The sequence below is a fragment of the Somniosus microcephalus genome, chromosome 23 (assembly GCF_052327205.1).
Source record: "Somniosus microcephalus isolate GS21.2 chromosome 23, FLI_Smic_1.0, whole genome shotgun sequence".
Taxonomy (NCBI): domain Eukaryota; kingdom Metazoa; phylum Chordata; class Chondrichthyes; order Squaliformes; family Somniosidae; genus Somniosus; species Somniosus microcephalus.
Genome location: NC_141009.1, coordinates 19,758,339 through 19,830,427, shown reverse-complemented (window position 1 = coordinate 19,830,427; position 72,089 = coordinate 19,758,339). Strand labels below are relative to the sequence as shown.

The window sequence follows — 72,089 nt, the reverse complement described above, 5'->3', positions numbered from 1 at the left end:
CCCAGTGCATTTAAAAACGTCAGTAGATGAAGGGAAGGGCTAGAGGTAGAGCCAGAGGTAAAAGATGCATTGGATTTGTGAGAAATAGGGAAAAAAACTATCTTTGGGGAGTTGTAAGAAACAACATTTTCATTGCTCAATTGAAGGGCGTTCGAAGGGTAAAGATAATAATCCATCTCAGGATGAAGACAAGGAGCACAAGCTGCTCAGGCTTATGAAGCATTCAATTATATTACTGCATTATAATTCACTCACAGCCATCCAAGATCTATACATATACATTTCATACCTGAAGAAGATTAATTTCATGCCAGAACATTTTCAGTTCAGAAGAGTGGATCCAGTTTGACAAATAATTTATTTTTCCCCTTGATGTGAAATAGAATTTGAATAGATCGATATTTTTTTGCAGGGAAAAATAAACTTCAAGAGGCAGTCTTACAGTACAACCATGGGGACAGAAGATTGTGGTACTATAAGAGTCAGAGTATAGACTTTGAGCAGCAGACCAGTACAGCAACAGTATGGTTATTTGATTCATATTGCTATAGGAACAGGTTTTAGACTTGACGACAGAGTAGAACTTAACAGCCACACCTAATCAGGGTTATTAGTGTTAGGTGGGTTATCACATCACAATGTCTAGTATATGGGTGGAGCATTTCTTTCCCCCAGTTTCCCTCTGGCATTTTTTATTCTCGATTCTCTTAGAAAGCATTTGGGGTTTTACAGAAAAGAAAGAAAAATAATAAAAAATGCAGGACAGATTGCAGACCCAAGGCTGGATTCCAGGAGAGCTTTCACATCATAATTAGTCATTCCAGTTTGTGCTGCAAACCCTATTCTGAAAATCATTCGGCATAATTATGACAAATGTTGCCCTTGTCAGTAGATTTTTGATCGTTATCACAAATAATCAAGGTGCCATCAATAATACCTCCAATAATTATTTCAAAAGAATTGAAAAAATGATTAATGAACTAACAATCCTTACGTGACTCAGTAACCCAAACTACTAAGGATTTGATTCCCAGCCGAGGGGCCTGTATTGAAGTCCTGGGGCTAGCTATAGCTGTCAGTTGGATTTTCTCAACTCATTTGGGTGAGTTTAATCAGTTCTTGGCTGAGATACTACATCGAGCCCTTTGGAGTCATATATGGGAAGCGGGGAGGGTGGGGGGTGGGGGGGGTGGTTAAGAAACCTAGGTGTATACATCAAGAAAAAAAATGTGCTGAAATTAACTACAATTCCAATTAAGTACTTCAATAACAAATACAATGTGGTGCATTAATCTAAACATGGTGATCATCCAAACTTGTAACACAATATTATTTTTGGCAAATCATTTTTATTGGCCCAGAAATTCGGGTCGGAGGCTTCCCGTGGGTGCAAGCCTCCGATCTGCACTTACCTAGCGCGCCGGCCGTTGTGCTGTGCGCTCGCGTGGGATTCCAATCCTGGGCCTGCTCCAACTGCCGGCGCGCTGTGCTTGCGTATCCCAGGGGCGCAGTTAGTTCGAAGCGTCCCCTGGGATCACGTGGGCCATGGGGAACCAATCGTAGCAGGGAATCTCTATTCATAGATTTGACAGGAACACCTGTCAAATCTATGATTAGAGTTCAGCCTCAAAACATAACTAAAACTTCAAATAAATGTTTTTTTTAATCACATTTTTAAAATAACTACAAATTACATAAAATAACTATTTTAAACAATAATTTAAATTTTTGAAAAAATTAATAACAGTTTTTAGTGGGGCTAAAAATAAACTTACCTTTCTTTAAAGTATTTAAAAATAATAAACCTGTGGAAAAAATGTTTTAATTTTACTTAATTCACCATTTACCTTGTTAAAAGCAGGTCTTGTGACTGCTTTTTAAAAGTGTAGCTGCTGGAGACTTACCCTCCCGGAGAAACCTGGAAAAAAAACAGAAGTTCCAGGCGTACGCGCTGCCTCTCCGGTGCACGCGTTCGACCTGTGAACCCCTTCCTTTAAGGGAACCGAAGTTCCGGTTTCCCACACATGGGCAGTGCATGCACAAAACCGGCACTTTCGTTGGGCCTACGCGTGAGTACCCAGCGTGTACTCACCCGTGGGGACCCGAATTTCTGGCCCATTGTTATTCTCTTATTCCAATTACCCTTTTAGATAAACTTGGAGACTTTCATTCTCAACTACTCAGTGGATGGAAGTAGTCTTGTGTTTTGTCACACAGACTCAAAATATGCCAATACACCCAAAGTGGAGAAGAGCTTAGAGTCTTCCTTAAATAATTGATGCCATCTTAAACATCTGAACCAATGCATCAAACCACTCGGTCTATGATGCTCCATATTCAGGAATGTAGTTCTTTCTGCTGTCAAAAATGACTGGCCCATGATGTGGAATCTGGGGCAGAGTCTGGTCCTCTAAATATGCAGTCTGGGATATGATTGTATACAACTATAGATATGAATGTAACTTGCAATTTATATAGTACCTTTCACATCCTTAGGACATCCCAATAACTAATTACGTTGAGTTTGGTGGCAATCTCCTTAAAATATTGCACAAGTGCAAATATAAAATGGCCTGGATTTTGCAGCCAGCGGCGAAGTGACTGACCTTGAAGAAAGCTGCCTGATGTAAGAAAAAGGAGACTTACCATCAAGTAACTTTAAAGTAAGCTTTAAGTAACTTATAAACACACTATATACACAAGAGAGGTCTTTACCATGCCTCTGGTAGAAGCCTCTTACAATACTGAACAGACCAGTATTTATACCAGTCCAACAGGAAGTGACATATGACAGGAAGTGAGGTGTGTACACAGTTCATAGTTCATAGTTCACAGGAAGTGATGACATAACTTCCCGGAAGTTATCATTTTTATCACATTCTTCCCTCCTGCAGGATTAGGAGGCTGTGGTCTACCTTTTGGTCTGCAGCCGCCGAACAAGGAAGAGTCGCACCCGTTTGGATTCCCGTCGTAGAGGGTCGCTGGTCCGCTTACATGCGGTTGGCCATTGGTCAGAGTCTGTGTGGCCTGGATTGCCCTGTGAAGGGTCGGGGAGATCATGGCTTCGAGTACAAGCCCCAATAGGTTCAAAGTCGGACTGCCTCTGTTCAGAGGGAGGTGCAGAGCTGGTCTGTGGCGGATCAGTACTTTCATGCGCGGTACTGGGAGGGTCGCAACCTTGAGCACGGGGTTCTACTGGCACCAAGCTAGTTGGTGTCCGATCAGGATCCTGGAGAGGGGTACCCGATAGGTCCCAAGAGTTTCCTGGTGAAATGCCATCACCCGATGTCCCACTAGGTCCTGGTGGGCAGGGAGCCAGATCCCGTAATGATACGGTAGATTCTCGGCCGTCGGAATATCGTATGTTTGCATAGGTGGGGTTGGCATCGGTTAGTTCGACCTCGTCTACAAGAGGGTCATTTTTAGACGTCCGAACGTATCTTCGGAGTAATACAGGTCCAGGAGTAGTTAGCCATGACGGGAGTGATGTCCCATGAGATGAGCGACGCTGGAATCCAAAGAACCGCTCATGAGGTGTAGTATTTGTGGCTGTAGAAAGCAGGGACCGTATAGAGTGCAATGCATCCGGAAGCACTGTTTCCCATTGCTGGTCTGGTAGGCCCCGAGATCTTAAAGCGAGACGTACGGAATTCCAGATGATACTGTTATACCTCTCTACCTGCCCATTTCCGATGGGATGGTATGGTGTTGTTTTGCTTGTAGCAATTCCCCGTTCTGAGAGGTAGTCCTTGAGTTCCCTTGACATAAAGGATGGACTCCGATCTGAGTGAATATAAGCCGGCATGCCACAGAGAGAAAATACCTGCTCAAGGCAGCAGATTACTGTGGACGCCAGCATATTGGAGCAGGGGAAGGCAAACGGAAAACGTGAATATTCGTCGATCATGGTGAGCAAATATGTGTTCCGAGTTGAAGAGGGCACTGGGCCCTTAAAATCGATGCTAAGTCGTTGCATCGGTTGGGTTGCATGTATGAGTATACCATCTGAGGGGCGGAAGAACTGAGGTTTTAATTCCGCACAAAGCCGGCATTCTGAGCATATTTTCTTTACATCTCCAGTGGAAAAAGGGAGATTCCGTGATCGTACGAAATGTAGCATGCGCGTAACGCCAGGATGACACAAACCATTGTGGACATCCATGAGAGTGGAGGATGACATAGTGGAGCAGAATGCCCGTGTGAGGGTGTCCGGGGCCACATTCTCCTTGCCAGGCCGATAGAGAATGGTATAACCAAAAGAGGCCAGTTCCATCCTCCAAAGTTGTATTTTATTATTTTTAATTTTGGTTCGTTTTCGATTATCGAGCATGAAGGCAACTGATCGTTGGTCCGTGATCAATGTAAAGTGCTGGCGAGCTAGAAAATGGTTCCACTTCCGTACTGCCTCTATGATGGCTGTGGCTTCTTTCTCAACCGGAGGATAATGTAGCTCGGCACCTTGTAAGGTCCTGGACATAAATGCTACAGGACGACCTTCCTGATTCAGAGTAGCCGAGATCGCCACCTCCGAGGCATCACATTCAACCACGAAAGGGAGATTCTCATCAATGGAGTGAAGAGCCGCTTTCTCCAACTGTTTTTTGAGAAGGTTAAAGGCTGCAACAGCCGCTGTTCCCAGTGGAAATGATCTAGCATGCAGCAAGGGTTGGATTTTGTCCGAAAAATGAGGAATCCATTTAGCGTAGTATGCAAACAGACCGAGAGCCCGACGTAAAGAAGTCGGATTCTTAGGTGACGGGAGCTCTTGGAGCGGGCGAAGTCTTTCTGGGTCTGGCTTAATGATACCATTGCCTACGCAGTAGCCAAGGATGTTGATGGTCGGTTGCGACTCAACAGATTTGGATTCATTCAGGTTCAAATTACGGCGATGGAGGGCATCCCGAAATTTTTGGAGGTTGGAGTCGTGTTCCTGTTGATCGTGACCTGCAATGGTAATGTTATCAAGATAGGGAAAAGTGTCCCTTAGGTTTTCCTGCTTAACCAGGCCATCCATTGCCCGTTGAAAGACAGCCACTCCATTAGTAACCCCGAATGGGAGGTGACGAAATTGGTACAGCCGTCCATTAGCCTCAAAGGCTGTGTACTGCTTATCTGAGACATTCAAGGGTAACTGATGATAGGCACTTTTTAAATCGTAAGTTGAGAACACTTTGTATTCAGCCAGCTTATTAACCATATCATCAATGCGTGGCAATGGGTAGGCGTCCAAGTCGGTATATTGATTGATGGTTTGCGAATAATCGATGCATAGTCGCTGTTTGTGAGGTTTTAGAGGGTTCTTGACAATGACGACTTGAGCCCGCCAGGGCGACGAACATGGTTCAATGATATCCTCTGCTAGAAGTCGAGAGATTTCAGCCGCAATAAAAGATTGGTCTTCCTGATTAAAGCGCCGCGATTTCGTTATTATCGGTTGGCATTGAGGCGGAATACTGGCAAATAATGAGGGTTCATCAAGTGAAGCTGCTGATAATGCACAAAATGGTAATTTAGACGGTATATTAGAAATAGTAAGTCCGGGTTTGGATCCACCAAACTCAATGGTGAGTTTCTTATGCTGTTTTTGGAAGTCCAGCCCTAAGAGGAGATCACTACATAAGTCCTTGAGCACCGAAAGTCGGGTGGAGGGATACATATGACCATGAAGTGTCATATCAACAACACAAAAGCCGGAGATTCTGGTATTAAGTGATGACTGGGCCATTGCAATTGCCTGGTCCGATGGGAAGACATGTAGTTTCAATTTCGCAACAATCTGTTCCTTAATGAAACTATCAGTACTTCCTGAGTCAATTAAGGCATCTAAGGTATGCCCTTTAATTGAAATTTTTGTGGCTGCATGAGACAGGTTCTGTGGGCAAGCAGCTGTAATTGGTGTCGTTGCACAGAGAGTGGCTAAAACTCTCGGTGTGCTTCTTCGGGAGAGAGCTCGAGAGGAAGCTTGATAGGTCCTAGCTGGAGCATCTTGATAGGCCCTAATTGGGGCAGTTCGGTAGGCCTTAGCTGGATTGGCCCTCAAAGAGGCCCTTGATAGGCAAACTTTAGCAAAGTGTCCTTTTTTCCCGCAATAACTGCAGATTGCATTGCGAGCAGGGCAGGTTTTCCTAGGGTGAAAAGCATCTCCACAAAAGAAGCATTCCTTCCTAGATTGCCAAGAGGCTGCTAAAGTGGGGTCGTCCTCCTCTTCTTCATCAGAATTATCAGAATTAGATTCCCCCATGATAGGGTTCACCTGAGACCGCTTGAATTGTCTGGTTGCAGCTACAGCAGCAGATCGAGATCTGGGCAGCTGATAGAGGTCTGCATTTCTCTTTGCCAAATCCAGTGAACAAGCTAGGTCAAAAGCTTTTTGTAGCTCAAGTGTTTTACTTTCTAGTAGACGCTGGCGTATAAATGGAGAGGCAATCCCGCAGATGAAAGCATCACGAATCATTTCTTGGCGGTACAGCTCAGCTGAGGCTGCCTGAAAGTTACAATCTACGCTGAGCCTGCGAAGTTCTTGCAGGAATTCGTCAATTGATTCCCCTGGCCCTTGTCGGGCTGTGGCCAGTAGATGTCTAGCATAGACCTCATTTGGGGTCTTCGCATACAGTTTCTTAAGTGCCCGAATCACCTCTTCGTAATTATCCCATTCATCAACATATTCGAACACTTTTGGGGTCACATAATTGACAAGTATCTTCAATTTAGCAGGAGCATCCGCTTTACATTCATCCAGAAAATTCTCAAAAGTACGATACCAATGCTTCCATACCCTGCCAGCTGCTGGTGTATTCGGGCCCAAGTCCAGACGAATAGGTCTAAGGATTTTCTCCATGATGGGTGGTTCCCTGGATCCTTAACTTCCGAGTTTGTCTGAAGGTCTAGTATTTGTCAGTGTAAATATTAAGTTACTTAAATTGATGTAAGAAAAAGGAGACTTACCATCAAGTAACTTTAAAGTAAGCTTTAAGTAACTTATAAACACACTATATACACAAGAGAGGTCTTTACCATGCCTCTGGTAGAAGCCTCTTACAATACTGAACAGACCAGTATTTATACCAGTCCAACAGGAAGTGACATATGACAGGAAGTGAGGTATGTACACAGTTCATAGTTCATAGTTCACAGGAAGTGATGACATAACTTCCCGGAAGTTATCATTTTTATCACACTGCCCACAAATTTTTAGTGATCTCCGTAGTGTGGATTTCAACTTCCCGATGTTAATTTCAGTCTGGCACCATCTATATGGGATTTCTGGTGTCCAGCAACAGTAATGTTATCAAGCAGGCTAAACAGCCAATCACATTGAAGAATTCTCACAGACAGCAAACCAGGAAGTAACAAGCAGGTTTTATCTTTCAATTTTTATAATTTTACAGAAAGCAAAATAAAGATTGGGACATACACATAGGATTAAGCTAGAAGCTGAAATATCATAAAAAAACTTTAAAAAAATCATTTTTATTATGGCCCAGAAATTCGGGTCTCCACGGGTGAGTACGCATGGGGTACTCACCCGTAAGCCCAATGGAAGTGCCGGTTTCCTGCATGCACTGCGCATGCACGGGAAACCGGCACTTCTGTTCCCCTGGACGAAGAGGTTCAGAGGTCGAACGCGTGCGCAGGAGAGGCTGCGCGTGCGCATCGAACTTCAGGATTTTTTTCCAGGTTTTCCCAGGAGGGTAAGTCTGCAGAAGTTAGACATTTAAAAAGCAGGTGTAAGGCCGGCTTTTTACAAGGTAAGTGGTGAATTAATTAAAAGTAAAACATTTTTTCCACAGGTTTATTATTTTTAAATACTTTAAAGCAAGGTAAGTTTATTTTTAGCCCCGTTAGAAAATAAAATTATTTTTTCAAAAATTTAAATTATTGTTTAAAATAGTTATTTCACGTAATTTATAGTTTATTTAAAAAGTGTGGTTTAAAAAAAAAAATTATTTGAAGATTTAGTGCTGTTTTGGGGCCGTAGTATTTATAACTTTTGACAGGTCTTCCTGCCAATCTTATGAATGGTGCATTCCCTGCTCCGATTGGCTCCCCATGGCCCACGTGATCCCAGGGGACACTTCGAACTAACTGCGCCCCTGGGATATGCAAGCACTGCGCGCCGGCAGCTGGACCAGGCCCCGGATCAGAATTCCACGGGGGCCCACAGCTCAATGGCCGGTGTGCAAGGTAAGTGCAGATCGGGGGCTTGCACCCGCGGGAAGCCTCCGACCCGAATTTCTGGGCCATTATTTTAAAAGTCTATGGCTTTTTTTAAATCATGGAAAGGAGATATTTGACACATCACCAATATAACATTAGTTTTTCAGGGCCAGAGAGGTTGTTCAACAGTATTTATGACTTAGTATGCCATTAAAAACTCAGTTACACCTCATTCAACAAGGCTTTATTTTCTCAAGGGATTTTACAGCAAGAATAGGTCATTAAAAATGGAAGTTCACATCAAATCAGTGATTTCTAATTGATTTCCATCTGTGGGGACTGCAACAGCGCACCCTGTGGAGGAGCAGGGTATCACTGACAGCAACTTCAGGATTTCCGCGTTTAAATGCGCATGTGCGGACTCAAGAAGTTGCTGTCAGTTTTACACAGTAATAACAGCAAGCGCTGACAGTTTCACTGTCATTACAACTGCAAATTCCGGGCCAATAGCAATTAAGGAAACAGCTGTAGCAACACGATCACACTAGAATGCCCTTAAATGATTAGTCCTTTTTGTGGAATATGAAAACTCAGGACTAACATCATTTTGTAACTGAAGGAAATAGTGAAAACTACCATTAAGATTTCCCAAATTGCATTAAACACATCACAACAGACATTTAGGCCGGAATTTTACTGGTGCTGAGAGGGCAGGATTGGAGGCGGGTCAACTGTCAAAATAGAAAAGATTGACAGCGGGTCAGGAACCGCCTCCATGCGAGTCTCCCAGGTGTCGGGTCTGTCAGCGCTGAGCAGACCCGACTCCAAGCGGCAGGGGAGACAATTTAGATCATTAAATGCATTAGGAGGCAATGAAGTCTTATTTTAAGCTTACCTTTAGACATTTAGAGTTTGCCAACGTCTACCCCGCTGCTCGGGGATCACGTCAGGTAAGTTGTTCGGGTGTTAGGTTAGTAAATCATCCCATGCTGACACAACAGCTGCAAATGGTCTATACTGCATTTGCAAGACAGATTGAGCTTTATGCCGCTAGCAAGTGTTTGGAGCAAACTCTCTATGCAGTGTCACCTCATTGGAACAACCTCTTTCACCATTGACAGATCGCTTCTGTCATCTCAACCTCACCTGCCATCTACTCTATCAGCATCGATGAACATAAGAACATAAGAAATAGGAGCAGGAGTAGGCCATTCGGCTCTTCGCGCCTGCTCCGCCATTCGATAAGATCATGGCTGATCTTCTACTTCATCACTTTCCTGCATTATCCTCATATCCCTTGATTCCCTTAATATTCAAAAATCTATCGATCTCTATCTTGAATATACTCAACGACTGAGCCTCCACAGCCCTCTGGGGTAGAGAATTCCAAAGATTCACCACCCTCTGAAGAAATTTCTCCTCATCTCAGTCCTAAATGGCCGACCCCTTATTCTGAGACTGTGACCCCTGGTTCTAAACTCCCCAGCCAGGGGAAACGTCCTCCCTGCATCTACCCTGTCAAGGCCTGTAAGAATTTTGTATGTTTCAATGAGATCTCCTCTCATTCTTCTAAACTCTAGAGAATATAGGCCAGGTTTACTCAATTTCTCCTCATAGGACAATCCCCCCATCCTAGGAATCAGTCTGGTGAACCTTTGTTGCACTCCCTCTATGGCAAGTATATCTTTCCATAGGTAAGGAGACCAAAACTGTACACAATACTCCAGGTGTGGTCTCACCAGGGCCCTATATAATTGTAGTAAGATGTCTTTACTCTTATACTCAAATCCTCTTGTAATAAAGGCACCCTTGAAAAAAATCTCACCTTGGTCCTTAGAATCCCACCACGATCAGCCCCAACACCAGCATCACCAGGCACACCAGCAGAACCAACATCAACACCAACCTTCTCCACAATCAACTGTTGCTGCACAGGACACAGGGCATCAACACCCGACCACATTGCTGCCCGGGACGCCAGCTATGGCCTCACCATAGCCAGATTTACTTCACTTGATGCTGCCACATGATGCACGAGGTTGAAACCACCCCACACCAACATCATCAAGCATCACTACAATGCCCAAGCCATTCCTTTCACTCATGACCATTGCGGGGGGTACCCTTATGTCTCACCATTCACTGCAACTCACTAAGCCACTTTCAAAGGTGCACACAAATCTGTCCAAGAATGCAAAGTGTTGAAAATAAAGATTTCAATGTTTGACAGCACAGTAACAGAAACTTCACATGAACATTGGCTAAACCACCCAAGTGCCTACCCTTGTGTGTTGTTAGTTGATATGCTTGCTTGGATCAGGGTGAGTGTGAGGGGTGGCTAGTGAGATGGGGAAGTGATAATGTAGATAGAGAGCGATGGGTGGAGGTGCAAGGTAAGTTGGTGTGAGTAAGGATGTGCAGGAGTAGGGTAGGGAACGCAGAGTGATGGGGATGTGATGAGTGGCACAGCAGGATGAGGTTGAGTGTGGCTTTTCAGTAACATTTCGTGATCTACTGAGATCATTGAAAGGTTTGCGCCACTGCAGCCTGGTCCTCCTGACAACATCCCTGCTTGTGCCCTCCTGTGCAATGTGCAACCAGGCTGCGTTGGTCTCCTGGGGGTGGGGGGGGGTGTCTTCCGCCCATTGGAAGGGAAGAGAACCTCCCTGCGTGCTGTGACTCCCTCCATAAGCATATGGAGGGAGTCATGGGAGAGCCTGGGTGCAGCTGTGCACCTTTGTGCAGTGCTCGTCAGTGTTTGCAGCACCTCAATGCTGTAGAACACTGACAGCAGAACTGTCAAAATGAATGTGGACATGGCCCCTTTAAGGAAACCGGCTGGTGACGCGTCATCAAATGACGTCATCAGACCCGCTTCCTTTTAATTGGCCGGGAACCTCACTGGGCGGGCTTAACAAGCTCAATCAACATAAAATCACTTGGAGAGAGTAGGCTGGACCCCGGCCGCCCCCAACCCGCCTCGGTCAGCGAAATCGCGGCCTTAATTATACAAACCCACCACTGGCAAAATATCACACATATTAATAGGGTTTTTTTTTAAATTATCGTGTCCCTGCCACCACCAGCACAACTAACTTTGTACATAACCTCAGGCCATGACTATTCTCTGTTGAGGGGTCAGCAGGTGACCTATTGCAGGCTTTTGGCAATATAATTTTTGAGCTGGCATTAAGAAGAAACATAGAAACATAGATGATAGGAGCAGGAGTAGGCCATTCGGCCCCTCGAGCCTGCTCCACCATTCAATGCGATCATGGCTGATCATCCAAATTCAGTACCCGGTCCCTGCTTTCTCCTCATACCCCTTGATCCCTTTAGGCTTGAGAAATATATCCAACTCCTTCTTGAATATATTTAATGAATTGGCCTCTACTGCCTTCTGTGGTAGAGAATTCCACAGGTTCACCACGCTCTGGGTGAAGAAATTCCTCCTCATTTCTGTCCTAAATGGCCTACCCCTTATCCTTAGACTGTGACCCCTGGTTCTGGACTCTCCGACCATCGGGAACATTCTTCCTGCATCTAGTCTGTCCAGTCCTGTCAGAATTTTATAAGTTTCAATGAGATCCCCTCTCATTCTTCTAAACTCCAGCGAGTACAAGCCCAATCAACCCAATCTCTCCTCATACATCATTCCTGTCATCCCAGGTATCAGCCTGGTGAACCTTCACTGAACTCCTTCCATGGCAAGAATATCCTTCTTCAGATAAGGTGACCAAAACTGCAGACAATACTCAAGATGTGGTCTCACCAAGGCCCTGTACAACTGCAGCAAGACATCCTTGTTCCTGTACTCAAACCCTCTCGCTACGAAGGCCAACACACCATTTGCTTTCTTAACTGCCTGTTGCACCTGCATGCTTACTTTCAGCGACTGGTGCACAAGGACGCCCAGGTCTCGTTTCACTTCCCCTTCTCCCAATTTATTGCCATTCAGATAATAATCTGCCTTCCTGTTTTTGCTACCAAAGTGGATAACCTCACATTTATCCACGTTATATTGCATCTGCCATGCTTCTGCCCAATCACCCAACATGTCCAAATCATCCTGGAGTTTCTCGGCATCCTCCTCACAGCACACACGCCCACCCAGCTTTGTGTCGTCTGCAAATTTGGAGATATTACATCTAGTTCCCTTGTCTAGATCATTAAAATATATTGTGAATAGTTGGGGTCCAAAAAATCTGTATCAGTGTGAAAAAAAATGGCCTCGGTTAATAGGTGTAAATTTTTCTTCATCTCCTGGGAGATGGGGACCAAGGTGCTCCCTTGACAGAACATAATAGCTTGAAAATTCATCATGCAGGGAAGCAATGGCATAAACCTGTTTGTGATAAAATAGGGAGATTTCAGTATTCTATTTCATATAGTTTTGAAATAACTAGACTTAAAATGGGAGCAACCTTTCCTTATAACATTTCAAAATGAAAATCAGGAGAGAAATTGTCGATGGAACTAAGCCAGGTTGATTGACCTGAAAACTAGTCCAGGCACGGGGATGTAAATTGAGTTGTACATGGTCAAGGCATTAACAGGTACTTGGACCACAAGTGATGCAAACACCTCCTTATTAACTTTCGGTGCAATAATACTCTAATGTGTCCCTAATCATAGCTAATTGACAACTAGAACTCTAGAGGCCTTTGGATTGGATAATCCACTGGGGATTTTTTTCAAAAGTCAGGCGATTCAGAATCCATAGTGTTATGTTCATTAATAACTAGTCGTTTTTATTAAGAACAGCTAGCTTTTGCTAGACACTTTATTGAGCACATGTGGACTAGGTACAGTATCTGTAGAGGCCTCCATCTTGACTGCTGCTTTGTGGGTAGCCTAGTGCATCGTGGGTAGCCCACTCTTATATACATACAGCACCACCTAGTGTACCATTCCAGAATGACAGGTTATTGATCATTACATCCCCCTTTCTTTGAGGTTAAACAAAATCAGTATCAATCAATATCAATCAATAACAACATAAACATCTTCAACAGTCAATACATTTTCAATGTAGTTTTCTTTGTACTCAAAGATTAAGTCTATCAGGCTTTTTTACTTCACGTGTGGATCTTCTCAGCACAGGTAAGTCTGATGTGTTTTCATGAGAGCCTGTATGTGTACTTGTGTTAGATTGTTCTGGTGGTGAGTGACAAGATTCAGTTGCGGCATTGTCATCGATTTGCTCTTCGATAGTCTCTTGTGTTTTTAGGAGGGAACGGCGGTTCCTCCTGAGAATCTGTCCTTCCTCAGTTCTAACAGTGTATGACCTCGGTCCTACTTCCTCAAGAACTGTAGCTTTCCTGTTCCATGCATCTGGATCCTCAATCCTGACAACATCATCCCTTGTCAATGGTTTCAGAGCTTTGGATGACTTGTCATAGTATGATTTCTGTTTCAGCTTTAACAGTTGAAGTCTCTGTCTCAGTTCCTTACTCTGCTTTTCTTTTGCACAGCAGGGTAGCGTGGTACGCAACTTGCGACCCATTAGGAGTTCAGCAGGTGAAGAACCACAGTCTAAAGGGGAGGCTCGGTAGCTCAGCAGGGCGAGATAAGGATCAGACTTGCTTTCTGTCGCTTTCTTCAGTAGCTGCTTGAGAACTTGAACACCTTTCTCTGCCTTACCATTCGACTGAGCATACAAAGGACTGGATGTGATGTGTTGAAAGTCATAATGTGCTGCAAACTGTTGCCACTCCTTACAGTTGAAGCACGGACCATTGTCGCTAACGGCAATCCTGGGAATTCCATGTCTGGCGAAGATGGATTTCACATGCATTATGACACTGCTTGCTGTGGTGCTTGAGAGCAGCGCCATCTCAGGATAGTTATAATAGTAGTCAATCACTATTAGATAGTCTTTACCATTTAAATGAAAAAGGTCCATACCAACCTTTTGCCATGGTGCTGTTGGTATGTCAGCCATTATCATTGGTTCTTTTGCTTGTTTGTTTTGGTGTTTCTGACATGTCTCACATTTGCCTATCATGTTCTCAATGTCCTTATTTATGCCAGGCCAATAAACAGTGTCTCTTGCTCTCCTTTTGCATTTTTCAATTCCGAGGTGTCCCTCATGAATCCTTTTGAGCATGTCTTGACGTAGAGCCTGTGGAATGACTATTCTGTTCTGTTTTAGTAATAGTCCACTTGCGACACTCAATTCTGACCTTATGTGAAAATATTTTGGACAGGAACCTTTTGGCCAACCATGATGAATGTTCTCTATTACTGTTTGTAATACTGTATCTTTTACTGTTTCTTCTGCTATTTGCTTTCATTTTGTGTCTGACACGGGCAGCGCAGCAGTGACCATACTCACATGAACATCCACGTCTTCTTCAGTAGAGCTCACATGACTCATTGTGGGTGCTCGGGATAGTGCACCTGCTAACACTATGTATTTGCCTGGTGTGTAGATCAGTTCAAAGTCATATCTTTGCAGCTTCATCATGAGTCGTTGAATACTTGGAGACATCTCATTCAGGTTCTTTTTTATGATTTGTCCTCTTTTACTGCATTAACTTTATGTTCAGCATTGTTAATTCCTGAGGGCTGCACATTTTCTGTATCCTTTTTGATATTGTCACATGACACCATTCCTACAAAACATGTCTCACTTAAATCAGTGTCCTCAATTACATTAACTCGTTGCCCTTTCTTAGTTTTTACTTTTGAAAAGCATTGTTTGGCAAAGTGATTCTTTCCATGACATTTTGTGCACATTTTTCCGAACGCTGGACATTGTTTTAACTGGTGTTTGTAACCACAGCGTTTACAATTAAAAATTCCTTCCTCCGATTGCTTTTCACTTCTGTTCTGCTCATGTTTCTTCCCCTTGTAGGACACAGCACCAACAGCAGCACTTACTGCAATCGCATCATCATTGATTTCACTGAAAGTCTTGGCATGCTTTTGAGCTAGCTCGCTAGCTTGGCATATTTTCACAGCAATTTCCAATGTTAGTTCGGTTTCTCTCAACAGACGTTCCCTGACTTTTTTATCATGAATACCAAACACAATCTGGTCACGAATCATGGTTGCTTTCAGCTCAGAGAAATTACATATCTGTGCTTTCAGTTTCAGATCAGTCAAAAAGCTATCAAAAGTCTCATTTTGCTGCTGTGTCCGAGAACGGAAGATGTTCCTCTCATAGGTTTCATTCTTTTTGGGAAAACAATGTGTATCAAACTTCTTTAGCACATCGTCTAATTTTTCTCTGTTCTCCTCTGGATTAAATACAAATGTATTAAATACCTCTATCGCCTGTGGGCCTGCAACTGTGAGCAGCAACGCTATTTTCCTTGCATCTGGCTTCGTACCGTACCCGATGGCAGCAATGTAGAGTTCGAATTGTTGTTTAAAAGTCTGCCAATTGTAGTCGACATTTCCTGTGAGTTTCAAACGCTCTGGTGGCTTCAAATTCTCCATGTCGCGTTGCACAATATTCAGCAGATCTTACCAATCCTGGTATCATGTTATGTTCATTAATAACTAGTCGTTTTTATTAAGAACAGCTAGCTTTTGCTAGACACTTTATTGAGCACATGTGGACTAGGTACAGTATCTGTAGAGGCCTCCATCTTGACTGCTGCCTTGTGGGTAGCCTAGTGCATTGTGGGTAGCCCACTCTTATATACATACAGCACCACCTAGTGTACCATTCCAGAATGACAGGTTACTGATCATTACACATAGGTGAACCGAGATTTTTTTATCGCCCATGTACAATATCATATTTAGAAAATCTACCAAGAGGAAAATCTGTTTCACCCAAAAATCATTTTGCTTACCAGACTCTCTAAGAAATGCATTTAAAAAAGGATATTTTAACACTTTATAGACATTCTACCTTTATTCTTAGAAAGTATTGTGCTAATTTAATGTCCTGCAGTGTCATTTGGCTTCTGTATATATTAAGTAAACCTAACCAAGTAGTTTCAGGCTGTAAGAACTGGTCAGTCTGCATTGTATTTCAAAAGAGGAAGGAGGCTGTGGTGGGCATCCCACATGATCTCCAGTGAATATGCAGTAAATAGGGATTAATTGTTAAATCTGGGCTCACAAACTTATTCACTGCATGTAAAACAGCATGGATTCAAGATCATAGGAGAGTTGAAATAAAAACAGAAAATGCTGGAAATACTCAGCAGGTCAGGCAGCATCTGTGAAGAGAGAAAACAGAGTTAACGTTTCAGGTCGATGACCCTTCATCAGAACTGGGGGTAATCGACCTGAAACGTTAGCTCTGTTTCTCTCTCCACAGATGCTGCCTGACCTGCTGAGTATTTCCAGCATTTTCTGTTTTTATTTCAGATTTCCAGCATCCGCAGTATTTTGCTTTTGTCATAGGAGAGTTGGCCTGGTTTTGGAAACTGCCTTTTTGTTGCGAACATAAAAGTGTTAGAGAAAGCCCAAACTATAACACACGTGTCCTACCAGCCTGTGACAGAATGAATAGTCTGTGAGGATCAATGAGCTTTGCCACCAGTTATGCTTATTTTATAAATTACAAATTGCACCAAAGTTTCACTGTAGAAATAAAGTTCCAATGGAAAACTTAGGGGTAGGTTTTAACTTCACCCCCGCCCACCCTCAGTTAAAATCGACCCCACATTTGCGCTTATTATAAATTGTTTACAAAACATGGATACAAGATTTAGCAAAACAACTGATGTTTTATCTCATGGTAGTCAAATAGCGAGGTAGCGCGCAAATAATAGTTCATTTTGAAGTCTGAAATTTCTGATATTCTAGTTACAGGAAACTTTCGTTTAATCGGAGGTTAAATGTCCGAAAAGCTCTATCTACCGGCAAAATTCAGGAGCCGCTTCCTATAAGTTTTTTTACTTCTCGTTGCTTTTTTTTCCAGTCGTGGCTCCCAAGTCTAGCTGAAGCTGTTGCTTAGCTACAGAGACGCTTTTAAGCTGCGGCCGACTGTTTTGAAGCTGTAAGCAACAGGGTTTGTTGTTTCATACGGAGCTGAGAAGCTCCGTATGTTTTAACATTAGCGCTGGTTTATATGGCAGTTTTGATGGGACGGCACCAACTCGGTCCCGTCGGTGCCGGATACCAGAAAGTTTCCTGTACCAGGAATTTTTGAACCTGAAGAATATAATAATGCACTGTGACTCCAGATGTTGGCTTGTTTCTCCATCTGCTGCCACCTCATTGAGGTTCATTAGCTGAAGTGTCTTATATTTTTGGAGAGCGTGCATTTTACATCCTGAAACTAAGCTAATTAAAATCCCTCAAGAATGAAGTCATTTATTTATAGCGAGATGCTATCAGTTGTAATGTGGAAATCAAGCTTCCAACAAAGATCAATTATAGCTGTGTTCCGTCTGCCTACCCCAACAAATTATTTGTTCATTAGTTATAGGTTTTCAGATATGTGCAGAAGCCAAGGTTTGCAAAAAAATCAAAAAACAATAATTCCAGGTATTGAGGATTGGGGGGAGGAATTGTTTGTTCTACTGTAACGAGCTTGTCGAGGTAGGTGGGGAGGGAAGGATTTTTTTTGTGTTCATCAAGTTGAGGGATGTTATTGTTGAGAAATGCACCATTTTCCCATTTTGGACACACAGGCAAGGATTTTCCTTTTTAAAAACACTTGTTTTTGTGTGGTATAAGAGGTGGTCTGGCAAGTAAAATGCGGAGAGGGCCCTCCACCAAAATATTGCCCCTAAAAACGGCAGTCATAATTTCCCTCCCATGACCTCTCTGTGACCTAACCCACTCATCATTAGCACACCTGGCCGCATTTGGGTGAAGCAAGGGCGGGTGGTCAAATTCCCCCATGATTTCCACAAGGTTACACCCACTTACCGCTCCTGAAAATTACCGCCACTGTAAAGGTGGCAGTGCGGAGTCCGTACAGTGGCCTGCAGATTGGAAGAGCTTGGGAAGGTAAAAGGGATGCAATTTTGCAAAACTGCTGGGAGTCACTTCCAATTCTTTGAAGCTGCAGTTCTGCTCCATCCTCCATAATTTGGCCATTATTAAAGGTTTGAGTCTTCCAGGAACAGAGGGTAGAGAGGAAGAAGGCGCTGCTGGAGCCCAGTCACCTGCTCACAATGGAGAAGCCCAGGAGAGAAAGGTGTGGGGCCACACACCCCGCTGTCTGCAGCGGGCAGGAGACAATAAAGCCTTTCATGATCCTGTGCCTTATTCTCAGACATCCATATAACTAATTTGAAATATCTCTAATATGCTCTCTAGGGGAGAACAGTTGCAAACATTAATCACCATATAAGGTGGATAACAAGGGTCCCCATCTAATCACTTTACAGATCATTCTTTTTCTTTTCTTGTACAAGTGGACATTTTTTCCCCCAGCCTCTTTACCCTTGCCGTTCATCTGACGAAGAATCATAGACCTGAAACATTAACCTTTTACCTTTCTCCACAGATGCTGCCTGAGCTGCTGAGCATTTCCAGCAGTTTGGTGTCAGTAGGTTGTGAGTTTTGTGGCTGAGAATGTAACAATGGATCCCTCGAGGACTGAGGTAGCATTCATCTCAGTGAAGCCAATGTCATTGAAGGACCTGCTTCCAGTATTGTGTCACTGTGCATCCAATTTCAGCTTATCCCTTGCAGTCCCCCTCCGTCAGATAGTGCTCCCCTTTCTGCCGTTGCTTTACAATTTTCAAGTGCAACTCCAGCTCTCTCTGACTTCTGTCTCTCTCTCTCCCTATCTATCTATCCCCTTCTGAGTGACCTGCAGTGGGTCTGCTCAGTTCAGCTGCAGTAGCCTTTAAATTGCAGCAGTGTGCCCAGATTTCTCTCCCTCCCAGCAGTGGAGAACCATCCAGGAGCAGAATTTTCACATATTAAAGGGAAATGCAGTCAGGTGCCAGCGGGCAAGTGAAAGTCCCATCCTGCCAGTGTGTCAGAATCCAGCACGCCCACGGTCAGTTGCAATACAAGTAGATGTAAAGTGAGCTCCTCCATCCCGCAGCAAGTGAAACAGACTTTTCTTGCATAAATTTGTGTCATTACTGTGAAGTTTCACACATTCCACAGCTGAATTAACAAAATGCTCATCGTTTATATTAGGTGAATGGCCCATTTATTCCTCAAAGAAGTGCAAAAGGAATGTGTATCATGATTGGCCATTTTCCAGCCACTTTCTTGTCACCCCCCGCCCACCCCCCCCCAATTAAGCCAGGTTGTGCAAAATTCACTGCAGCGAAAATTGCTCTCACCCACGAGTTTGATTGCCCTTTGCTAAAATCTAGAAAGAAAAATGGAAAATGTGGCCACAAAAATCTACAAGTGATGAAAGTTATTTAGGGGTCAATAACAAATCTTGTTTCTCCCCTTTCATCTCCCCCCAAAAAACATAAATACGCATATACAGATTAATGTGCATAAATAAACCATTCACCCTTTCTTCCATCCAGAGTATTCAAGCTCTTGTGACAAAGATGAAAAAACTATGCCTAGCCTGTTTTGCGACATGGATTATTTCTACTTAATCAAAACCCAATCTGATGGTTTCATACTGCCACCCAGAGACAGTTTTTACGCATGTATCCAACTAATGTATTGGTAAATCTGTGTATAAGAAAACAGTAAACAGAAATTAAGCAAGGGTTTAGGGGTCTCATATTTTTTTGTGCACGTCAGCATATATTGGCTAAACAAAACTCGACACAATGAAAATACAGGTTTAGCTCTCAGTGAAGGTGAGTTATAGAGAAGACCATCAACCTTATTTTTTCATTTTTGTTACGCATTGCTCTGCATCAGTCAATCCCTTAAGACGTATAAATGGTACATGAGATTTTAATGTGAATTGATCAACTAGGAGTTCTAAGAACTCACAGATAGATTGCAAGTTAAAGAAAACGATGACTAACACAGAAAGGGTAATGGGCATTTTAATGATCAATTTAATTAGTTCCAAATGGAAAATAATCGCTGCTGAAGATGTAAACAATAAAGAAGTGTTTACTGGAGACTACAGCAAGGCAAATATCCATTTATATTCCATCGGTGCAACTTGGAGCGAATTGCTCTCGAGGCCAGTCAGGTTTACTTCTTGCAATTTAGTATACTGTACTCGCTGCTCACAATGTGGTCTCCTCTAGATTGGGAAGACCAAACGCAGATTGGGTCACCGCTTTGCGGAACACCTCCGTTCAGTCCGTAAGAAGGACCCCGAGCTTCTGGTCACCTGTCACTTTAATTCACCGCTCCACTCCCACTCTGACCTCACCGTCCTCGGCCTCTTGCATTGTTCCACTGAAGATCAGCATAAGCTCGAGGAACAGCACCTCATCTTCCGATTAGGCACTTTACAGCCTTCCAGACTCAATATCGAGTTCAACAATTTCAGATCATAACCTCGGCCCCTATTATATTTTTATATATTTTTTATCCACACCTTTGGTTTGGGCCTTTTCTTTTTTTTCCTCTCCCACATGGCAGCTGTCTCTCATTCTGCCAGCGCATTTCACACTTCATCTAGAGCCATTCTTTGTCTCTTTACCTGTCCTATTACTATCTCGTCTCATTTTGAATATCTCTTAATGTCTCTTCACCTCCCAGGCCTTCCCTTTTGTTCTTTCATCCCCTCTCCCATTTCCCAGCCCCCAAACTGGCCTTTTAATCTGTTTCATTTCCTGCCTTATTTTTCTCAGTTCTGAAGAAGGGTTTTGACCTGAAACGTTGACTCTGTTTCTCTCTCCACGGATGTTGCCTGGCCCGCTGCGTTTTTCCAGCGTTTTCTGTTGTTATTTCAGGTTTAGGGGTCCCGTTCACACAGTTACCTCCAAAACCTGATATGAGCTCATGGGTATTCCTTTGATGGCGTTGTCGTGATGTCAGGACGCATACTGCTCAAAACAGTTGTTACACCCGTGATTCTGAGAGTATGCTGTTTTTCAATAACCACACGGATGCTGTAACTTAACGATAAACAGGTATTTACTGGAGGAGGGTAGTCTCAAGACTGGGGGTACAGAGGCATGCGCAAGGCTTATATACAGGTGTGGTCACTGCCGGTACTACAGTATACAGGAGCTGTAAAAGTAGTTCTGTCTTAAAGGCACATACACTACAATTCCTCCCCTTTTAGATTAGTAGTACCCCTAATATTCAAATAACAATTAACACTTTAACATGTACATTAAACAACAATAGTCCATTTATAGATTCAGTCTTTGGGGCGGCTTCCTGACCCTTTCGGGATAGCGCCTTTCCTGAGGTTCTTGTTCTTGGTGCAGAGGCGATTCTGACCCCTTTTCATCGGGTAGTTCATCGGGTTCCACTGCTACTGGTTCTGAGGTAGATGCTACTGGTATGTCGGGTTCATCCCCAGGTACTCGAGACATGGGGTTGACGTGTTCCTGTGACGATAAGATCTGATCGACGTGGCGTCTCACAATGTTCGCCCCGACATCCACTGTGTACATTAATGGCCCCTGCCTTGTGCATATCGTTCTGGGTTGCCATTTCTCTGTTCGATAGTCACGGGCCAAGACTGGTTGTCCTACATTGAAGCTCCTTGTCGGCTTCTCATTGATGTGCTGGAATTGTTAGTCCTCAACATTTCTTCGCACATTTGGTCTGAGCAAGTCCAGACGAGATCTCAACCTTCGGTTAAAGAACATCATGGCCGGGGTCTGGTTGGTAACTGCATGTGTCGCGTTTCGGTAGGCTAATAAGAAATTGTCCATCTTATGCTGTAGTGGAATTTCATTGTTGCACATGGCCTTTATCGCCTTCTTAAAGGTTTGTACGAACCTCTCAGCCAATCCATTTGTGGCTGGATGATACGGGGCGGATGTGTAATGCCTTACCCCATTCCTTCTCATAAATTTTTGAAACTCTTCGGACACAAACTGTGGTCCATTATCAGAGCAAATCTGCTCTGGCAAACCGTTTCTGGCAAATATGGTCCGTAGGACTGCAATTGTTTTCTCTGTAGTGGTTGAGGACATTTTTATCACCTCAGGCCACTTCGAATGAGCATCCACTGCTATTAAGAACATTGAGTCCATGAATGGACCAGCAAAATCAATATGCACCCGTTGCCATGGAGAGGAGGGCCACTCCCATGGGTGTAGAGGGCCATGTGGTGGTGCATTTTGGACCTTCTGGCATCCTAAGCAGCTCTTAGTTAGGTCTTCGATTTGTTGATTGATTCCCGGCCACCACACAGAAGCCTTAGCAAGGCTTTTCATTTTCACTCCTCCCAGATGACCTTCATGTAGCTCATTTAGCACTCTCTCCCTTAACTTGGGTGGAATCACCACTCTGGATCCACACATCACTGTCCCCTGGCATACTGACAGCTGTTCTCTTCTGGATGAGAATGCTGGCAACAGTGAGTCGCCATGTGTTGGCCATCCCCTCACTGTCAAATCATATACCCGAGACAGCGTCGGATCATTGCGGGTCTCCTTCTCTATATCCGCGTTCGTTACTGGCAATCGTTCAATTATTGACGAATAAAATATCTCGATAGGGCCCACTGCTGGTGCTTCCTCCACAGTAGGCAGTGGCAGGCGCGATAGCCCATCAGCGTTCCCATGCTGTTTCGTGCCTTTATATTCTATTTCATATTGATTCGCCCCTAGAAACAGGGACCATCTTTATAACCGTTGTGCAGTCATCACTGGAACGCCCTTCTTAGGATTAAAGATGGAGACAAGTGGTTGGTGGTCAGTCAGCAAGGTGAACTTCTGCCCATGCAGATAGTGGTTGAATTTTTTTACTCCCCATACTAGGCTGAGGGCCTCCCTGTCAATCTGGGTGTAGTTGCGCTCGGCTGAGGTTAGTGACCGAGACGCAAAGGCCACTGGCCTCTCCAACCCGTCTGGGAATTTGTGCGACAGCACCGCTCCAATACCATAGGGTGATGCATCACATGCCAAACGAATTGGTAGCGCTGGGTTGAAATGGGCCAACACCTCTTTTGATGTGATCAATTCTTTACACTTCTGGAAAGCTCGTCTATGTTCGTCATCCCACTTCCATGGTACCCCTGTTTGCAGTAGGGTGTTCAGTGGGTGTAATACCGTGGATAAATTTGGTAAGAACTTGTGGTAGTAGTTTACCAGCCCGAGGAACGACCTCAGTTGTGACACATTTCCCGGTGCTGGAGCCTTGACTACTGCCTCAATCTTTTATGGGGACTTATGTAACCCCTCTTCATCGATGACGTGGCCACAATACGAGATCTGTTTCTGGAAAAACTCGCACTTGTGGCGATTAGCTCGTAGCCCATACTCCTTTAATCTGGTGAGCACCTTCTCCAAGTTGGCGAGGTGATCACTGTCATTTTCGCCCGTGACCAAGATGTCGTCCAAATAACACTGGGTCCCTGGAATCCCTTGCAGGACTTGATCCATTGCCCTTTGCCAGATAGCCGGAGCCGAGGCTACCCCGAACACCAGCCGGTTGTATTGATAGAGACCTTTATGAGTGTTAATCGTAAGGTATTGTTTCGAAGCTTCTTCTACCTCCATTTGCAAGTACGCCTGGGCTAGATCAATTTTGGTGAAGCATTTACCTCCAGATAGCGAGGCAAAAATATCCTCAATTCGTGGAAGCGGATATTGTACCGTGTGAAGGACTGGGCTCACTGTCACCTTAAAATCCCCACAGATGCAGACCTTCTTTGGTTCCCCAGGCGTATTACTCAACGTCCTCTTCATTACAGGAACGATGGGTGTAGCCCACTTGCTCCAGTCCACTTTGGACAGTACTCCTGAACGTTCCAACCCTTCCAGCTCTGCTTCGACAGCTGGTCTGATTGCATAAGGCACTGGTCTGGCCTTAAGAAACTTTGGGCTTGCATTTTCCTCTATTTTAATCGTTGCTGTTATGCCTTTTAGTGTTCCTAGTCCCTCCTGGAACACTTCTTTTGCGTCAGTTAGCATTTTTGACAGTCGTCCAGGTGTGACGTCGTCATCCTTTTTGGCCTCAACCTTCAGTGCCTGTATGGAATGCCAATCTAATTGTATCTTCCGGATCCATTCACGTCCTAGCAGTGGTGGTCCTCCATCTGGCAATACATATATATCCATTTTAGGTATTTCCTGGCCTTTATATATCACTTTCACCCTTATTTTTCCTTTGGGGTAGACTTTTTGCCCCGTATACGTCTTCAAGACAATCTCTGTAGCTTTCAAGGGTATATGTGAAAATAGCCGCTTGTAGTCCCTTTGGTTTATGACTGTTAGGGCTGATCCTGTGTCCAATTCCATTTTCACTTGGACTCCGTCTATCTTGAGTGTAACCCAGATAGACTGGTGATCCTCCATTTTGGTTACCTTATGTAGTTTCAGACAACCCAGCTCCTTGCTTCCGGAGTCTGTGTCACTTTTCTGTTCGTCTGAACCACTGTCCATCACCTGGTGTACCTTTTTGTACTTCTCCTGTGGAGATTTCTTACTGTTGGTTTTCTTCCCAGACCTGCAGACTCTTGCTATATGTTCTGCTTTTCCACACTGTCTGCACACTTGGTCCTTGAACCAACAATCCTTCTGGTCATGTGTTGTTCTGCCGCAGCGATAGCACTTCCCTGTTCCATAGGACATTTCATTGGTGCCATATGAAGAAGGCCCAGCAGCGCCTATATTTCCTAAGGAGGCTGAAGGGATGTAACCTGTCACCCCTGATCCTCTCTAACTTTTACCGCTGCATAATAGAGAGCATCCTGACAAACTGTATCACAGTATGGTATGGCAGCTGTAGCTACTATGACCGGAAAGCCCTGCAGCGGGTAGTCAAAACTGCCCAACGCATTACCGGCACCCGGCTACCGACCATAGAGCACATATACCAGAAACGCTGTTTACGGAGGTCACGGTCCATCATCAAAGACCCTACCCACCCCAGCCACAGTCTGTTCACCCTCCTGCCATCTGGGAGACGCTACAGATGCATTCGCACCCGTACGACCAGATTTAGGAACAGCTTCTTTCCCAGGGCTGTCATCCTACTGAACTCCACAAATAAACTCTAAAGCCTGCACATCTGCCAATGCACTTTATTATGGTTATGTTTATGTTAATGTATTACAAGCCAAATGTATGTTGAATGTTTAAATGTCTTAATCTAAATGTACACTCTCGGGAGCCGCAAGCCTACATTTCGTTGTACTGCACTTGTGCACTAACAATGACAATAAAAGTTGATTTGATTTGATTTGAGATGATTCTTGCAGTCTCCGTTGTATCTCTGCAGTTCCCCTTGCGGCTGCTTCGTGTGATACTGCCATACTGAAAGCCTTGTCCAACGTAAGATCCTTTTCTGATAGAAGCCGTTTCTGGGTTCCTTCACTTTGTAGCCCACACACAAACTTGTCCCTTAACGTATCTGCTAGTCCCGCTCCAAACTGGCAGTGTTTCGATAGCTTGCGCAGTTCTGTTAGGTACTCAGCATTGCTTTCGTCTTTGTGTTGGTTCCTTTTATGGAACTTAAATCGTTCTGCTATCAGCAGCGGTGTGGGGTTTAAGTGGTCCTGTAGGATTTCTACTATGCTTTTGAAATTCTTGTTCACCGGCTTCTCTGGGGTTATTAGATTTCGCAGTAACCCATAAGTTTTTGCACCCATGGAATTTAACAAAACCAGTGCTTTACTAGCATCTGGCACTTCATTCGCCCTGCAGTACACCTCAATACGTTCCACATATGTCGCCCAATCTTCGACTTCATTGTTGAACGTAGAGATACTGCCACTCTTCGGCATCCCTGGGTGTGATTTACTGTCAAAAATGGCATCTCCCGCGCTTCCCCTTCTTCTCCGCTGGCACAAAATGGCGTCTCCCGCGCTTTCCTTCCTTCCCGCGCTCGCCCTTCTTCTCCGCTGCGGCTTCTAAAAATGGCGTCTCCCGCGCTCTTCCTTCTTCTCCGTGGCTCAATGGCGTCTCCCGCGATCTCCCTTCTTCTCCCCGCGGACACTGTTCAGCCCTTGAGCCCTGGCTGTGCTCTGCGCATTCTTTTTTTTTTCTCGACACCGCTCGGTCCTGAACCCAGCTGTTGCTTTACCCTCTCTCCGGTTTTTTTTTTTTTTTTTTTCTTCCTCTCGACGCCACTCGGTTTTCAACCCCCGGCTGCGCCCTGTGCGCTTCACCCTCTGTCTTACCCCGTCGACGCTGCTCGGCTTTCTCTCCGCCGTCGGTCGGCTCCAGCCGCCGCTGTCCGGGAAGGGTCTGTGCTGGACCTGTCGTCAGTCTCTTGCTGATCGTCGTGGCTGGGGAACCAAGCCCGGCTCTCCACAGCCTCCCCTGCGATGTTCACTCTCTGCCGGACGACTGGGCGGTTGCTCGTGGTCGACGCCCGTGTTCCTGGCCTCGACTTTTTTTTTTTGTTACACCGCCCTCCCGGAGCGAATCCTCGAAGGGAAATGCAGAGTTGCAGGTAGATTCAAATCGACACTCGTCGCCACTGTTAGATCCGTGATTCTGAGAGTATGCTGTTTTTCAATAACCATACGGATGCTGTAACTTAACGATAAACAGGTATTTACTGGAGGAAGGTAGTCTCAAGACTGGGGGTACAGAGGCATGCGCAAGGCTTATATACAGGTGTGGTCACTGCCGGTACTACAGTATACAGGAGCTGTAAAAGTAGTTCTGTCTTAAAGGCACATACACTACAACAGTTACGTTTTATTTTTATAAAACCTTTAAACTTATTTCAAACTTCATCCTCAGGAAGGACAACCAATGTGCTTACATTGTGGTCTGTGATCCGCAGTTTGGGTCTGAAACCACTAGGTGCTGGGGTTAGGCAGTTGGGTTTGGCAGATCGATGTGATTTCCATCGACCCTGGTTACACAACATCTCTAGTGTCGTTGAAAAGCGGTCGCATTTCGCAGTGACACTAAAGGTGATGTGTAAATGCACTGCAAGTCCAAAATCTGACAAAGTGTTGCTGACAAACATGCGCCAAAGTGAAAAGCGATTGGGTTGACGTTGGAAAACTTGGAACAATCTGAAGCATGGGGTGTTGGCCCATATTATTGTAAGAACTGGTTGGGATTGTATTTGCCAATTTGATCTACCAGAAGAGGATCCCAGTCTCAGAGCTAATGACAAGGCGAAAAAAGGTAGATGGTTCAGGTAAATTGGCAAATTAGCTATCGAGACAATTCAAGAAGGTATAGACACAGACACAGTGATGCTGCTGTTTGTACCACTTCTACCCTAATACCACCCAAGTGTTCATACAAACAAGAATATATATAAACACTGTTTTTTTTTATAATCCCTATTTTTCTCCCCACCTTGCTGTAGAGGCTGTTGCCTCCTTGCTGGAGTATGGTTCCATTGGTTGCAATATCTCACCCAAATGTCCATTCTGCACATTCAAGCCGAGATAGTGAGTTTCAGCAGGCTATTCTACTATGGGCATGTTGTAGTTGAGTCTGATCCTATCATTACCCAATGTCCACCTGCAAAGATCACTGGATAGTGATAAGAAGCAGCAACCGTGGATTATCTTCCTCTCAACCCAGGAGCATTAGAGCCAATTGTGGCAACCATCCCATCAGCCCAGCTAAGATCAGCTAACTCAGCAGATTGAATGTTGGACCTTTCTTGTCTATAATTGCTGAGCTACTCACCCGCTTAATCAGCCAAACCGTTTGAGGAGCTATAAACATTAAACTCAAATGACTGCTCTCATTGGAGTTTAAAAATGCCAAGTCTGAGAAGATGAGAGCAGTGGTGAACTTCACTTATTGCATGTCATTTTGTGAGGCTCTGACACTCCAACATCTCCTCTACCATCTCACAGCAGGTAGAAATAATATAAGAACATAAGAACATAAGAATTAGGAGTAGGAGTAGACCATTTGGCCCCTCGAGCCTGCTCCACCATTCAATAAGATCATGGCTGATCTTCTACCTCAACTCCACTTTCCTGCACTCTCCCCATATCCCTTGATTCACTTAATATCCAAAAATTTATCGATCTCTATCTTGAATATATTACATAAGAACATAAGAAGTAGGAGCAGGAGTAGGCCATATGGCCCCTCGGGCCTGCTCTGCCATTCAATAGGATCATGGCTGATCCGAATCTAGACTCATGTCCACTTCCCTGCCCTCTCCCCGTAACCCCTAATTCCCTTATCTGCTAGGAAACTGTCTATCTCCATTTTAAATTTATTCAACGATTGAGCCTCCACAGCCCTCTGGGGTAGAGAATTCCAAAGATTCACCACCCTCTGAGTGAAGAAATTTCTCCTCATCTCAGTCCTAAATGGCTGACCCCTTCTTCTGAGACTGTGACCCCTGGTTCTAGACTCCCCAGCCAGGGGGAACATCCTCCCTGCATCTACTCTGTCAAACCCTGTAAGAATTTTGTATGTTTCAATGAGATCACCTCTCATTCTTCTAAACTCTAGAGAATATAGGCCTAGTCTACTCAATCTCTCCTCATAGGACAATCCCCCCATCCCAGGAACCAGTCTGGTAAACCTTCGTTGCACTCCCTCTATGGCAAGTATATCCTTCCTTAGTTAAGGAGACCAAAACTGTTCACAATACTCCAGCTGTGATCTCACCAGGACCCTATATAATTGCAGTAAGATGTCTTTACTCTTATACTCAAATCCTCTTGTAATAAAGGCTGACATACCATTTGCTTTGCTAATTGTTTGCTGTACCTGCATGTTAACTTTCAGTGATTTGTGTACAAGGACACCCAGGTCCCTTTGAACGCCAACATTTCCCAATCTCTCACCATTTAAAAAATACTCTGCTTTTCTATTTTTCCTACCAAAGTGGATAACTTCACATTTCCTCACATTATATTCCATTTGCCATGTTCTTGCCCGCTCACTTAGCTTGTCTATATCCCCTTGAAGCCCCTTTGCATCCTCCTCACAGCTTACATTCCCACCCAGCTTTGTATCATCAGCAAACTTGGATATATTACATTTGGTCCCCTCATCCAAATCATTGATGTAGATTGTGAATAGCTGAGGCCCAAACACTGATCCTTGCGGTACCCCACTAGCCAACCCGAAAGTGACCCATTTATTCCTACTCTCTGTTTTCTGTCTGTTAACTAATCCCCAATCCATGCTAGTATATTACCCCCAATCCCATGAGCCCTAATTTTGTTTAATAACCTCTTGTGTGGCACCTTATCGAATGCCTTCTGAAAATCCAAATACACCATACCAACTGGTTCCCCCTTATCTATTCTGCTAGTTACAACCTCAAAAATCTCTAACAGATTTGTCAAACACGATTTCCCTTTCATAAATCCGTGTTGACTCTGCCCAATCCTATTATTATTTTCTAAGTGCCCTGTTACCACGTCCTTAATAATAGATTCTAGCATTTTCCCTACTACCGACCAGTTCTGATGAAAGGTCATCGACCTGAAACGTTAACTCTGTTTCTCTCTCCACAGATGCTGCCTGACCCGCTGAGTGTTTCCAGCATTTTCTGTTTTTATTTCCGACTTCCAGCATCCGCAGTATTTTGCTTTTGTAATGGGGTTGGACTAGGTGGTTCCTATGGAGAAAAACCCCAGTGATGGGCCGAATGTCCTGTTCCTGTGCCATAGGATTCTACGGTTCTGTGAAATTGGTCAAACCTGCTTACATTAAACAGTGGATAAAACTTACGTAATGTCTGCCAATGCTGAGATGGCTCTTTTCCTGAAATATAATTGTGATGGTTTCACCAACGTCTATTCAACATTGTAATCAGAAATAATGCTCATTTGTGTTGAGCACTGTGCCTTACATCACTTCAGAGTGGCAGAAACAATGCGGCTGAAAATCACAATTTATCACCTCAAAAGTTTCAATGCAACTTGACACTCAACGTGTCAAAGTGATTAATTATCATTGCAAAAAAAAAATTACGTTGCTACATTGGCCCATAATGAAATACTACAACAAATGGCACGAACATACAAAAAAAATTAGCATTCAGCTTGAAAAAGGAGCAAGAAGATAATAAATTCCTCTCTAGACCTCACATTATAACTTGTTACACAGGTTAAAATGCGATCATGGTAGGGGAGACCACCAAAACCTTGAGCGATACAATGCCAGATCTCCCGCTCAGAGGCTGAGAATCCACATTTGAATTTGGATTTCAGCTGGCATTCAAATCTGGATTCTCTTCATACAGGAAACTCTTGTTTAACCGGCACCTAAATATCCAGAATTCTCTATTAACCGGCAAAATTCTCACTCCGAAAACAACACCTCAATAACCGGCAATGTGTCCGAGTCCGAGTCTCCCGCGGTGGCCGAGTTAGTCAGTGGGGGTAGTTCTCCAAACTGCCACTGTAGTGTATGTGCCTTTAAATCAGAACTACTTTTTACAGCTCCTGTATACTGTAGTACCGGCAGTGACCACACCGGTATATAAGCTTTGCGCATGCCTCTGTACCCCAGTCTAGAGATTACCCTCCTCCAGTAAAGACCTGTTATTTGTTAATGTACAGCATCCGTGTGATTATTTATCCACTGAACCACGGATCCAACAGTGGCGACGAGTGTCGATTCGAATCTACCTGCAACATAAAAGAAAAAAAAAAAAAATAGTCGAGGCCAGGAACACGGGCGTCGACCACGAGCAACCGCCCAGCAGTCAGGCAGAGATCCAACTTCGCTGGGGAGGCTGTGGAGAGCCGGGCTTGGTTCCCCAGCCACAACGAGCAGTAAGAGACCGAAGACAGGTCCGGAGCAGACCCTTCCCGAGCAGCGGCGGCTGGAGCCGACCGACGGCAGAGAGAGAGCCGAGCAGCGTCGACGGGGTAAGACAGAGGGTGAAAAGCACAGGGCGCAGCCAGGGGTTGAACACCGAGCGGCGTCGAGGAAAAATAAAGCAACCGGAGAGAGAGAGGGTAAGAAACAGCCGGGTTCTAGACTGACCGCGTCAAAAAATATCAACAGAAGAACACGCAGAGCACAGCCAGGGATCACGGGCTGATCAGGGTCCGCGGGGCGAAGCAAGGGGAGACGCCATTGAGCCGCGGAGAAGAAGGAAGAGCGCGGGAGATGCCATTGAGCCGCGGAGAAGCAGGGAGAGCGCGGGAGACGCCATTGAGCTGCGGAGAATAAGGAAGAGCGCGGGAGACGCCATTTTGAGAAGCCGCAGCGGAGAAGGGCGAGCGCGGGAAGGAAGGAAAGCGCGGGAGACGCCATTTTGTGCTAGTGGAGAAGAAGGGGAAGCGCGGGAGGTGCCATTGGTGATAGTTAATGCACAACCAAGGATGCCGAAGAGTGGCAGTATCTCTACGTTCGACAATGAAGTCGAAGATTGGGCGACATATGTGGAACGTATTGAGGTGTACTGCAGGGCAAATGAAGTGCCAGATGCTAATAAAGCACTGGTTCTGTTAAATTCCATGGGTGCAAAAACTCATGGGTTACTGCGAAATCTAATAACCCCAGAAAAGCCGGTAAACAAGAATTTTGAAAGCATAGTAGAAATCCTACAAGACCACTTAAACCCCACACCGCTGCTGATAGCAGAACGATTTAAGCTCCATAAAAGGAACCAACACAAAGACGAAAGCAATGCTGAGTACCTAACGGAACTGCGCAAGCTATCGAAATACTGCCAGTTTGGAGCGGGACTAACAGACACGTTAAGGGACAAGTTTGTGTGTGGGCTACAAAGTGAAGGAACCCAGAAACGGCTTCTATCAGAAAAGGACCTTACGCTGGACAAAGCTTTCAGTATGGCAGTATCACACGAAGCAGCCGCAAGGGACGCTGCAGAGATACAACGGAGACCGCAAGAATATGGCACCAACGAAATGACCTATGGAACAGGGAAGTGCTATCACTGTGGCAGAACAACACATGACCAGAAAGATTGTTGGTTCAAGGACCAAGTGTGCAGACAGTGTGGGAAAACAGGACACATAGCAAGAGTCTGCAGGTCTGGGAAGAAAACCAACAGTAAGAAATCTCCACAGGAGAAGTACAAAAAGGTACACCAGGTGATGGACAGTGGTTCAGACGAACAGAAAAGTGACACAGACTCCGGAAGCAAGGAGCTGGGTTGTCTGAAACTACATAATGTAACCGAAATGGAGGATCACCAGACTATCTGGGTTACACTCAAGATAGACGGAGTCCAAGTGGAAATGGAATTGGACACAGGGTCAGCTCTAACAGTCATAAATCAAAGAGACTACAAGCGGCTATTTTCACACATACCCTTGAAAGCTACAGAGATTGTCTTGAAGACGTATACGGGGCAAAAAGTCTACCCAAAAGGAAAAAAAAGGGTGAAAGTGACATATAAAAGCCAGGAAATACCTAAAATGGATATATATGTATTGCCAAATGGAGGACCACCACTGCTAGGACGTGAATGGATCCGGAAGATACAATTAGATTGGCATTCCATACAGGCACTGAAGGTTGAGGCCAAAAAGGATGACGACGTCACACCTGGACGACTGTCAAAAATGCTAACTGACACAAAAGAAGTGTTCCAGGAGGGACTAGGAACACTAAAAGGAATAACAGCAACAATTAAAATAGAGGAAAATGCAAGCCCAAAGTTTCTGAAGGCCAGACCAGTGCCTTATGCGATCAGACCAGCTGTTGAAGCAGAGCTGGAAGGGTTGGAACGTTCAGGAGTACTGTCCAAAGTGGACTGGAGCGAGTGGGCTACACCCATCGTTCCTGTAATGAAGAGGTCGTTGAGTAATACGCCTGGGGAACCAAAGAAGGTCCGCATCTGTGGGGATTTTAAGGTGACAGTGAACCCAGTCCTTCACACGGTGCAATATCCGCTTCCACGTATTGAGGATATTTTCGCCTCGCTATCTGGTGGTAAACGCTTCACCAAAATTGATCTAGCCCAGGCGTACTTGCAAATGGAGGTAGAAGAAGCTTCGAAAGATTACCTTAGGATCAACACTCATAAAGGTCTCTATCAATACAACCGCCTGGTGTTTGGAGTAGCCTCGGCTCCGGCTATCTGGCAAAGGGCGATGGATCAGGTCCTGCAAGGGATTCCAGGGACCCAGTGTTATTTGGACGACATCTTGGTCACGGGCGAAAATGACGGTGATCACCTCGCTAACTTGGAGAAGGTGCTTACCAGATTAAAGGAGTATGGGCTACGAGCTAATCGCCACAAGTGCGAGTTTTTCCAGAAACAGATCTCGTATTGCGGCCACGTCATCGATGAAGAGGGGTTACATAAGTCCCCTGACAAGATTGAGGCAGTAGTCAAGGCTCCAGCACTGGAAAATGTGTCACAACTGAGGTCGTTCCTCGGGCTGGTAAACTATTACCGCAAGTTCTTACCAAATTTGTCTACGGTATTACACCCGCTGAACACCCTACTGCAAACAGGGGTACCATGGAAGTGGGGTGACGAACGGAGATGAGCTTTCCAGAAGTGTAAAGAATTGATCACCTCAAAAGAGGTGTTGGCCCATTTCAATCCAGCACTACCAATTCGTTTGGCATGTGATGCATCACCCTACGGCATTGGAGCGGTGCTGTCGCACAAATTCCCAGACGGGTTGGAGAGGCCAGTAGCCTTTGCATCTCGGTCACTAACCTCAGCCGAGCGCAACTACGCCCAGATTGACAGGGAGGCCCTCAGCCTAGTATGGGGAGTAAAAACATTCAACCACTATCTGCATGGGCAGAAGTTCACCTTGCTGACTGACCACCAACCACTTGTCTCCATCTTTAATCCTAAGAAGCGCATGCCAGTAATGACTGCACAGCGGTTACAAAGATGGTCCCTGTTTCTAGGGGCGAATCAATATGAAATAGAATATAAAGGCACGAAACAGCATGGGAACGCTGATGGGCTATCGCACCTGCCACTGCCTACTGTGGAGGAAGCACCAGCAGTGGACCCTATCGAGATATTTTATTCGTCGATAATTGAACGATTGCCAGTAACAAACGCGGATATAGAGAAGGAGACCCGCAATGGTCCGACGCTGTCACGGGTATATGAATTGACGGTGAGGGGATGGCCAACACATGGCGACTCACTGTTGCCAGCATTCTCATCCAGAAGAGAACAGCTGTCAGTATGCCAGGGGACAGTGATGTGTGGATCCAGAGTGGTGATTCCACCCATGTTAAGGGAGAGAGTGCTAAATGAGCTACATGAAGGTCATCTGGGGGGAGTGAAAATGAAAAGCCTTGCTAGGGCTTATGTGTGGTGGCCGGGAATCGATCAACAAATCGAAGACCTAACTAAGAGCTGCTTAGGATGCCAGAAGGTCCAAAATGCACCACCACATGCCCCTCTACACCCATGGGAGTGGCCCTCCTCTCCATGGCAATGGGTGCACATTGATTTCGCTGGTCCATTCATGGACTCAATGTTCTTAATAGCAGTGGATGCTCATTCAAAGTGGCCTGAGGTGATAAAGATGTCTTCAACCACTACAGAGAAAACGATTGCAGTCCTACGGACCATATTTGCCAGAAACGGTTTGCCAGAGCAGATCTGCTCTGATAATGGACCACAGTTTGTGTCCGACGAGTTCCAAAAATTCATGAAAAGGAATGGGGTAAGGCATTACACATCCGCCCCGTATCATCCAGCCACAAATGGATTGGCTGAGAGGTTCGTACAAACCTTTAAGAAGGTGATAAAGGCCATGTGCGACGAGGAAATTCCACTACAGCATAAGATGGACAATTTCTTATTAGCCTACCGAAACGCGAAACGTGCAGTTACCAACCAGACCCCGGCCATGATGTTCTTTAACCGAAGGTTGAGATCTTGTCTGGACTTGCTCAGACCAAATGTGCAAAGAAATGTTGAGGACAAACAATTCCAGCACATCAATGAGAAGCCGACAAGGAGCTTCAATGTAGGGCAACCAGTCTTGGCCCGTGACTATCGAACAGAGAAGTGGCAACCCGGAACGATATGTACAAGGCAGGGGCCATTAATGTACACAGTGGATGTCGGGGAGAACATTGTGAGACGCCACGTCGATCAGATCTTAGCGTCACAGGAACGCGTCAACCCCATGTCTCGAGTACCTGGGGATGAACCCGACACACCGGTAGCATCTACTTCAGACCCAGTAGCAGTGGAACCCGATGAACTACCCGATGAAAAGGGGTCAGAATTGCCTCTGCACCAAGAACAAGAACCTCTGGAAAGGCGCTATCCCGAAAGGGTCAGGAAGCCGCCCCAAAGACTGAATCTATAAATGGACTTTTGTTATTTAATGTACATGTAAAAATGTAATTGTTATTTGAATATTAAGGGGGTTATTATTAATCTAAAAGGGGAGGAATTGTAGTGTATGTGCCTTTAAGTCAGAACTACTTTTTACAGCTCCTGCATACTGTAGTACCGGCAGTGACCACACCGGTATATAAGCTTTGTGCATGCCTCTGTACCCCAGTCTAGAGATTACCCTCCTCCAGTAAAGACCTGTTATTTGTTAATGTACAGCATCCGTGTGATTATTTATCCACTGAACCACGGGTCCAACAGCCACTACACGGCTTCTTGGCGCTGTCAGAAGTCGGAACACCTCAATACCCCTGTAACAGGAGTCTGACTCTCCCACGCTGCCGGTAGTCTCTTCTGATCCGCCATTTTACAGGGGTACTGTGTGTCTCCCACGCTGCTGGTAGTCATTGCATTGCATTACCTTCAACTGGCAGTACTGTACTTAATCAAGCATCTTCCACCATCCATTTCACACAACATTCTGTAGGTGAGTACCCAGTTACTGTATACTGCAGATTTTTTGATTTTCTTTGTTTTTCTTTGTTAAAAATAGCCTCGGTAGATAACACTCTCCGTCATCCAGAATTTTTGATCAACCGGCAACACGGTGGTCCCGTCGGTGCCGGATACCAAAGAGTTTCCTGTACAATGCATTTTAATGGACTCGGCTCCAGCGCCTTTGTCACAGAAACTGAGTATTCTCGTCCTGCAATCTCTTTTGCTTAATTTCATTATACCCAGGTTGTTTCTGTAATGAGAATAATTTAGTACCTTTCCATTGCAAAAGAAGCTAAGCCATCTGACTAATAGGAATTTCATGAAGTATCAGAATGCTTAACACAAACATGCTTAAGACAATCCGATTCCTTCATGCACTAATAACCAAGCTAATCATGAGAATTCACGTGGCGCTACTTATTTTATTTCAGAAAATACTTCAGCAGTACAACCAATTTAATAGGAAAAATATTCTCAACACTCTTGAAGACGCAATCCCTTCTTTTGCTTCTCAGTTGAGCGCTATTCACAGTTATTAGCAAGGAGGTGCACCCCCTACTATTGTACAACTCATATATTCCCATAACCAACCAGTGGATAACACTGCACTTCAGAATTAATTCAGTATGTGAAGTACTTTTCAGAGGTTTTGATATGATAAATGCAAGTGTTTCATGCACAGCCTATACTTGGAATGGGAGAAATACAAGGCAATCTGATCAAACCTGTGTTGCATGATGACCCATAGGAATGACCCAACCCCTCCACCACCACCCTGCCATACAAGAAACCAGTCAGCACAACCAAACCAGTGGAAAAGAACAATACCTCGCTTCAAAATTCCACAAAGGGGGGGGATGGGGCGGGGTGGGCGGTGAAGATAGAGTGACTCAGTCCTAAATATCTATCCATTTGCCTTTCACAGAGAGAGAGTTACAACCAACAACCAGAGGGGAACCAATATCCTTGCGGGGAGGTTTGCTAGCACTGCTGGGGGGGGTTTAAACTAACTTGGCAGGGGGATGGGGTACAGAGTGGAGCTATAGTAGGGGGTGATTTACAGCCAAATACAGAGGGAAAAACAAGTCAGCTGGGAAGGCAAAGCAAATATGTGAAGGCAAAAGAGAATATGGCAGGGCTGGAAGGCATTTATTTTAATGCAAGGAGTCTTGCAAATAAGGTGGATGAACTGAAGTTGTTGTTGAACACATGGGAGTACGATATTGTTGCTATCACGGAGACATGGTTGAGGGAGGGTCAGGACTGGCAGCTCAATATTCCGGGGTATAGAATCTTCAGGCGAGACAGAGGGGGGTGTAAAAGGGGAGGGGGTGTTGCAATATTAATTAAGGAGTCAATTACTGCTGTAAGGAGGGATGATATATTAGCGGGTTCCTCTAATGAGGCCATATGGGTAGAACTTAAAAACAAAAAGGGGGCAAGCACTTTGCTGGGAGTGTACTATAGGCCCCCAAACAGTCAGGGGGAGATAGAGGAACAGATATGTAGGCAAATCTCAGAAAAGTGCGAAAATAATAGGGTAATAATAGTGGGGGATTTCAACTTCCCCAATATAAATTGGGATAGTCAGAGTGTGAAAGGCTTAGAGGGTGCAGAATTCTTAAAGTGCATCCAGGAGAGCTTTTTGAGCCAACATGTAGAAAGTCCTACAAGAGAGGGGGCGGTACTGGACCTAATTCTGGGGAATGTAGCCGGGCAAGTGGTGGAAGTGTCAGTAGGAGAGCATTTTGGCGACAGTGACCACAATTCGGTGAGATTTAAGGTGGTCATGGAAAAAGACAAAGACGGCCCGGAAATAAGGGTTCTAAATTGGGGGAAGGCCGATTTTAATATGATAAGGCAGGATCTGGCCAAATTGGACTGGGAGCAGCTACTTATAGGAAAATCCGCATCAAAACAGTGGGAGACTTTCAGAAGGGAAATAGAGAGAGTACAACGCCAACATGTTCCTGTAAAGGTCAAGGGTGGGACCAACAAGCAAAGGGAACCTTGGATGACAAGGGATATACAAAAATGCATTAGAAATAAAAGGGGGGCTTTTGGCAGTTACAAAAGACTAAAGACGGAAGAAGCCCTAGAGGAGTATAAAAAATGCAGGGGCATACTTAAAAAAGAAATTAGGAGGGCGAGGAGGGGCCATGAAATAACACTGGCGAGCAAAATAAAGGAAAATCCTAAGATGTTTTATAAGTATATTAAGGGCAAGAGGATAACCAGGGAAAGGGTAGGGCCCATTAGGGACCAAAGTGGCAATCTGTGTGTAGAGCCAGATGATGTAGGCGGGGTTTTAAATGAATTTTTTGCATCTGTGTTCACTATGGAGAAAGACGATGCAGACATAGAAATCGGGCAAGGGGGCTGTGACATACTTGAACATATTAGCATCGAGAGGGAGGAGGTGCTAGCGGTTTTAGCAGGCCAAAAAGTGGATAAATCCCCAGGCCCAGACGAGATGTATCCCAGGCTGCTGTGGGAGGCAAAGGAGGAGATTGCAGGGGCTCTGACACAAATTTTCAGAACCTCTCTGGCCACAGGGGATGTACCAGAGGACTGGAGAACAGCTAACGTAGTACCATTATTCAAGAAGGGTAGCAGGGATAAACCAGGGAATTACAGGCCAGTGAGCCTAACATCTGTGGTAGGGAAATTATTGGAAAAAATTCTGAGGGACAAAATTAGTCTCCACTTGGAGAGGCAAGGATTAATCGGGGATAGTCAGCATGGCTTTGTCAAGGGTAAATCATGTCTGACAAATCTGATTGAATTTTTCGAGGGGGTGACTAGGGGGGTGGATGAGGGAAATGCTGTGGATGTGGTTTACATGGACTTCAGTAAAGCTTTTGACAAAGTCCCGCATAGGAGACTGGTCAAGAAGGTAAGAGCCCATGGGATCCAGGGTGCCTTGGCGCGTTGGATCCTAAACTGGCTGAGTGGCAGGAGGCAGAGGGTGATGGTCGAAGGTTGCTTTTGTGACTGGAAGCCTGTGTCCAGTGGGGTACCTCAGGGATCGGTGCTGGGTCCCTTGTTGTTTGTGATCTACATAAATGATTTGGATGAGAATGTAAAAGGTATGATCAGTAAGTTCGCAGATGACACGAAAATTGGTGGGGTGGTAAATTGTGAGGAGGAAAGCCTCAGGCTACAGGACGATATAAACGGGTTGGTCAGATGGGCGGAAAAGTGGCAAATGGAATTTAACCCTGAAAAGTGCGAGGTGATGCATTTTGGACGGACAAATAAGGCAAGGGAATACACAATGAGTGGTAGGACCCTAGGAAGTACAGAGGGTCAGAGGGACCTTGGTGTACATGTACATAGATCCCTGAAGGCAGCGGAACAGGTAGATAAGGTGGTTAAAAAGGCATATGGGATACTTGCCTTCATTAGCCGAGGCATAGAATATAAGAGCAGGGAGGTTATGATGGAACTGTACAAAACGCTGGTGAGGCCACAGCTGGAGTACTGTGTGCAGTTCTGGTCGCCTCACTATAGGAAGGATGTGATTGCTTTGGAGAGGGTGCAGAGAAGATTCACCAGGATGTTACCTGGGATGGAGCGCCTCAGCTATGAAGAGAGGCTGGACAGGCTGGGGTTGTTTTCCTTGGAGCAAAGAAGGCTGAGGGGGGACCTGATTGAGGTGTACAAAATGATATGGGGCATAGATAGGGTAGACAAAGAGGAACTTTTCCCCTTAGTAGGGGGGTCAATAACAAGGGGGCATAGATTCAGGGTAAGGGGCAGGAGATTTAGAGGGGATTTGAGGAGGAACTTTTTCACCCAGAGGGTGGTTGGAATGTGGAACTCAATGCCTGAAAGGGTGGTAGAGGCAGGAACCCTCACAACATTCAAGAAGCATTTGGATGAGCACTTGAAATGCCATTGCATACAAGGCTATGGACCAAATGCTGGAAAATGGGATTAGACTGGACAGGGATGGATGGGCGGCGCAGACACGATGGGCCGAAGGGCCTCTTTCTGTGCTGTAAAACTCTATGACTCTATGACTCTATATCACTCAGCCCCGTCTCCACCACAGACAATGTCACCCAAGCACGTACAACCTTAGCTATATGTGAAATACCATATCAACACAATGGAAATTGACTTGTGAATTTGTCTAATAGCTAACGATTTAAAAAGCCTCCCCGGTATACAGCTAATATTACTAACATTTACTCATATGTACAGTGTCAGGAAACACATACAAATTTCCCACCCCACGAAAAAACTGACTGTTCAATAACAAGGAAAAGCAGCCAGGATTCCCATTCCTGAACTTTATCCAGCGGCCCCTGTTTAAAAGCACGTGTGCATGGGTGTCAGACACAGTCAGGACTGGGTTTGGTTGCAGTGTTCCCCAAAGTGACAAAACCTGCTGGTACTCACTGTTCAAGCTCAGGCATGATAAATGATCAGGTACTGAAGGGCAGCAGTCACTGGTTGAAGCGTAGCTCAGACGAGTAACCACCTTAAAAAGTTGGAAAGGAAAACATGCCAAACTAGGGTGGAGAGGATACATTTAGCTTTGCTGCTGTGGCCTGTCACAAGTAACTAATCAACTTGGATAAATACAAATTGGAAAAACTGTGGGTATTCACGAATTAACTTGAAGTGTTCCAATTCAGGTCACATTAGTGCTACTAATTACCCTATACAACATAACCATTTTTACTGCAATTAATGTAACAAAGGACCATTGGATTTGCATGCTAATTCTATCGAATCAAATGGCTGACCAGAGCACTAAACATTATGAACTCCTGAACTATGAAATGATTTGACCCGGCTCAGAGCAGAATCAAAGTCAAAGTCCAATTTGCTGCCCTGACCACTTTTTAATAGGCTTTGTAATGCCATTTGCCTTTAAAAAACAAGGGATGTTACAAATGGGCCTGTGGCGGGAGTGGGTGTGCGTTCTCGCCATGTTTGCCTTCTGGCAGCCATCTCAATTTGTGTGCAGGGATTTTTCTTCGACCCACTTTGACAGCCGCATAGGGGCGAGTTGAAGAAATGTGTTTGAAACATTGAATGGAGTTCTAGTCACCTCATGACTGTATCCTTCTTATACACTACCATGCGGACAAGCAACAGACCATTAATTGGAATTTCTAAGATGGTGAAATCAAGGATTACCCCCACCCACCTCCCACGACCACTGTGCTGAATTCTGATCAGCTTCAGAATGTGCACTTTTGGCAAGCTGGGTTGGTGCAGTAAGAACTAGGGGGCACAGTTTCAGGATAAGGGGTCGTCCATTTAAAAATGGAGATGAGGAGGAATTTTTTCTCTCAGAGGGTCGTGCATCTTTGGAATTCTCTACCCCAGAGAGCTGTGGAGGTGGAATCATTGAATATATTCAAGGCGGGGATAGGCAGATATTTGAGCTACAGGGGAGTCAAGGGTGGGAGCGGGCGGGAAAGTGGAGTTGAAGCCAAGATCAGATCAGCCATGATCTTATTGAATGGCGGAGCAGGCTCGAGGGGCCGAATGGCCTACTCCTGCTCCTATTTCTTATGTTCTTATTTAAACATTGCTTACAGCCAAAATTGTAGAAATGTTTATTTCTCTCTATCCCAAGTTATTCTGAAATCAATAAATTTTCAAACTTGGTTTACGTTAAAATGTTTTATGAGGAGGAGCTGAAACTATTTGTAAATGCAGGAGTTAAATGGCCATGTAAATGTCATACATAAATATTAATATTTGCACAGAACCTGGTCCTGTAACTGCTCTACTATATTCAAAACATTTTAGAGGCTGCAAAATAAACAGAATATTTTTTAGGGAAATTACTGAAATTTCTATTTGTAAACATACAGTGCTCATAACTGCGGTCAAGGTTTACCAGTTGAGTGCAGAGTAATAAATAAAACTTGAATTTATATAGCACCATATCACATCTCTCAGAAATATTGCAAAGCACTTCACAAAGAATTTGAAGTGTGATTTTGTGTAGGCAGCCATTTTACACACAGTTAGAAATGGACAGCTAGTTAATGTGTTTTTGATGGTGTTGGCTGAGGGAGGAATACTGGACAGGACACTGGGACTGCCACTTTCCATAGAATCTCTAACTTCCACCTGAACTACTGCAACAGTTAGAGGGGACACTCTAGCCCTCTCACCGGAAGAACATCAGCTCTGACAAAGCAGCACTACCGTCCTGCACTGGTGTATCAGTTTAGATCGTGCCCATAAGTACTTGGGGTTTGAACCTACAGGAGGTGAATTGGTCTTGGGCCACTTCAAGGCAAGGTGTGAAATGGGTGGCTGATTCACTGTTGCCTGTTTTGTGCTACCACCAAAGATCAATTGCATCCCCACAATCTTCTGATTCAGAAACAATAAATAACATAGTAGTAGTTGAATGGTAAGCTAAGTACTACAGATATGAACACTGAACATCCAGAAATACAACCTCGTACCTTTACTTACAATACAGTCTACTCAATTCAAAATTACAACTCAAATAACTGGCTAATTCTTTTTTTTGTATTGAATTTCCATTTTGCTGCGTTATTTGAGTTCAACAAATTCAGCTCATAACTCAATGTAAGCTCGAGGAACAGCACCTCATCTTTCTATGAGCCTTCTGGACTCCATATTGAGTTCAACAATTTCCAATCATAACCTCTGCCCATATTTTTTTATATGGCAGCTGTTGATGATTCTGCTATTCCCATTTACACCTCTTCTAGACCCATCTTTTGTTTCTTTACTTGTTCTATTACCATCTCCTTTTGCCTTGCACCATCATCCCTTTTGTCTTTTAATCTCTCCTGCCTTCCATCCTATCACAGGCCTTCCCTTTTGCACTTTCCTCCCCTCCCCCCCTTTCCCTGGCCCTGCTCTTGTTTAAAATCTGTTACATCTCTAACTTTTTCCAGTTCTGACGAACGGTCATCGACCTGAAACGTTAACTCTGTTTCTGTCGCCACAGATGCTGCCTGACCTGCTGAGCATTTCCAACATTTTCTGTTTATATTTCAGATTTCCAGCATCCGCAGTACTTTGCCTTTTGCTGGGTTATTGGTTTTTGCTAAATTCCAATCTCTCCATCACTGGTTCCACATCCATGTTCCTCACATCCTAACACATTTCACTCTGTTGAAGGCACTATATAAATGCACCTTGTTGTTAATGAATTATTACCTGCTCTCCCAGGTATTGCGAAGTGACTGGATTTTGTTACTAACACATCACTGGAATTGATGAGGCATACTTTACCAGCTAGGTGACTCAGAGCTATCAACTTCAAGGAGATGTTGCAAGTGAGATTAATATACATGAATAAGAGAATGAGACAGATTGCAAACCATGTAAAATATTAGAATACGGAGCACTCTGTAACCAGAATAGGTGAGTCTCACTTCGCAACTGGATAGGTCTATACAACAACAAACAACAACTTGTACTCAGGGAGTGCCGCACTGTCGGAGGTGCCGTCTTTCGGGTGAGACGTTAAACCGAGGCCCCGTCTGCTCTCTCAGGTGGACGTAAAAGAGCCCACTATGGCACTATTTCAAAGAAGAGCAGGGGGAGTTATCCCCGGTGTCCTGGGGCCAATATTTATCCCTCAACCAACATCACTAAAACAGATTATCCGGTCATTATCACTTTGCTGTTTGTGGGAGCTTGCTGTGCGCAAATTGGCTGCTGCGTTTCCCACATTACAACAGTGACTACACTCCAAAAAAGTACTTCATTGGCTGTAAAGCGCTTTGAGACTTCCGGTGGTCGTAACGCTGCTGTGCAGCGCCTTGGGACATTTTACTACGTTAAAGGCGCTATATAAATACAGAAAGAAAGACTTGCATTTATATAGCGCCTTTAACGTAGTAAAACATCCCAAGGCGCTGCACAGCAGTGTAATCAGACAAAAAAAATGGACTCCCAGCCACATAAGAGGAAATTCCGTGCGGCGATCTCAATGAGTGGCAGAAAGTACAGTATTAACCAGACCGCGAGTCACTGAGCAGATGGACGGCTGAGTGGCGAGGTTGCCTTTGCGATTGGCAGCGAGAAAGGATAAAATCTCGAGTAGGTCGCGGTCAGGACAGGAGAGAGACCGAGAACACGGAAGGGTGGGGTAGCAAGAGAAGTGGAAAGACGTAGATACAGAGTAAAGCTCCCTCTACACTCTCTAAACCTCGATGCAGGCGGCACAGAAGTGAACAGGCTGAGGACAGAGTGATTGGGGTTTGAGGGTGGGTGCAAGTCGAGAGGAGAAAGAGAGCGAGGAGCTGGAGTGAAGGAGAAAGAAGACAGGAGGGACTGGGGCGAGGGGACAGAGAGAGCGAGAGGAGAGGCACCAGGAAGCAGATGTTGACTAGAAGTGTGGCAGACTTACTCTGGTGAGACAGGGACTGTCTGTCTGACCCCCCCCCCTTCGCTCTGTCACCAACATGTCCCAGAGGAGCAGCCATCGCTGATTCGGTGACTTTTCCACCGTTAGGGAAGGTGTTTATTGGACTGGTTCATGCAGCGTTTACAATGCTCCCTGCGCTCAGGGTTCGGGTCACTTCTCTCGGTGAGTTTTCGGCTGTCGATCTGAGCGGGGCAGTAAAATATATGCGGTCATTCTTTTTCTCCGCGTCTACCATAACTTACCTAGAAAAAAAATTGAAGGAAACAAAATAGGTTTGAAATTGCCGACAGCAAGAAAATCTTAGTAGTGGCCTTGAAAAGTCCTTTCATATTTAAGTAGTTATTTATATATGTCTTAAACGGGAAAAAAAAAGACAAGCCCCATAGTGCAAGACAAGACCAAGGGTGAAAAGAGTGGGAAAAAGACAGGGTATGTGAGGGGGGCTCCTGATAAAGGTACACCATGCTAAGGATTTTAAAGTAAAGACTGAGGGTTCAGTTGGAAAGTAAACTGAAAACCAATAGTAAGGAGAGAGCTGGCAGGTAGCTTCTTCTTAGGCAGTCCCTCGGAACCGAGGATGACTTTGGCAGATATGTCCCAGCCAGAAAAGGGCAGGTGGAGTGATTCACTTGTGTTCGGCAGGCCCATTGCTTCAAGGCACTGGGACGCTCTCCTTTTTAGAAAACTTGTTCTGGGGATGTGGGTGTGGCTGGCAAGGCCGGCATTTATTGCCCATCCCTAGCTGCCCTTGAGAAGTTGGTGGTGGGCTTTCTTCTTGAACCTCGGCAGTCCGTGCCTTGAACTTGCTCCCACAGTTCTGTTAGGTTGGGGGGTTCCAGGACTTTGAACGACAATGAAGGAACGACGATATATTTCCAAGTCAGGATGGTGTGTGACTTGGAGGGGAACTTGCAGGTGGTGGTGTTCCCATGCGCCTTCTGCCCTTGTCCTTCTAGGTGGTAGCGGTCGCGGGTTTAGGAGGTGCTGCCGAAGATGTTTTGCGAGTTGCTACAGTGCATCTTGTAGATGGTGCACACTGCAGCCACGGTACGCCGGTGGTGGAGAGAGTGAATGTTTAAGTTGGTCGATGGGGTGCTGATCAAGCGGGCTGCTTTGTCCTGGATGGTGTTGAGCTTCTTGAGTGTTGTTGTAGCTGCACCCATCCAGGTAAGTGGAGAGTATTCCATCACACTCCTGACTTGTGCCTTGTAGGTGGTAGAAAGGTTTTGGTGAGTCAGGAGGTGCATCACTCACTTCAGAATACCCAGCCTCTGACCTGCTCTAGTAGTCACGGCATTTATGTGGCTTGTCCAGTTCAGTTTCTGTTCAATGATGACCACCAGGATGTTGATAGTGGGGGATTCGGCGATGGCAATATCATTGAATGTCAAGGGGAGGTGGTTATACTCTCTCTTGTTGGAGATGGTCATTGCCTGACACTTGTGTGGCGCGAATGTTATTTACCACTTACCAGCCCTAGCCTGGATGTTGTCTCGGTCTTGCTGCAGATAATCAGTAAAGTGTGGCGGAGCTACCAAAGGACTCAAAGGAATTATGTACAACTGCTCTAACAGCAATGTAGTTACTGCCTGTGTCTGTACCTTTAATTACACTGTTTAACTGTACTATGTCTAGTTATCTTTATAGCGCGGTTTCAACGTGATGACGTCATGCCGTTAGTCACGTGATTCCCCAATGGCGGGAAGAACGTGATGACGTCGTGACGTCAGCTTTCAGACCAGAGGATCAGTCCTCGTGGAGCCTTCGATGAGAGCAGACCTGTATTCGATGTATTCCAGCGGTTTCCAGTTAAAACCTGTTTTGTTCCATTAAAGTTCGTTATTTTGATTGCCTGAGTCGAACTCAGTCTTTTCGTTAGGAACCTCCGTTCCTACAAAAGAACAATTCTGAAAAATAAATGCAGCATATGGTGAGAGTAGCTTAAACCTCAGATTACATCATAAAGGTTACGATATCGTGCGTAGTAGAAGTTGGAGCGTGGACACCTGAGTTCACCATGACTGCACTTATATTGAGGGAAGAGATGTGTGTTTCAGCTGGAAGGTGTGAAATTGCAGCTACTGAGGGTTTTGGTTTCAGTTCCTAAATACACTGAGGAGTCGAATCGCTGATCCGATTCTGCATTTACACTCCAATTTCAGCACTGCAGCAATGGCCAAACTACAACATTAAAAAATTGACACGGAAGTGCAGTCGGATGGAGTTAAGCGGTTCCATAGTTTTGAGTTAGAAAGAATGAGTTAGAGCAAGAACAGAAAAATAGAGTGACTTGATATTTCTACAATAGTATAAAGGCACTTTACAAAGAAACTTGTTGCAGTTCGGGCCTTGAGAGAGTGACTTCAAAACCATCTCTCTGTGGCGCTCTTCTGTTTTTACAATTTGAAATCTGCCTCCAGTTCCCTGCAGGCCAATTGGAGGAGGTGCCTTTGATGGCAGAACTGAAGACTCACGCACACAAAAAAAGCATTTCTTCACTGTCACCAGAACAATGTAGGTCGGGCAGTTTAGAGTGGGGAGTGCCGTTGACTGCACAAGAACTAGGTGTCAGGAGTCAGTGCACAGCAGTAAAGTAGAAGTGCCCCAAGTTAACAACAACACCAACTTGTGCCTTTAAAGTAGTAAAATGTCCCAAGGCGCTTCACAGGAGTGTTACCAGACAAAATTTGACACTGAGCCACATAAAGAGCTATTAGGACATGTGACCAAAAGCCTAGACAAAGAGGTAGGTTTTAAGGAGCGTCTTAAAGGAGGAGGGAAAGGTAGAGAAGCGGAGAGGTTTAGGGAGGAAATTCCAGAGCTTAGGGCTCAGGCAACAGAAGGCACGGTTGCCAATAGGCGGCATTGTAGGCCGTGTAAATGAAAGCATAAAATTACAAAGGGATATTGATAAATTAAGTGAATGGGCAAAACTGTGGCAAATAGATTTCAATTTAAGCAAATGTGAGGTCATCCACTTTGGACCTAACAAAGGATAGAACAGGATACTTTCTAAATGGTGAAAAGCTATAAACAGTGGAGGTCCAAATAGACTTGGGGTTTCAGGTACATAGATCATTAAAATGTCATGAACAGGTACAGGAAATAATCAAAAAGGCTAATGGAATGCTGGCCTTTATATCTAGAGGACTAGAATACAAGGGGGTAGAAGTTATGCTGCAGCTATACAAAACCCTGGTTAGACCACACCTGGAGTACTGTGAGCAGTTCTGGGCACCACACCTTAGGAAGGATATATTGGCCTTGGAGGGAGTGCAGCGTAGGTTTACCAGAATGATACCCGGACTTCAAGGGTTAAGTTACGAGGAGAGATTACACAAATTAGAGTTGTATTTCCCTAGAATTTAGAAGGTTAAGGAGTGAGCTGATCGAAATTTTCAGGCTATTAAGGGGAACAGATAGGGTAGATAGAGAGAAACTATTTCCGCTGGTTGGGGATTCTAGGACTAGGGGGGCATAGTCTAAAAATTAGAGCCAGACCTTTCAGGAGTGAAATTAGGAAAGACTTCTACACACAATCTCTCCTCCGCAAACGGCAATTGATGCTAGATCAATTGTTAATTTTAAATTGGAGATTGATAGCTTTTTGTTAATCAATGGTATCAAGGAATATGGGCCAAAGGTGGGTATATAGAGTTAGGTTGCAGATCAGCCATGATCTCATTGAATGGTGGAACAGGCTCGAGGGGCTGAATGGCCTCCTCCTGTTCCTATTTTCCTAAGGTGGAGTGATGGAAATCGGGGATGCACAGTCTTCAATTCCATCATCAGACGTATGTCATGGAGCTATTTTCACGTACCTCTGTGAGCAGATCAAAGTACAAAAGTACTTAAATTAAATGGTTACCATAGTACGTGGTGTGCTTTCCCTGGCAGTCTCTGTACACTGAATTATTTACTTAGCTGCCTCAACTTGAGTATTTCTTTGTAGTGAATTCTTTGGGGAAAAAGCAGCAAACCTTTGTTTAAAAGTGCCTATATATGATGGAAGTTTATGTTAATATTGTTCTGCCTTATGAGCATTATATAACCCGTTCCTATTCTCAGAAAATTAATTAAAATAAAAGACTGGCTCATGTAGCATTTGTAAGTCGGAAAATCCAAACGTAGCTTAGTGTTGACTTGACTGTCATCTCTGTGTTATCTGTTTATTCATATAAGCTGTTAGTGGCCCACATACATCCTGCGATTAATCTGCTCTCATTCAAGTAAATAGGAAGTAAAGCAATTTACGTCACTGACAAGGTACCTGTCACACATTAGCTAATTAAGCAGCAGAACCAAGATCAATAGCACAGCCCATGCAGCCTCAACACAGTCTCTGGTTTTGGTCCCCAAGTTCTGGCTTTATAGTCATCAATGACCCGGGCTCAGAAATAGAAATCTGCTGTTAAGTGTACACGTGATGAAATGTTCAGCGGAATAGGTAACGTAGATAAAAGCAGGCTATTTAATTTACACTGCCAGACCTGAACTACACAAGTAGACGATTAATAAGCATCAAGCGAGCTGAGATTGGAAGGAATTTTATTTGTGCCACAGTTGCATTAATAACTGGAACAAAGCCAGCAAAAGAAGTTAGTGCAATATCAATTAATACATTTAAAGATAAACATGACTGGATGAATATTTGTCTCAGAATAGGGCTAAGAGTTAAAAGTATAGATATAAATGCTGCCTATGACATGGTGCTTCCTGAATTATGGAGTAAGGCAAGGGTTTCATTGTGGCAATTGATTTCTCTTCATTCAAATCCACTTAGGAACATTGGCCAGATTTTGCGGTCAACGGCCAAGGAACGGTGCTCGCTGTTCACCTCGAATAAAACTGCTCACAAAGTTTTAGTGGGCTGCAGAGCACAGACTTCCTCTTTCCCGACGTCAGTTTGAATTCAGCACCTTCTACAGGGGATCTGTGGCGTCCAGCAACAGGGAAGGCAGGAAGGAGGCTACTCAATAAATCAGATTGAAGAATCCTCACAGAGCAGGAAGTAAAAAGCAGGAAATATAAACTATTGTACAGAAAGCAAAATAAAGATTGGGGCATACACAAAGGGATTAAAGGAGAAACTTAAATAGCAACAATACAAACTTGAAAAAAACTTTTTTATTTAAAAATAAATCTGCAACATTTTAATTTTCCTCTGAGGGACTGAGACTCCACACTTATAAAATTAATTTTTCAGGGTCAGTGAGGTTGTTCAGCAGCAATTATGACTTAGTTCACCATTAAAAACTCAGTTACTCCTGATTGAACAAGGCTTAAGTTTTTCATTGGTCTTTAGTGTGATAATATTGGGTACTTAGTTTAAGTTTACGGCTTAACAATGATTTCTGTAATAACAACAGAAAATGCTGGAAATACTCAGCAGGCCAGGCAGCATCCGTGGAGAGTGAAACAGAGTTAACGTTTCAGGTCTGGGAGCCTGCTCCACCATTCAATGCAATGATGGCTGATCATCCAAATTCAGTACCCTGCCCCTGCCTTCTCCCCATATCCCTTTAGCCTTAAGAAATATATCCAACTCCTTCTTGAATATATTTAATGAATTGGCCTCTACTGCCTTCTGTGGTAGAGAATTCCACAGGTTCACCACTCTCTGGGTGAAGAAATTCCTCCTCATCTCTGTCCTAAATGGCTTACCCCTTATCCTTAGACTGTGACCCCTGGTTCTGGACTCCCCCGCCATCAGGAACATCCTTCCTGCATCTTTAGGTATCAAGGGATATGGGGCGAAGGCAGGGACAGGGTACTGAGTTTGGATGATCAGCCATGATCTCATCGAATGGCGGAGCAGGCTTGAGGGGCCGAATGGCCTACTCCTGCTCCTATCTTCTATGTTCTATGTTCTAGTCTGTCTAGTCCTGTTAGAATTATATAAGTTTCGATGAGATCCCCTCTCATTCTTCTAAACTCCAGCGAGTACAAGCCCAGTCGACCCAATCTCTCCTCATACGTCATTCCTGCCATTCCAGGTATCAGCCTGGTGAATCTTCACTGCACTCCTTCCATGGCAAGAACATCCTTCCTCAGATAAGACGACCAAAACTGCACACAATACTCAGATGTGGCCTCACCAAGGCCCTGTACAACTGCAGCAAGACATCCTTGTTCCTGTACTCAAACCCTCTCGCTACGAAGGCCAACATACCATTTGCCTTCTTAACCGCCTGCTGCACCTGCATGGCAGTCTTGACAAAGGGTTTCGACCTGAAACGTTGACTCTATTTCTCTCTCCACGGATGTTGCCTGGCCTGCTGAGTTTTTCCAGCATTTTCTGTTGTTATTTCGGATTTCCAGCATCTGCAGTATTTTGCTATCGTACTAGCTCCATTGCATGTTTGACCTTCTGACCTGATAACCTAGAATTCACTCTTGGGGCTTCCCTCGCAGCAACCTTAGGCTGGGGGAGGGACAAAAGAAAAAACTGGTGGATGCTGGACAGACACGACCTCAATTGCTTGAGCATGTCTTTTACCACAGGGTGACATTGAATGTCTTCAGAGATGCCTGTTAACCTGACGGACTCACTCTCGAAACTGCTTCAAGCTTAGAGAATTAACTAACTGATGCTTTTCTGCTTTCCTTGGTCTTCAGGTTCTGATTATGGCCTTGTTACTCTATCCAGGGCTGAAGAACGTCGCTGTATATTTGCACTCGGCGGTAACAGGAAGCTATATTTCTGGGACCCACTCTGTAGTTTTCATCAGCTGTCCCAATGAACAAATTGGCAAGATCATTGCAAGGTATATTAAAAAAAAATTGGTTACTAGCACCATTACTTGAATCCACTTTGAGGACAATGGAAGTATCACTCACCAAAGTAAAACTACTAGATTAAAAACAATAAATTCTGGAAATACACAACAGGTCTCCCTGTAGGTATGAAGTGAAAAGAATAATTAACGTTTTGGGTAGGAACCCTTGAAAAAGCCTACGTGTTCTCCTTTATATAATTCCAGTGTTATTTTAATCAAGTCTTGTAAAAGCATGGTTTCCCCATCCCCCATCATGCACCACATTAACCATACTTCAATAGAAATTATTTCAGAATTATGGTTTTGAAAGTCATTCTAGTTACTGCTTTATTTTTGTCATCTTTCAGAGGTTTTTTTTTAATGAAACCTGCAGCTTATGTTACTTAACTTGCATTTCCCCACAGATAAGCTGAGGGAAGCTAAACAGGAAATGATGCTTTTATAATCTGGAGAAGGATTTTAAGGGTTTTGTTGTGTTCAGCAGGAGCCTTTCCTAAGGTTTGGATGGAGTAGAAGACTGCAGTAGGATTGAAATTTCTCATTTTCATGATCCACAGCAATGTTTCAAATAATTTTTACAACAGAACAGAAACATTTTAAACTCTGGGAATGTTCCCAGCAATTTGTTTTTGCTGTAGTTTCAATAGAGTTTTTTTTTAAATCTAATTTTCTTCCTTTTGCTGCCCTCTCCTGAAAGTCTAATGTTGGGCTGTGACTCCGTGTGCACCAGTGGCCCTCCCTACCTCACATAAGTGGCCATTCTTGTAAGCCTCAACAGTGAGTACTGACAGGCTCTGACAACTAAGCCTCATTCTGTTCTCACCTGATGCCCCAACACATGCAATCTCCAAGAAGGATCACTGAATAGTGATAAATAGTGACCTAATGAAGTCTCTGAACTTCAAGCATCAAGCTGGTTGCATCCTTGAAGTGGCTACATCAATCTCTGACTTTTCTTATTGATGCAATAGTGTGTGCGCTATAATTGCTCAACAAAAGAACTTGTCAACAATCCAGCAAAGTGAGCCCTGCTGAAGCAAGTCATCTCATTAGTTGTGCCCTACATCAAAAGGTTTGAAGATAAGCCTGTAAATCATGCCAGGGCTCAACTGACCTAGTTTATCTTTTGAAATTTGAGGCTTATTAATTGTGCAACTTTTTTTTTGTGGGTGGGGGGGGGGCGGTGGTGGGGGAGCTTATTTAATAATCCAGCCGCAATCTTCACACACCCAAAATAAATTTAAAGTGGACTCTAATTCTCATCTTACTCCAACTGTACAAAATTCAGAAATGTTATGCTACAGTTTTAATTTCCACGATTAATTTTGCTTTTTTTCTGCTTTTGACACCACCTTATTTTCTTAATCAAGGACATTAATTTTGGCAACATAGAATCAAGGAGAAATTTCACTGCAGTAAATAAAACAGGTAACAGTGAACAAAATCAAATTCATTATCAGAGGCCAGCCCAACTAAACATAGAATATACAGGCGACAGAGGTCACATGAGGACCTTAGTGAGGAGGTGTGTATAAGTGTGTGCTTTACCCGCCTGAGGATCTGCAGCCACAATCGCCTGTCCGCACTGCCGTCAATGAAGGTGATGACCACATCAACTTTTATGGCACAGGGTTATTTCAGGCAGCCATGGGAGATCTCTGTAACATCAGCCAGGATGCAGTATGGGTATGCCTCTGTCGTGTGATTGATGCATTTTATAGGAGAGCATACCGAATGACAAAGAGAGAATGGCCCAGAAATTCGGGTTGGGGGCTTCCCGCAGGTGCAAGCCCCCGACCTACACTGATATTTGAAGACTGGGCCTGCGTGGATTTCCGGTCTGTGGCCCGGTTCAGCTCCCGGCGCGCTGTGCGTGCGTGATCCAGCGGCGTACTTAGTGCGATGAGCCGGCTGGGATCACGTGAGCACTGGGCAACCAATGGGAGTTTACAAAAGTCCATTCATGAGTTAGACATAAGACCTGTCAAACTCATGAAAACTCCGGGCGCCCAAAACACTACTTAAACTTTAAATAAAAGTTAAAAAAACATTCGAATAATTAAATTAACTATTAATAACTTTAAAAAACTATTTTAAACAATTATTCAAATTTCTGCCAAAATTTTTTTTTCAAGAAATCAGGTCCAAAAATACACTTACCTTACTGTAAATTCTTTAAAAATAATAAACCTGTGGAAAAAAATTTCTAACTTTAATTATTAGACCACTTACCTTTTAAAACTAAGTCCTTACGTCTGCTTTTTACATTCGTAAAAAGTGGAGGCCTTCACGCACGGACAAACCTGTCAAAAAAAAACAAAGTTCAACGCGTACGCGCTGCCTCAAATGTCGCAAGGGAACCGCCTCTTAACCCCTTGGTTCAGAGGAGAGGAAATGCCGGTTTTCTCCGCATGCGCTGTGCATGCTGAAATCCGGCACTTCCAACGGGCCCACGCGAGTACCCTGTCCGTACTCACGCGTTGGGACCGGAATTACTGGGCCACTGTCTTCGCTAAACCGCGGAGATTCACATTTCTGCCCTCTCGGGTGGACGTAAAAGATCCCACAGCACTACTGGAAGAAGAGCAGTGGAGTTCTCCCAGTTGTCCTGGCCAATATGTAGCCCTCAAATAACATCACTAAAAAAAATCAGATTTTCTGGTCGTTATCACATTGCTGTTTGTGGGATCTTGCTGTGCGCAAATTGGCTGCCACGTTTCCCTACATTACAACAGTGACTACACTTCAAAATACTTAATTGACTGTAAAGCACTTTGGGATGTCCTGAGGTTGTGAAAGGCGCTACATAAATGCAAGTTCTTTTTTCTTTCTAATAAACGAGTTAAGTGTTGGTGGGCTCGATGAGGCCATCAGTTTTATGAGGTTGTTGGGTTTCCCATGGTGCAGGAAATTAAATTGATGGGCCCCTGATAAGAAAATTAGAGTACTTGAGCTGATTTTACATGGTGAAACTATGTTAAAATAAAGTCAGGGGGGGCCCTAAGGCATCTGCCTTATTAATTACAAGTAAAAGAGAGACTAGATGCACCCTTTGCTTCTGTGTAGCATGTTTAACTGTAATAAAGATGACAATGGGTGAACAGATTCTTTTTAATTGAGATGCCTAAGTGCCCACAGTGCAGGTCGCCGCCAGGTGTAAAAGAGAGTAGGAGGGAAGGCAAGTTAAAGTCGAATTATGGTTAGGGTATATCAAGCATGGGTGTGGTGAAATAAGTCTTATAAGTATATACCTTATTCTACCTGTGTATAGTTTCCTATTGTAATCTATTGTAACCCTGCTGTTTTCTTGGTTGGCCAGGAATGCTGATGTACTGTATACCACTCTGCTGTGCCATTGATTGTCCTGATACTGTTACTTCGCCCCTGGCTCCGCCTCCTAGTAGTTCTGAGAAGCTGGTCAGTAGGCTAACATGTGTGTTCTGTTCTGTCCAGTTCTAAGCTAATAAAAGCCAACTGTTTGAGTTATAACTACCAGTCTCTGTAGTTATTTAAGGTATATCAATGGGTTTTGAAAATCTGTGCAATTTAGGAAGGCTGATGCCAAGAAGCTCCGCAATTTTGATGCCGTGGAAAAGTCAAGAGTTAGCGCGCGAGTAAAGGGGTGGGAATTCCGCCCCTGTGTTCCCGGATCGTGTCAGGAGTTGCACATCACAAAATGACGCACTCCAAGCTCTTGGTTTTCTGTCCAGTAGTGCCAGGAGTGAAGCAGCAGAAATATTATCCATAAATTGGCAACAAAAAGACGATAGTTTTGGACCACACAAAGACATACTAAACAGAGACCTGATAGTGGGTAAGATTATTCTTCAAACCCTGTTGATTCCACAGTTAACTATAACTGATGGACTCCAACAGCTGAATAATAATTCTTTGCTTTGAAAGTGGACACTCCCTAGTTTTAAATTTCTTGATTGCTTTAAGGCTCCACTGACCCCAAAGTGATCAGTTACAGGTCCAGCTGGTTCACTGATCACTTTGGTTTTTTTTGAATGAGTTACTGAAATTACACCCATGTTAGTTTCATGTGGCTTTCAAATAACAATGAGCCGTAATTTACTATCAAAATAATAGTGAGGCTAACGGCGCTCACCATTTTTCATGCGCAAATCAGACAGTAACTTCAGGCGAGCACACACGCAGTTAAAACCGAGAATGCGGAAGTTGCTGTCCGAGATGCGCCGCTCCTCACTGAAACGGCATCTCACTGTCTGATTAACCATGCAAATACATTGAACGACATGAAGTTCCTGTACTTACCTTGTAGATACAGACTAAACTCGCCACAGAAAGTTAGGGTATGTCCATTTCAGTCTAAGCAACCTTTTTAATGGTGTGATAAGTCTTAATTACTGCCAAACAATCTCTCTGGCAGTGAAAATTAACTATTACAAGTGTGGAGTCTCATTCCTTCAGCTTTTAATTGTTGTTGGAGAATTTTAAAAAAAAATTGTTTTTAACTTTTTCTTTCTGTCTCTTTTTTTCTCTCTCTCTCAATCCCATCTTTCTTTCCGTCTCTATTTTGCTTTCTGTACCTGATTTGACCTTGAATTCACTATTCTAACTTACACTTTCTGGATCAGAGTCTGCGCTGTTCATTAACAATTCTTCAATCTGATTGGTTAAGGAGATACATATGTGCTTGCCCTGTTCACAACAGTCTCAGATCCCCTGTAGAGGGCGCCGCGCCATTTCCGTCTCGCACTTACAGCAACTTGCCGTGCAAAAACTCATGAAAATTAAACAGACAAGGACAAGTCTAACGAACTGGGGTTCGGGGGGGCTGGGTGGGGGGGGGGGGCGCCATTCGTTCGCTGCCTGCAGTAAATTCAGGCCCATTGTAGTTTGTAGTCCTGCACTTATTGGAAAGCGACTCAACTAAACCTTTAGTAAGGCTCCTGCTAAGTTATTGTTAAATGCTTCATTTTGGATTGGCCAAAGATTTCTTATTTTTATTTTGAAGGCTTATCCGGAAATGTGCACTGGAAGAGGTTTATTTTTAAAAGCAAAAACAATGGTATACTTGAGATGAATGTTACTCTGCCAGTCTTTCAGTTGCAAAGCATCAGCACTTGCATAAACTCCGAGGTTGGTTTAGTATTAATCAATTTGGCCATAGGTGTTCCTACATATGGTTTAAACAGTTTCAGCATGAAAATCTTTATTTTTTTCAAAATCAATTTAAACATCATTAATTTTTGATGTGCAGCATTTTTCTCATTCCCACAACTTGCGAAGAAGAAAGAAATGCAAGGGCTAAATTCAATTATTTCCCCTTACACTGTACACAGCATATTGAGAAATGTTATTACAATGGATCAATATTAGGAGGGTTTGACTCTATCCACAACATATTTCTCCGGTCATTTAATTCCTGTCATGTTTTCCTTTGAATAAAATACCAGCAACAATTGTCCCCGTGTTGGTACTTTCTGATTTCATTACATTCAGATTTCTTAGTTCCAAAATCTTGTGTGTCAATTTGCTTTCTGAGTTCAGGGGGTTTTGTGATCATTAACTGCTTTGGGTTATGTGGGCACATGCCGGCTTCCCTCCCTACAAGGCTGCAAGATGCAGCCATATTAACACGCTGTGTTCTGTCTGCAACCCAGAAAGGCACTCTGCAACTAGATTTCAAGAACTGTCCCCTTCTCCTGTGCTCACTGACCTACATTGGCTCTCGGTTAAGCAACGCCTCGATTTTAAAATTCTCATCCTTGTTTCCAAATCCCTTCATGGCCTCGCCCCTCCCTATCTCTGTAATCTCCTCCAGCCCCACAACCCCCCTGAGATATCTGCGTTCCTCTAATTCTGGCCTCTTGAGCATCCCTGATTATAATCGCTCCACCATTGGCGGCCGTGCCTTCTGTTGCCTAGGCCCGAAGCTCTGGAATTCCTTCCCTAAACCTCTCCGCCTCGCAACCTCTCTTTCCTCCTTTAAGATGTTCCTTAAAGCCTACCTCTTTGACCAAGCTTTTGGTCATCTGTCCTAATTTCGCCTTATGTGGCTTGGTGTCAGATTTTGTTTTATAACGCTCCTGTGAAGAGCCTTGGGATGTTTTACTACGTTAAAGGCGCTATATAAATACAAGTTGTTTTTGTTGTTGTTATTATTCCGTTACCTCACAGACGGAGCGATTGTGCAGTGATCCCAACTGCAGCTTTCTATACGTTCTGACGAAGGGTCATCGACCTGAAACGTTAACTCTGTTTCTCTCTCCACAGATGCTGCCTGACCTGCTGAGTATTTCCCGCATTTTCTGTTTGTATTTCCATCAGTCACCCCTGAGCAATCCCTTTCCTCTCAGTACCAGTTAGGATGTAAAAATATTTTGTATGTTTAGCTCCTTTTCACACAACGCTGCACAAACTAGATACTGAAACTGGTGGATGTTTCAGGGTGGGATGGAGTCTGCAGGCTTTTAAATAGCGCAGATAAACTGCTATTGTAATTCTTAAATTATGTGTGTGAGAACAGCAAGTAGAGTTTTGAGTCACTATCTCTGTCCGAGTTGCCAGGGTAACATGTTGAATTGCGCACATTTGGTTCTGGGAACACATGTTTAAAGATGAGAAATTATTATTTCAAAAATAATAAAGTGAAGTATAAGAATCAAATTATTGATAAACCTTAAAACACAGAAGTGGGTTCAGTTGATTTGTTAATGAACTTTGTTTGTTTGACCCCCCTCCCCAGGACCATTATGGAGAAGAAGCTGGCTGCTTGTGTGAACATTTTACCAAAAGTGTTTTCCATGTAAGTTAAAGAAAAAAACCTTTCTTTCAAGGTTTAGTGAGTGTCTATCAGCAAACTGTTCCAAAGAATTTACATCCATGAAAGTCTATGGCTGGCTCCAAAACAATGGGTGTCATCTTAAAATTCAAACTAAGCCATTTAAAAGCAAAGAAAAAATTTCCACACAAAAGTTTGTGAGAATTTGAATTTCCCAGAGATCCATAATTGTATCCATTTCACTTTAATACCTCCTTCTTCTTTCAAAAAGACTCCTAAAAAAAACCCTCTATAGTCAAGCCTTCAGTCTCCCCACGCCCTGCATTTTTCTGTTGGTCTTAAGAGCACCAGGACTTTCTCTTTTGGAAATCTCATGGATTAAAGTTAATGGATGGAAAAATGATGAGCCGTATGCCCACAATTTCCCGATGTACACTCCCAGTGGGGAAGGCTCCGCACGGAGTGAGCATTTGGGGAAAAGAAATCGGCCTTGTATGTAACTAATATTTTATATAACTATCTATGTTATACAAAATAGGCAACCCTTAAAAATGTTTACAACACCCAAAATCAGTTGGAAGTGAGCAAGCTGTCCAGGTTAAATTTCACCAATATATAATGTGAAAGATATAGGGAGTCGCAGTTATAATTGCACTGTGCATTTACAACACTGGATCAACCAGATTCCATGGCACTTGAAAGCCATCTGTGCAGTTTTTAAGCTTGTTTTTTTTGTATTAGTTCCTGGGATGTGGGCATCGCTGGCGAGGCCAGCATTTATTGCCCATCCCTAGTTGCCCTTGAGAAGGTGGCGGTGAGCTACCTTCTTGAACTGCTGCAGTCCGTGTGGTGAAGGTACTCCCACAATGCTGTTAGGGAGGGAGTTCCAGGATTTTGACCCAGTGACGATGAAGGAACGGCGATATACTTCCAAGTCAGGATGGTGTGTGACTTGGAGGGGAACTTGGAGGTGGTGGTGTTCCCATGCGCCCTCTGCCCTTGTCCTTCTAGGTGGAAGAGGTTGCGGGTTTGGGAGGTGCTGCCAAAGAAGCCTTGGCGAGTTGTTGCAGTGCATCTTGTAGATGGTACACACTGCAGCCACGGTACACCGGTGGTGGAGAGAGTGAATGTTTAAGGTGGTGGATGGGGTGCCAATCAAGTGGGCTGCTTTGTCCTGGATGGTGTCAAGCTGCTTGAGTGTTGTTGGAGCTGCACTCTTCCAGGCAAGTGGAGAGTATTCCATCACACTCCCGACTTGTGCCTTGTAGATGGTGGAAAGGCTTTGGGGAGTCAGGAGGTGAGACACTCGCCGCAGAATACCCAGCCCCTGACCTGCTCTTGTTGCCACAGTATTTATGTGGCTGGTCCAGTTAAGTTTCTGGTCAATGGTGACCCCCCCCAGGATGTTGATGGTGGGGGATTCGGCGATGGTAATGCCGTTGAATGTCAAGGGGAGGTGGTTAGACTCTCGCTTGTTGGAGATAGTCATTGCCTGACACTTGCGTGGCGTGAATGTTACCAGCCACTTATCAGCCCAAACCTGAATGTCGTCCCGGTCTTGCTGCATGTGGGCATGGACTGCTTCATGGTCCTCTTTTGGTTTTCATATCCTACATAAGGCTAACAGATGGAGGAACTCTAAAGTTGCAGCATAACTCTGTCTGGAAATAGGCATGTCTTTGCCCCACTAACCACTCAATTTCTTCTCATTATATGTTCAGGTACTATTGGGACATTGAAATAACAGAAACTACTGAAGCATTGCTGGTGAGTTGCTGCATGTTTGGATTGTTCAAAATATGAAAATAATTTTCAAAATTATTCAGTGTCAAATGTATGTGTGCTGTATAGCAGGCATGGCATGTAAACACATACCACACCAGAGGAGCTCATTTCTAAAGTAGCACCAGCAATCCGAGCAAGGGATGAGATAGTATTAATTACAATGTTGAACAGTTAGTATTAAATAGGCATTGTTATTTGAAAGGTAGCTTGCAAAATGTTTAATAAACCTGACATAATGGGCCAAAGGACCTCTTTCTGTGCTTTATAACTCTATGGCCTAGAAATTCGGTGGGCTGCGCCACCAGTTAGCGCCTAAAGAGGGCACTCAGTGGCTTTAGCGCCAATGGCCACGCCTCCCGCAATATTTAGCTGGGGCGCTAATGGCAGCGTTAGCCTGTTGCGCTGCGCCGCCACCGATGACGTCATCTGTGTGCGCAGCGCCCCGCTACCGCCCCGATCTCGATATTCGGTAGCGCCCGCCTCTGTAGCGCCGTTCGCAAATCGCGTCCGGTTCACGGGGCCTACCTGTGGCGGCAGTGGCGCAAATTAAGGTGGAGGTGTGGGGCGGCTGTTTTTTTCGGCGGCCGCCTGCCAGCACCTCCGTCCCCGGCCTCCTGATCTCCCCCCGCAACAGTGCCGGCTGTTTTCCGAGAGCCCGGCACTTCTCCTCGGTGCCGGGCTCTTTTGCCGGCACTCGCGATCTCTGATCGCGCTGGTGCAGGCCCCTCCCCCTTAAGAATGGGAGGAAGGCCTGCAGTACCGCAGCGCGCCGTGCCGCAGCGTGTGGCACTGCGGCACGTTGCGCTGCGATATTCAGTTTCAGTGCCCTAAGAGGGACGCGGAGCGCCTCGAGCCTCGCCCCGTGTCCCTCTTGGGGCGTTCAAGCTGAATTTCTGGCGGTCGCAACTGCTCCGATCGCTGCGCTAATTCCGGCGCCCAGGCGAGCTTGGCGCCCCGTTTGCGGCTCCACCCAATTTCTCCCATGACTCTAATTCCCATTGAGATCATTGTGAACTTACATAACAGAAAGCAATACTTTTCCTCTCCTTTCATTCCCTCCCGCTCAAAAATAATGACAGTTCCTTTTATTAATGATTTAAATTTCCTATACTAACTTCCTGTATAATACTTAGTGCCAGATTTTGTACAGTTGGTACCAGACTAAACACCTCTAGTTAGCTGAAGAGCCAAACAGCTCAACAGTTTGCAAGTGACAATAGTGTGTTTGTCTTTTTGTTTCTCTCCCTGGTCTTGCCCCACAGTTTTGTTTCTGGTGCTTTATGTCTTGAAATGGCTGACTGACTGGTAGGCATTGTACCACCCGTGCTTCATGTGGTGGGTGATCTGTCTTCTGATCCTGGTGCTCAGGCAATAGGACTGCGACACTGTGAGCTTTTCCCTTACCCATTTTGGGGAAGGAGGCCCCCAGCAGACCTTCTGGGCTCTGTCCTCATTACCTCTGTAAGGTAAGCGTGTGGCCTGGATTGGGCCTGCAGGCGGGAGCTGGAAATAGTGTGTCTCATCTGTCGCTCAAGGGGCAGTGCATCAAGATTAAAAGGGACGCAGCCAGTTAAAAGATAAAAAAATATATATTTTTCCGCCTTTCCAAAGGCTGTACGGGGCAATATATGTGGCTGACAAAAACCAATGGATGACTAAATACATTGGGAGGCAGGAAATGGAGACTGCAGGCAAGCAATGGAGAGACAAAGCACCTGAACCCTCTTTGATAGATGCTGAAATAGGGATGTGGTTGCACGTGGATACAGGAAGTGTTGCTCTGTCTGGCGCTCTAGAGCATCCTCCCCAGAGGGGCAGCAGTGCAACATGCTTAGACTTCCCCTGCAGAGAAAGCACTTTGTGCGGAGAACTCCATTTAAGTTGGAGTTTAGAAGAATGAGAGGTGATCTCATTGAAACATATGGGGCCATAATTTACGGCCCCTACGGGTGCGTACGAGGTGTGTACGTTCCAGGTTTAGGCATACGAAGCGCATGCGCAAAAACCTGGAACTTGCGATCTGTCAAGAATTCTCTTGACAGATCCTCCGCATTACCGGGAAAAGGGCGCCCGCGGGCGGAGAGTGGCGCTATTTTCCCAACTACTGCCCAGAGAATACCCTTGAAATTCTTACGCCTGGTAAAAGCATTTTAAAAAATAGAAAAATAAAATTTTATCACTCATTAAAAACCCTGTCCAATAAGGTAAGTTTATTTTTAGCCCCGTTAAAACATTTTTTTTTCCCCCCGGACCACCAGGTAAATTTGTAGATTTTTTGCAGGTGGGAGGCATCCGCCGGCGGGAAGCCTCCAACCGCAAATTTTGGGCCATAAGATTCTGAGAGGGTTTGACAGGGTAGATGCTGAAAGGCTATTTCCTCTGGATGAAGAGTCTAGAACTAGGGGAGGGGGGTCATAGTCTCAGGATAAGGGGCCGGCCATTTAGGACTGAGATGAATAGAAATTTCTTCACTCAGAGGGTGTGAATCTTTGGAATTCTCTGCCCCAGAGGGCTGTGAATGTTCAGTTGTTGAGTATATTCAAGGCTGAGATCGATAGATTTTCAGACTCTAGGGGAATGAAGGGATATGGGGATCGGGCGGGAAAGTGGAGTTGAGGTCGAAGATCAGCCATGATCTTATTGAATGGTGGAGCAGGCTCGAGGGGCCGTCTGGCCTTCTCCTGCTCCTAGTTCTTATGTTCTTAAGCAGAGGGAGGCAATAGCTGGCAGCACCAGGCCCACCTTCTGTAAAATTATTAAATAGCACTGACGGCAACCCCTTAGAATCCCAGAGAAGGGAAATGGATATCCAAGGTAGAATTTAGTGAAGGTTAATAGATGATTTTCTACATTTCTGTAGGTGATAAGAACAAGGACCTCAAAAATACACGAACTGACAGAGTTTATCAGGTGAGTGTATTCATCACCAGATGACAGTGGCAGGATTTACCCCTTCAGTTACAGGTACTAAGATTTTTTTTATCTTTAAGAACATAAGAACTCAAGGAAAATGTAAAGATCATTCAGTCCCTTCAAGCCCATTCCTTCCACAAACCATGCACAACCCATCTTATCTTGAACTTTTACCCACTTAATATCCTGAGAGAATACTACTCAAAAATTTCTAACTGACCCACAAAAGTAATCAAGCAAGAACTGCAGAATATCAGCATATACCTTCAATATTCAAATCTGATTGGTTATGTCTCCATTGTCTTGCTGTCAAATGAACCATCGTATACCACACAGTATTTTACCACCCTGATCATACTTTACTCTAATAACATAAGGAGTCATTCTTATAGATTTTCACAGTTACAGTTCTTTAGTCGTCTACTCAATTAGATATCGGACCAAAAATTGCGGTCGGCGGCGTATCTCCAGAGTACGCCACCGACCTGCGAAAAGAATACGCACCCACCAGATGGCGGCACTCCTGCGTAAACTTGCGCTCTGACGCTGCGAGGTGGAGGGCAGCGTAACGGCCCAGGGACGCAGCCTGTGCGGAAATGGAGCTGGGATCACATGGGCCTGGTCCTCCAATCAGAAAACAGATGCATTTAAGTTACTACATTTCTTCATTACTCCAGCCTTTAAAATACATTACAGATTTAGCTTTTATCGTGGGAATCCGATTCATTACTCATAATTCCCACTTCTAAACAAATACTGCGCAGCAAGTTATGAAATGTAAACGGTATTTTAAAAAAAACCTGCAGCTTTAACATACACTAGGATTGCGTCTCATTAAAGCTTTTAAGTCATTAAATTTTTTTTAAAAAGAGTTTTTTCATTTCGGGTATCCCCTTACTGTTTCCACTAGCCGTAAAATTTCCGTCTGTAATTGCTGGGCAAGTAGCCCAACTTTCCGCCAGTAATTAGGTTTTCGGTGGCGGAGCGGATGGCCTGTACGTTGACGGATCGCAAGTTCGGGATTTAGCGCGTGCGGAAATCTCGAACTTGCGGTGGATTTCAAAGGCGGTTTGACGCCGTCAGACCAACCGCAAAATCCCGGGCCATTACATTTAGAGATGGAACTAAAATTTATTAACAAGGAAAGTATGTCATAAGTTTGAATCCACAGTTAATGTGAACAAGTTTTTTTTTCCTCAGAGAGGGGAAAGAATTCCTCTCTTTAAATAATATTTCTTTCCCTCCCCTTTCTCCAGTCTCTTTTTCTTTTTACACGTGTCTACAGGCTCAGCGCATATTTAAAGGAACATATAAAAAAAAATTAGGCACAATTTCCATCAACTCCCACACCCCTCCTTGCCCAGTGACTGTGCCCTGCTGCTGTTCCATCAGCCTGTCAGTATTTAATGGAAAAAGGTTTTGTTATAGCTGTTTACCCAGACACTGGAATACAGTCTGGAAGCTGAGGTTTGCACGCACATGAAACATCACATGATCTTATAGAAACATTTAAGATACTGAGGGGGCTTGACAAGGTAGATGCAGAGAGGCTATTTCCCCTCGTGGGGAAATCTAGAACTCGGGGGCATAGTTTCAGAATAAAGGGTCGCCCTATTAGAACTGAGATGAGGAGGAATTTCTTCTCTCAGAGGGTCGTAAATCTATGGAATTCTCTGCCCCAGAGCTGGGTCATTAAATACATTTAAGGTGGAGATAGACAGATTTGTGCAAGATAAGGGAGTGAAGGGTTATGGGGAGCGGGCTGGGAAGTGGCTTTGAGCCCAAGATCAGCCATGATCTTATTGAATGGCGGAGCAGGCTCGAGGGGCCGAGTGGCCTATTCCTGCTCCTATTTCTTATGTTCTTGTGTACTGTTACCTTCAACCAACGTCACTAAAACAGACTACAGTATATGGTCATGTATCTTATTGTTTTTGTGGGGCCTTGATGTGCACAAATTAGCTCCTGTGTTTCCTTAAAGTACTTTGGGGTGTCCTGAGGTGGTGAAAGGAGCGATATAAATGCAAGTCCCTTCCATTCCCTTTACTGATGCTGCATTCTGCAAGGTTCTAATTACACCCAAAGGTCAGCCTGTACCAGGAGACTGGCTGAGAATCAATTAATTTTATCCCGTGTAACGCATCCAGGATGGAGCGTTGCCAAACACTTGACATGCAGGCATTTAGGTAATTAAAGAGAATGAAAGCATCATCTTGCCACCACCTTCCAATGTGCATTATAAGGAAAGTAGAAGGAACAACATCATTTGAATTTAGAAAACTGGGAAAAAGACCGAGAAATGTAAATATTGGTTGGAGACAGCGTGGACCTGAGTGAGAGCGGCGAGAGCGGAGACGGCGGCTTAAAGGGAGCACCGGAAAAGGCCCAGGACACAGCGCGGACCTTAAAAAATCCAAAAAACTAGGAGTGGCATCACAGGACAGCAGGTAGGTGATTGGTTGGTGAGTATTACAGCTCTTTTGCTCTCTAGGTTAGGTAACTGGATTAAATTCAGAACTGGGAGAGTATTAACTACTATAACTATTAAATTAATAACTTAAACTAAATTAACTAATTAAAACTAAAAATTAAAAGTGAGAATAACCGTTTGAAGGAGGCAGAGTATAAATCGAGCGGGAGGCCCAGAGAGAGCGCAGACAGGAGTAGCGGTGGCAGCGAGGAGGTGGAGTATAAATCGAGCGGGAGGCCCAGAGAGAGCGCAGACTGGAGCAGCGGCGGCAGCGAAGGGGCGGAGTATAAATCGAGCAGGAGGCCCAGAGAGAGCACAGACTAGAGCAGCGGCAGCAGTGAGGAGGCGGAGTATAAATCAAGCAGGAGGCCCAGAGAGAGCACAGACTGGAGCAGCGGCGGCAGCGAGGAGGCAGAGGACCTCCAGCGAAAACAACAACAACAAAAGCAACAACTGCAAAACAGCTAAAGTGACGCCACAACCAGGGAAGGAGCTGATTGGTGAGTAGTTGGTAAGTGTTTCTAGTTAATAGTCTATTAAGTAAAGGCATGGCAGTGCAGCTCAGTCCCGTGGAATGCACATCCTGTGCCATGTGGGGACCTTAGGACACTTCCCGTGTCCTGGACAACCACATGTGCAGGAAGTGTCATCAACTGGAGGAGCTCGAGCTCCGGGTTTTGGAGCTTGAGCAGCAGCTGGCGTCACTGTGGTGCATCCGTGAAGACGAGAGCTTCGTGGAATACACGTTTCAGGAGGTGGCCACCCCGCAGATAAAGAGTGTGCAGGCAGAAAGGGAATGGGTGACCTCCAGACAGACAAGGAGGACCAGGCAGGCAGTGATGATAGGGAAGGAAAGATAGGAGGTGGTGTGGCAGTATTGGTTAAGGAGAATGTTACAGTGCTGGAGAGGGAGGATGTCCTGGAGGGGTCAAGGACAGAATCTATATGGCTAGAGTTAAGAAATAATAGAGGTGCCATTACACTACTAGGTGTATTCTATAAACTACCAAATAGTGGGAAAGATATGGAGGAGCAAATTTGCAGAGAAATTACAGAGAGGTGCAAGAACTATAGAGTAGTAATAATGGGGGACTTCAACTATCCTAATATAGACTGGGATCATAATAGTGTTAAGGGCAGAGAAGGGGAAGAATTTCTGAAGTGTGTTCAGGAGAACTTTCTTGATCAGTATATTTCTGGCCTGACGAGGGAGGAGGCATTGCTGGATCTGATTTTGAGGAATGAAGTAGGACAAGTGGAGCAAGTGTCAGTAGGTGAACATTTAGGGAACAGTGATCATAGTATTATAAGGTTTAGATTAGCTATGGAAAAGGACAGGGAGCAACCTAGAGAAAAATGTTTAACTGGGGTAAGGCCAATTTCAGAGGGATGAGAATGGATCTGGCCCGGGTAAACTGGAATCAAAGATTGGCAGGCAAAACTGTAATGGAACAGGAAATAGGAAAAAGGAAATAGTTGAGGTACAGTTGAGGTACATTCCCACTAGGGGATTGGCAGGGCAACTAAAGTCTGGATGAAAGAGATAGAGAATATGATGAAGCAGAAAAAGAGTGCGTATGATAAATGTCAGGTTGCAAATACATCTGAGAATCAGGCTATATATAGAAAGGTCAGGGGAGAAGGGAAAAAGAAAATAAGAGGGGCAAAGAGAGGGTATGAGAATAGAATGGCAGCCAACATAAAAGGTAATCCAAAAGTCTTCGAAAGGCATATAAATAGTAAAAGGGTAGTAAGAGGAGGAGTGGGGCTGATTAGGGACCAAAAAGGAGACCTATACATGGAGGCAGAGGGTATGGCTGAGGTACTAAATGAGTACTTTGCATCTGTCTTCACCGGGGAAGAGGATGCTGCCATAGATATAGTAAAGGAGGAGGTGGTGGAGATACTTGATAGGATAGAAATTGATAAAGAGGAGGCATTAGAAAGGCTGGCAGTACTTAAAGTAGATAAATCACCAGGAGCAGATGGGATACATCCTAGGATGATGAGGAAATTGAGGGAGGAAATCGCAGAGGTACTGGCCATAATATTCCAATCTTCCTTAGATATGGGGGTGGTGCCAGAGGACTGGAGAATTGCAAATGTTACACCATTGTTCAAAAAAGGGTGTAAAGATAAACCCAGCAACTACAGGCCAGTCAGTTTAACCTCGGTAGTGTGGGAGCTTTTAGAAACAGTAATCAGGGATAAAATTAACAGTCACTTGGACAAGTGTGGATTAATTAAGGAAAGCCAGCACGGATTTGTTAAAGGCAAATCGTGTTTAACTAACTTGATTGAGTTCTTTGATGAGGTAACAGAGAGGGTAGTGTACATGGATTTCCAAAAGGCGTTCTGTAGGGGGGCATCTTTTAACTGGTTTAAGGTAATTTACCCGGTCTGCAGCCTTTGCCTGCACTCTGACCAATTCCAATCTTTTACCTGGTTTACGGTAATTCACCTGGTCAGGCAGTCTTTTGCTGCTACACTGTAAACCAATTTCCAAACAGCAGTTTCGAATCGCTACCCCACCTTCCAGTTCTGACTGGGGGGCTTATAATTAATGATATATTAAAAACGGACAAGTGGTTTTGATGTGAGAAAGTCAAACTTTTATTAAACTAAAGAAACTATAATCAAATATTAAACTATACCACACGAACACAGTAATTACAGTAAAATTGCTTAAATGGGGGGAAGGCAGATGGCAAAAATGAGGGATAAGTAGCTACAACGTTCATTAAACAATCTTAGCAATTTCTCCTTAATTACCACCCCTAACTGGGTTGCCTTGCTGAGGAGTCAGAAACCCTGCTCACCTGTGGTCCAGTGAAGTAAGAGAGCGATAGCTTCTCAGGGACTATCTTTATACCTGGTGAGCTCCTGCTGTTTTGCTGTCTGCAAAATTCGCGCCCAAAGTTCCAATACACAAGAGAAACGCTGTGATTGGCTGATTCAAAGTGGTTGGCATGGGCTAATGTGTCTGCACTGTGGGGCTGAAATGTTCCCGCCCACATCCGGAGCTCACCTGGGCTAAAACAAAAGGGAATCCAACTGCCCTATTGTTCAGAATGATGGGTGATTCAGAACCTCATTCATACTGATCTGTTCCATAACAAAAGGCCGTTCCATGGCTTCAGTATCTCCATTGTGTGTGAGTGCTTTGAATGAGTTTGAATTTCTGTGTACACAGAGCCGATTATTCTTGCGGTTAGTCTCAAGTGGTTGTAATCCCTTATGTCAATAAATAACATCGATTGGTTAGAAGGGAACCTCCCTTTGATTGGCAGGTCTTACTCACAGCCACTGCTAGATCCTCCCACACAGACATACTCCAAGCTGCTAGCTGCTTTTCTTTTGTCTTTTGGCCATGCTTTCTGACGGCCATTTTCAAACCTCTTTGGAATACACACAGTTCGAAACTCAGAGGTACCATTTTTAATAAAATGCAATGTTCAATCTTCAGGGAAAATAGGGGAATTTTGCGAACCCCTACAGTTCGACAAAGAACCACATAATAGGCTTGCCAGCAAAGTTGAAGCTCAAGGAATAAAAGGGAGAGTGCAGCATGGATACAGAATTGGCTAAGTGACAGGAAACAGAGAGTAATGGTGAACGGTTGTTTTTTGGACTGGAGGAAGGTATACAGTGGTGTTCCCCAGGGGTCAGTTCTAGGACCACTGCTTTTCTTGATATATATTAATGACTTGGACATGGGTGTACAGGGCATTTTTTCAAAATTTGCAGATGACACAAAACTTGGAAGTATAGTGAACAGTGAGGAGGAGAGTGATAGACTTCAAGAGGACATAGACAGGCTGGTGAAATGGGCGGACACGTGGCAGATGAAATTTAACGCAGGAAAGTGTGAAGTGATACATTTTGGTAGAATGAATGTGGAGAGGAAATATAAACTAAAGGGTACAATCCTAAAGGGGGTGCACGAACAGAGAGACCTGGGGGCATGTGTGCACAAATCATTGAAGGTGGCAGGGCATGTTGAGAAATCAGTTAAAAAGGTTTACGGGATCCTGCGTTTCATGAATAGAGGTACAGAGTACAAAAATGTGGAAATTTTGATGAACCTGTATAAAACACTGGTTCGGCCCCAACTGGAGTACTGTGTCCAATTCTGGGCACCGCACTTTAGGAAGGATGTGAAGGCCTTAGAGAGGGTGCAGGAAAGATTTACGAGAATGGTTCCAGGGATGAGGGACTTCAGTTACATTGATAGACTGGAGAAGCTGGAGTTATTCTCCTTAGAGCAGAGAAGATTGAGAGGATATTTGATAGAGGTGTTCAAAATCATGAGGGGTCTGGACAGAGTAGATAGAGAGAGACTGTTCCCATTGGCAGAAGAGTCGAGAACCGGAGGACACAGAATTAAGATGATTGGCAAAAGAACCAAAGGCGACATAAGAAAAACTTTTTTACGCAGCGAGTGGCTATGATCTGGAATACACTGCCTGAAAGAGTGGTCGAGGCAGATTCAATCGTGGCTTTCAAAGGGGAGTTGGATAAGTATCTGAAGGAAAGAAATTTGCAGGGCTACGGGGAAAGGGTGGGGGAATGGGACTAGCTGAAGTGCTCTTGCAGAGAGCCAGCACGGGCTCGACGGGCCGAATGGCCTTCTTCTGTGGTGTAACCATTCTATGCTCCTATAATTCTATTTTATTTAACACTGGGCAACATCAAAACACTGTAGGAACCACGGGCCATTAGATGATGCCAGGGGCTGCTTTACCCCAATATAATAGAACAACAGTTCAAAAATCATTAACATGAGACAGGGCTTGACGAGGTGGCACTTAAGGACCATGAAGTGTACAATAATGAAAAAGGAACTGCCGTAATCTTCGGTATCTTGTCCCTGTGAAGGGCACATGTTTTAATTAACACTTCAGAATTATGCACTGACCGAGGTGAATCGTTACTCTTTAATCATTGTAACTACATTCAGCCACATGTGAAAAGACTACCCCATGATTTCCAACTATAAGACGCAAGCTTTCAATACAAACCAAAAACGTGTACATCTTGTCCTTGATCTTATTAGTGCTTCATTAATCCGTTCTGCAGCATTTCATCAACTAATTAGATTTCCATTTACTAAAGTGAATCCTCTGTAGAAACGCACCAGTGGCATAAACACTTAAGTATTATATTGTCAGCAGTGTTGTGAGCTGGAGTCCTGCACTCAGCTGCCTCAGTCACAGGAGTCACTCGGCTCCGCCAGGCTGCAAATGATCCCACCTTGGGTTTAGGGAAACCAGAGATTGGCCACATGATTGACATCTCGATCAGTTCCACAGGACGTCAGGACCCAGACCATGCCCCTTGTTTGCCTGCCCCTTTCAGCTGGCAGGAATGAGATCAAAGAACCTGCAAGGGGCAAACATTAAGATCAAGGTGATTAGTAATTCTTTATCTTTTTGTTTTATTTATTTGTCCAGGATTATACCAGCACATTGCTAGGATTGAAATAAATGCACAAATTATTACATTAAGTTTGCCAGAAAACATTTGTAAAAAATCTATCCTCTAAATTTTTGCTTTCTTTTCCCCCCCAGATCAGTCCATCCTTTTGAAATTCCTGAAGTTATAAGCCTCCCAGTTGACCAAGGCAACCCATTATACTTGAAATGGATAGAAGAGGCTGTACCAGAAGCATGATTTACTCACTTTGTTTTTTAAAAAAGTGCATCGAGTTCAGTCTCCATTACAGTTGCTTTTTTTTAAATATAATATGGTGTATAAATGAACAACATGGCTTGTTAAAAACAAACCAACCAGCCAGAGCAATACCCAAAGATCAATTCAATGCTCTTCAGATGCAAGAGCGACTTTAGACTGTAGAATGCAGTGAATGACCCTGTTATTTACTTGAAAGAAACAAAATCCAAAAGCATGGTAATGAAACCCTGTTCTTTCACAAATGTGCATAATACCTTGGCCCGGAGTCCGTGGTGGTAATGATGGTGAAACTGTCAGTGATTCTACCCTCCTCCACAGGTTGCGCTGGGAACTCCCATGAGCCAGCAATCAATTCAAATCACTGTTCCTGATGAAAACTTCCCCTATTACGCTGGAATATCCCTCTTAACCACCCTCCTCTCCCGCTCCCCCTGAAGAAGCTAAACCTTGTTGAAAGAGGTGTAACTGGGTTTTTAACGGCATATTGAGTGCTGAACAACTGTTCTGGCCCTGAAAAACTAATTTTATATTTGTGGAATGTCAATTTTTTCCATTAATATGATTAAGAATTACAAGATTTTTAAAATAATAGCTTTTTTAACAGTTTGTTTATGGTATTTCAGCTTCTTCCTTAATCCCATGTGTTTGTCCCAATTTTTATTTCGCTCTCTGTAAAAATGATAAAAAGTAAATTATAATCTGTGCATTTTACTTCCTGGTTTGCTGTTTGTGAGAATTCTTCAATGTGATTGGCTGCTCAGCCTGCTTGATGACATCACTGTTATTGGACGCTGGAGATTCGCTTGATTTGGCACCAGATTCAAACAAAGGTCGGGAGAGCTGAAATTCACGCCACGGAGATTGCTAGATCTTTGTGAGCAGCTTTTCTCCAGGTCAGCGAGGAGCGCCGTAAATTCGCCGCTGACTGCAAATTCCGGACCATAGACTTTTTGCTCCCTTCCAAAATTCTTTGTCTCCAAACTAAAAAAAAAAGTCATAGAATAGTCTGTCCTTCAATACTGAGACACTTTCAGGTTTCAAAAATATCTAAATGAAAGTGTGTGTGTAAATGTAACCAAAATATCGTTGCTGAATATTAAGTGGGGATATTTCCTTTGGTCACAAATGTGAATGAAAAGGTTTGGGAGGCTATAAAATGGGGAACTTTTTCAGTCGTGTTAGTGACTGGAGAGAAGTATAGCTGAAGATGCATAGAATAATGAAACCTGTCTTAGCTCTGGATTAATGGTAATCGTGTTATAATTTTAATTTTCAACACAGAAATCCTACTACGATCTTCAAAGAGTTTTTATAAAAGAGGAAAGAGTAACTGAACTGCTGCCAGAAGTCCAGACATAATAAAAATATTTCTTAAAAGAACTGTATGTTACAAATGCAGCCTAATTATGGCTTTCTTTAACTGAACGAAAACACTGGAATATTTACTGTTAT

The 72,089-nt window shown here is 44.3% G+C and overlaps 1 protein-coding gene across 2 annotated transcripts; it reads left to right on the top strand.

Annotated features, from left to right (window-relative positions):
- Positions 1-43,734: 43,734 nt before the first annotated feature.
- Positions 43,735-71,348, top strand: LOC147101721 (protein CutA homolog). 2 transcript variants are annotated; one of them, XM_085965568.1, is made up of 6 exons: positions 43,735-43,917; positions 50,864-51,012; positions 57,740-57,799; positions 59,497-59,542; positions 62,421-62,470; positions 70,514-71,348. In XM_085965568.1, exons 2-6 carry the CDS (start codon positions 50,873-50,875, stop codon positions 70,614-70,616), a joined length of 399 nt encoding a protein of 132 aa, XP_085821694.1. In that variant the 5' UTR covers positions 43,735-43,917; positions 50,864-50,872; the 3' UTR covers positions 70,617-71,348. The 2 variants fall into 2 exon arrangements, with proteins under 2 accessions (XP_085821694.1, XP_085821693.1); XM_085965567.1 differs by having other exon boundaries at positions 43,736-44,407.
- Positions 71,349-72,089: the final 741 nt, after the last annotated feature.

Excerpts from the sequence above, each read along its gene's own strand:
- LOC147101721 (XM_085965567.1), top strand. The coding sequence starts at position 44,357 with ATGCAGCGTTTACAATGCTCCCTGCGCTCAGGGTTCGGGTCACTTCTC. Across the intron at positions 44,408-50,863 it reads GGTTCGGGTCACTTCTCTCG|GTTCTGATTATGGCCTTGTT; the intron begins GTGAGTTTTCGG and ends CTTGGTCTTCAG. Across the intron at positions 62,471-70,513 it reads GAACTGACAGAGTTTATCAG|ATCAGTCCATCCTTTTGAAA; the intron begins GTGAGTGTATTC and ends TTTCCCCCCCAG.